At 42.4% G+C, this 51,165-nt stretch overlaps 1 protein-coding gene across 1 annotated transcript; it reads left to right on the top strand.

The window, feature by feature from the left end:
• Positions 1 to 21,481: 21,481 nt before the first annotated feature.
• On the top strand, positions 21,482 to 39,768 carry LOC108787575 (platelet glycoprotein IX-like; the record flags this gene model as incomplete). Its single annotated transcript, XM_018557169.1, has 3 exons — positions 21,482 to 21,537; positions 30,002 to 30,635; positions 39,739 to 39,768. Coding segments are annotated over exons 2-3 (663 nt in total), but the record flags the coding sequence as incomplete, so codon positions are not given.
• Between the last annotated feature and the right edge of the window lie 11,397 nt (positions 39,769 to 51,165).

Genomic DNA, 51,165 nt, shown 5'->3' with positions numbered 1-51,165 from the left:
GGGGGGGGCTAAATGTTATTGCTGCCTGGGTGGAAAATAATATTAATTGTCAGGAGTTATTAAAAAATAAGTCCCAGGCAGCAATTATAACCCCTCTTCCAACCAGCAATAATAATGTATTATTGCTGCTAGGGGGAAATTAGTATCATTTAAGTGTTTAAAAAACAATACCATTGCTGTGAAAAAGCCCCCAATTACTCACCCAATGCTGTGATGATGAAGCCCCTTGGGGGTCTCTAGGATCTTCTGACCCAGGCATCTCTCAGCACTCTGGCCCTGGACCAGCAGCACCTAGCCAGCCCTAGACACACACCTCAGGCTCAGCCCGGACCAGCTTCCTGTTGAAAAATCTGGCTGCCCTTCTCCCCCTCGGCCATGTCATCGATTTTACAGAGGACCAAGGCTAGGGAAGTGGGGGCCAGCTGGACCGATGTGACCCGGGCCATGCTGCCGAGCTCACAGTGCAGTGCACAGCACACGTCGCGCAGCTGCCTGTAAACATCAAGATTTATCTGCAGAGGACCGGACCGGCTCCACACATCGGCCCTGACAGAAGGAAACGTCAGTGTCGGGGCCAGGCCCTCTTCTTCGTTTCCAGGACCCCCCCAAGTGGCGGAACGCCAGGGCCTGGTTGCAAATGCGACCCTGGTAGTTCCGCCAGTGACTACCAGTGTGCTTTGTGTAGCAGGATAAGTAGTAAGAGTGGCATTTTAGGTTCAATCCAAGTTTATTAATGTTTCATAGTGGCAAACAATAAAAACAGACAAAACAATAAAGCAAATATATACCTAAATTCAGCCATCAACTAAAGCACTTCGATAAAGTAGAATAGAAAATAGGAAAGGATACAAACCAAAATAATTATAAGTATATCTACGTTTCAAATTTTCATGGATGAAAAGGGAAACAACAAAAAAAGCGGGAGGTGAAGGAGGGGGGTTTCACTTGTGTATATATAAGCATGTATAAGTACATTTAAATCCACTTAATATACATATGCACACATTTATGGTATTGCTCCATCTCCTAGCTATGCCCTAACACACTGTGTTATTCTGGTAAAGTCAAAACTTGAAATCAATTCCCTTAGGTTCAAGGAATGCCTGAAACTCAACCCATATTTTCCAATAATTATCCCAGCTGTCATTTTCCGCAGCCAATAAGAAGATCTGCAATGTGGTCTATTTCCATGACCCATTCTGCCAATGTGGGAACTGCAGAGGAGTGCCAGTGTTGAGGTATAACTGCACGTGCTGCAATGAGAAAAAATCAAAAGATGTCTCCCTTTACCGGTTTTATACGGCCAGGAATCATCGAAAGAAGAGCCATCTTAGGGTCTACTCGAATTAAAGAACCTGTCACTTTGGTGTAGACTAAAGATACCCCCTGCCAAAATTCCTGGATAAGAGGACTCTCCACCAAATATGTGTCATATGCCCCGGGACATCATTGTCACCTCTAACATTCTTCTGATTTTAAAGGGTTAATCCTATGTAGAGCGTCGGGACATAGATACCAACGTATCAGAATTTTCACATTTTGTTCCTGGAACTTGCTAGCTATAGACAGCTTATGGATGAGAATAAAAGATTGGCTTTTTATACTGGTTTTCAAGAGCACTCAAATACTTTACCTCTGTATCTCTTCTTCACAAAGTGCTAGGACAATGTAATAAAGTAAAGCAATGGGATTTCTAGTTAAATCGAAATGTCTCACATACATTAGCTCCATTCATGAAGTAACTTGCAAGACCATTCCCTCTTGAAGCTACTCTTAAGACCTCAAAGCTGTAGAGAGGTTAAAGTTCAGTAAATTCCTCAGGCAACATTACACTTCAGATGAAGTCCTATCAATACTTCAACTTTTTCTATTCAAAATTCCTCCTTGGTGTTCCTTACCCAAGTGTAATTCCACTCCCCCTGGAAAAACCATATCCAGCAGGGCAATATGAGCTTAGGCCCAAACTCTGGCCTAATCAGCAAAGTTCATGGATGCCTTCTCTAGGCAGCGGGCCTAGAAGGGTCCTTTAAGGACGCACTCCAGCAGCAGGCAGAAGCAAACAGTAACACTGAGCTTAGGGACAACCCAACGCAAGCAGAGCTATCAACCTAGTATTCCCTAGTTACAGACAAACAACACTAAATTTAAAGTATCACTCCTGCTAGGGCAAGGTGTTACACTACAATTTCAGTCACAACTGGAAAGTTTGAATTTGCCATCATTTTATTTTCCGTAGTGACAATGGTCATCAGTACAAAGGTGGTAAATATCTAAAGCAGGGACATATTCAGCAATAAAAAAAGACAGGGGTTGTACCTATTCCCTATTTCTACCTAAGACTAAGAGACATGTTTTGGTTAAACCTGTATTTTTATATTCCATCTGTAGCACCATATGCTGGGACAATCTGCTATCACAGTTCTTGCACACAGGGTGACTTTAATGAGAATTATTTTTTTATGTAAGGTAGGGAGGACTTGGACAGGCCACTTAGAATCCTATTGAGGGATCCATAACATGATTCCATTCAATACTGTACTTCCCCTTTAACTACCAATTTCACACACAAACTCTCAAGCACTACACACAGTCAGTTGTATATATGGTACTGGTAGTTGTACTCAATGAAATAGTTAATTACAGCTTATACTGTTTTCTGTAACATATTTATATGGAAAGAATGCTAATTACCCAATAGTTTTCTCTTTGAGCCCTGAGCATTCTGTATACAAGTGTTTGTTATAATTTACAAGTTAATGGTTAGGAACAAAACCTTGAATCGCTGCACGACACCTGAACACAGACAGCGCTCATGGAACTGTAACAGAATTAATTGACAAACCCATCAAGTCTGGAGCTTAATGAATGACAGAATGTGCAGCATGATATTACACGGTGGTCACACATAGAAAATCACACAAAAGCCATCTATTCAGTTACACCCACACAGCTGCAGAGAATATCTTACTATTCACAGCTCATTCTTGTTATTGTGTCCAGGAGAATGGAAAATGGAACTGCCTACGTCAGTATTACTAACGTTATTTACCATGCTTGAGTTCTGCCATTCAGTTTACTTTCTCTGGAAAGGTACACACTGGCCAGAAATAAAAAATCTCCATTCTCAAAAGTGATGGCTTTATGTATGATAATATGGAAAAGTGGACTCATTTTTCAGGTGGCAACACAATAGGTAAGGTAGGATTTGACGTAGTTTAAAGGAGTGCTACAATCAGGACAAATATCATTGCTAGGCTTACAGAGTATTGAATTGTATGTTAGGGTAAAATAAAAAAAGGAATAAATCTGCATTACATGCACATTCCACCATATATTGTCCTTTTAAAGACCCTGCAAGTACAGAAAAATACCTGTTGATGTGCTAGAAATGTACTCAGCTACTAATTGCTTTTGTGGGCTGACAACACACATGCTTTTTTGTTGACTGTGTGGTGTCAGCCCGGCCCAGTTTTCTTTTACTAAATTTATGTGTAGTAAAGTAGCCACTGCTCCAAGCTCACTTCCGTGATAGACTACAATCTCAATACAAATGAGTAAACTAAACATGAGATTGTAGTTAGTCCATCACACAAGAGAAATCGGAGCAGTGATTACTTTACAACACACACAGGGACCATGGGGGAGAAAAGTAGCCACCCCCCAGAAGGAAGGACAGTGTCAGCAGCAATTCACAGATGATTTGAGGATCTACAGCTGAGTGATACAAAAATAAGTAAAATTTTTGTTAATAGGGTACTGTAATGCATTTTTAAGATTTAACTGCTGAGTTTAGTATCACTTTGAAATAACAAAAGAAGGGCGCATATGACACAGGACAGGACTAAATTATTTTTAAAAGATCAAAGGGTATACCAGATATAACAAAACACTTTCAACAGTATTTTTAACAAAGCAAATAAGAGAAGATCATTGTTAGGGTTTAGATGCACTTAAATGAAAACCTTTCTGAGAGAAACATGTAGACTCACATCGCTGACATTGCATTCTTCAAATGCTAGTTGCCTGGCTGTCAGGCTGATTCTCTGAATGTAATACTTTGAATCACTAACCCAGACAAGTATGAGGCTAAGGATTTAGTCTTCTGACTTTCCCAGTATGCATATTTGTTCCAAGTCAGGGTCTCAGACAGTACTGAAGCCATCATCAGAAGTATTTCCTGCACACTTCTGCCTCTGATCACTGGCTTACTCTGATAGTGTAATGGGAGTGAAGTCTGGGAAGAGAAAAAGCTGCCTGAGGAATACTTGCACTACCTCTAATGGCGGCTCTCTCTTAGCCATACAATGCTGTGAAAAGGGATGATAGAGATGGCCTAGCTACAGAATGCTTACTCTCAGTGATATGTTATTTACAACTGACTCATCTGTCTAGGTCCACTTTAAGTGCACTTGTTGATCCTTTTTCTGGGTTTCAGAAGTTGGTTCATTGTTTGTTGCTCCGCACTACAGTCTTTGTGTGGTATCTGGGAATATATCTGGCTAATCAGGCCAAGTAGAAAAGCTAAAACTCTGTATAAAGTTAACTGCTGAAAGGATTTATTAAAAAAACACAAACAACTTAGGGAGAACTGCATTTCTTCCCTTCCCACATTCCACACTCCTCAAGTTCAGTGAATTATCAGCCCTTTTTAGTCAGCTGGGGGCTGCAGGGGTCTGTACATGTGCACCTTTTCTCCATAGACCCTAATAGAGATGTCATCTGCCTGTAAGCCCATAACCAAAAGCTTTTCCAGGAGCAGATATTTGCATGCGTCACAACAATATTGCAATTATGGACGAAGTGGCCCAGTGTTGTAATAAACCTTGTATTTTGTAAAGCTTGTATTTTACGTTTGGGTCATTGAAATAAGTATTTGAAGCAACTAAAAACTAAAGCAGAAAGTTAAAAATGTATATTTTTTTCTGTATTAGGTTTGGTAGGCATGATATCAAAAGTGCCTGTTGAATGGTTCAGAGATGCATGGACCCCAAATGTGTACAGAGCTAAATTGGTACTGTAAAACCCTAGAGCTTATTTGTGCCAAGACTTAGGAATTTTGCCATTGGCAACAACAGGAGTTAAACAGGTGCTGCTGCCCATCTGCATAATGGAAGTTGCCTCCTTGCTCACCAAAACACTGCAGAATCTTGATTACCAGCAGGAGAGAATTGATGAAGAGACATTCTTCTTCTGCTTTTCCAGCAAGGGATTACCACCAGTAAAAAAAATCACTAGTGTGACATGGGCCTTAATGAGGCGAGCATTGTGTATTGAGTGTGCAAAGTTCAACAGCCTACAGCAACCAATTTATAATTTTCTTTTACAGTAGTCAGATCAGTAAAATGAATGAATTATAATTGGTTCATATAGGTTACTGATGCAGTTTGTAGAGCTTTATATAATAAGCACCAAAAATATGCAAGCATTAAAATGCTTTATTCAGTAAGAAGATGAAAAGAACATTAATTTACTGTAGTTTAATGTAGGCAGTTATTGAAAGCTGATTTACAATACATTACTGTGCATCACTCTCTTTGCACATGGCTATTGAATGATGGGCCTAGCGCTCAGCTGCCTGTAGGCAGCCATTTGTTACACACAGTCAAAGCAAAGGCTAATGACTAGCATCTTAACTGCATCTTAGCCTTCTCTCTCTAGTGTTTTTCTCTGCACAGTGACCTCCATCACTGTTTAAGACACCATTATTTCTGTTCCCTTTCACTGAAGATTCATATTAAATGGCTGTGTGGTAGTTCCTTTATGCTCAAGAAATATATGGTTATTGATGTTTATGGTGCTGTAATTGCTACCATCCAAACAAGGTAAAGTACAATGACCTATCATAGAGTTGAACATAATACCAAGTAATCTAGCTGTAAATGTAGCTGAAATTGTTTCCTTCTCAACCTACTGCTGAAGCTGCCATAAATACATTTATAAGCATAGATAAGTATATAAAGAAGAAACATTAATAACTATAAAATCATTACAAAGACTGTCTACAGTAGAGCACCAATTAATTCAGTCTTTCACAGCAAGAACATTTGCATTCACAACCTATAAAATACTGTGTTTTGCTGACCTTGAAAACCTCCTTCTTGGCCTGAGAGAGCCTTATAAAACTTACATTATTGTACACCAGTGCAAATTGGCAATGACCTTAAAGGGTCGGTCCACCTCAAACTTGTGTTTAAGTTTTCAGAAGATTCTCGAGAGTTAAAGCACTTGACAAATTCTTATGTCTTTCAGGAACTTTGTTGAGCTACTGGGCCTACGTGCCTACTGTGGCCATTATAAGGAGGTTCCTCTCTTCTTGTTGGATTTATTATTTGTTTTATAATATATTGGAATTCTTTTTTTATTATTGATAATGCAACTAAACGTGCTGGAACATGCAGAGGTTGGTAGGAACACTGACAACTTCCAGGTGGACATAAAATGATTTAGGAATTAAAGGAAGACCATTGTATCCACAATGTATAATCAGTCAGGGGCTGACTTAGCCACTTGGCTCCACTTTAAATATTACTTTTGAGAGGACTTTCCTTTCAAATATGTAAATGCATGTTCAGTATTAACAAGAAGTCCAACCACAGTATTTTCTAATCACAAAGCATGCGTAATTTCCTTCACTTCCTGTGGCGGAGACACAACTGAAAATGATAGGAAAGCTCATATGATGATGGGAAAATCCCATCTAAGACAGCTGTCACCAGAAAAGGTGTCCACACTGGAAAACATATTCTCACCTTCTTCTCTGGTGAGAACCATAACATTTTGGATTTCCCTTAACTTTCTGTCCAGGTGACTATGGTCACCATGACAAACATAGAGGGTTAATCTCCACAGCAGGGACACAGACAGCAATACAATCTTACAGAGGTTCTAACTATTTGCTACCTTATCTGAAAGGAAAAAAGAAAAAAGGTTTTGGTTTTAGATTGTACGGGGGGGGGGTGGGGGGGGGCGGCGTTGCTGTTTTGCCTAGGGCAGCAGCATTTGTAAAAACACCGCTGTACACATTGGCATTGTACTAACAACCACCATTTTCACAGTCTTATTCCCAATTTCCTGTTCTAGCACTTGAGTGTGTCTGAATATAACCGCATAGTCCAATAGACATCAGTATTTGACCACAATATCCAGTGTTCTCCATAATCAAACAGAACTGGTCTAACATAACCCTTGTCTTCTATAGCACTACAAGTGGGTGAGAAGAAGCTTGTGATGAGGGGTGTGACTGTTACTGAGCTATGCCAATGTAGAGCACCTGTAGCGTGAGAGCAGAAAATCCAGTTCCACTGAGAGAAAAATACATTTTAGGGCATTTTCCAGTCAACATCAGTTTCACAATCATGGCATACAGCAAAACAGAACTAAGCAGAGAAAAAAGTATGAGATTTCAGCTATGCTATAAAGTCCAAACTAAACAGTTCTTTAGCATTGCATAGATTTCAGATTTTGAAAGCAGCTGTATATATTTCAGGCACCACCAAATAAAAATCTGCCTTTTGGAGCTCCCAGCTCTGCCTTTTCTGCTATTGAGGTGGTCAAACAATTAGAGAGTGATACTTTTATGAATAATCAAAAGCTGGCATTTTGGGAAGGCTTAGTCTTTAAAGAAGAACTATATTATTCAAATTTTCCATCTTAATGAGCTACATAGAAAAATCACAATTTCAAAAGTATAACAGACCTTTCTGTAAATTAGCACTTACTGTTTTTTGTTTCATGCATCATGCACCTTGCATTCATTTATGTAGATATGCATCTAAATATTGGCTCCTGGCTGCCTAGTGCTCTTTCTTGGAATGCAATGCAATGGTCTGAACCAGGAAAAAGCTCCACTCTTATAATGCAATAGGGACTTTTCCAAAACTGCTATAAGGAAGCTGTGCTGAAATTTAGCCTGGTGTAGAGGAGGGGCTGGTCACTGGGTTGTATATGAGCTTCTGTCCTATTGCAAAGAAAGAAAAAAGGTATAGGTATAGATGTTTCAGAAAGGGACAAACCATTATTTCAACAGTTGGAGTCAGAATAAAGATAATACAAAAATTTACAATAAACAACAGCCCAAAGTCACAGCTGAATATCCATTCTTCTGTTCTAGGGATGCGCTTTGGTTTCAGGTCAACTATGAGTTAGCTGCTGCAGCCAGAAGTCATCCATTTAGTGACAGTATTTCTACTGCCACTAAATAACAACTACCCACTTAGCACCCCTCCCCATCATTGGTTGTTAGGATGCTAGAGGCATTCTGCACCATAACAACCAATGATGCTATGCAGCCCTGGCTGCCTGAGTCCTGGCAACCAATGACAATGTGTGGTCTGCACCAGTGGCGTAACAACCGGGGGGGCAGGGGTGGGGGGGTTAGGTGGTGGGCGTGTCTGCCTGATCCAGCCAGCCCTGATCGCATAGCGGCCATCCATATATGTGTGGGGGTGGGGGGTACAGTTCTAGTGGATGTTTATATAATATGGGGGGGGGCGAAAAAAAATGTTCTGCCCCGGGCACCCATAACTCTGGTTACGCCACTGGGCTGCACAGCCCCATTGGCTGCTAGGACACAGGTGGCCGCACAGCATCATTGGTTGTCATGGTGCAGATGGCCACCAGAGTACTAGAAACCAATGATCCTGCTCCCTGATAGCTTGTTTCAAATTGCAGACAAGCCGATGGGCATCCCAGGTGATGTTGTTGACTAAATATGGCTTCTTGCCATTCTCTGTGAAGCAGAGCTCAGACCGGGGTAGGGAGAAGCATGACAAGGAACCAATCAGTTGCCCTTCAGTGCAAGGAATATGCTGACATGAATGGACAGCAGAGTGACAGAAAGATGAGCTCCAGTCACAAGCTTTGGGAGTGACAAGAGTGGAAATATTCAAATGTACATGTAACTGATTATCCCTGAACCACAAAATAATATCCCATGACACAATGCCTTGCATTGTATAAGGAAGACCTTGCACAGACCAAAAATATATTGCTATATGAACACTTTTGGCACACTTATGTTACAGTCTGATTCTATGAATCAGTAAGCTTTCTAGCAGACCTCTGGAGGCCAACATCAGCATCATAAAAGATCTGACAGTTCGGAATTTTGTTTGATGTTCCTTTTATCTCTGCTAATAAAGAAGAGATGAATACAGATGACCCTGCAGTCTCCATTACAGCCGCGTAGTCAGTACCGTGATGATTGTTCAATGATGCACTGAATAGTGGATATGCTAAACAGGTGACATGGAATTGTCTGAAGGTCTGGTTATAGTAGCAGATGGTGATGGCTATATATTAGCTGCCCTCTCACTGCAAGTAAGGGAGCTAAAAGAGTTAAAATCAAACCCCAGTCACTAAAATCTGTTCTCATTTTATAACAATGTCAATGTCTCCCATTTGTCCTTCATTTGGAGGCAATGTACCTCTTTTGGAACCAAATCCCTCTGATCCTCTTTCCTTCTCAGGTGTTCCTCTTTTTGATATGATGTACGGATCAACTTTTGTTGAAAGGAACAATTGACTTTTGGTGAAAGGAGGGGTGCCGACAGGGTCACACACTGCTTGAAGTTTGGCTGACAAAATTCAAGCAGTGCCTGACCCTGTTGGCACCCCTCCTTTTAACAAATGTTGACTTTTCAAACAACCTTTCTGACTATCTCCCACTCTGACTGCCTTTAGGCGATCCCTTAAGACTCATCTCTACAGGGAAGCCTATCCCACCTCAACCTAACCACTGAACCATCACTTTCTCAAACAATTCATCCCCACACAGCTACCTCCTCATCTATCACTTGCGCCTCCCTATTAGATTGTAAGCCCTCACGGGCAGGGCCCTCCTTACTATCTTGTCTTGAATTGTATTGTGATTGTAATGTCTTCCTTATATTGTAAAGCACTGCGCAAACTGTTGGCGCTATATTAATCCTGTACAATAATAATAATAACAACTTTTGTTAATAGATCCGGGGTCAAAATTCCCAGCCAGTCAGCTGTAGTCACTGTTTGGGTATTCTGGCAGCGGCACACCTTCCGCTGACACATTACATTAGCTGGGCAGTATGGATGAGGCTGAACTAGAAAAAATGCATAGTGTATGGCCAGCTTTAAATTAAACCTTTCATGCAGTTTCTAAATTATTGCATTTGTTATTTTGAAAAATCAGTATAAAGGGAAAAATGTGCTGAAAAGCAATTCTAGGTTTAACCAATCATTATCTGAGTATTAATCAGGGATGCACCGATATATGGGCCGCTGAAACATATCGGGCGAAAATTGCACTTTTGGCTAATTGCCGAAAGTGCTATTTTTGTGCCGGTACGTCGGCGCATCCCAGTTTTCTTTCCTCCCCACTGGGCGCTGCTGTGTCCGAGCGGTGAGGAAAGAAAGTGACAGCCGGCCGAGCGCTGCAGGATGAGAGCACTGTGAGCGGCTGGTGTCTCTCCTCCCACACCGCTCGGCCGCCTATCACAGTCAGGCAGAGCGCTGTGGGGGCGGAGACAGCGCTGTCACGGGAGGCTGAGCTCTCTTCCCTGCTCCGCTCGCTCAGCCTCCTGTGACAGCGTGTGACAGAGGAGAGCGGGTACAAACACTCAGCGATCAGTGATCGCTGAGTTTTTGTAGATAATTGAGGACATGGTATGGTTACTATATCCTCAATTATGAATGGATCGGAGTGAGCTACATCCCCTCCTGTTCATTCATGATTGTGGTTATAGTAAACATACTATATTCTCAAGTTATCAATGAACAGGAACACTCATAGAGGATTCCTGTTCATTGATAACAGGGGATGCAGAAAAAGAGATTGAGGACTTTGGGTCCTCAATCTCTTTTCTTTTTTAAAAGGGAAATATCAGAGGTCTGTTTAGACCCCCAATATTTCCCCGAAGCCCCTAAAAGTAAAGTAAAAAATTAAAATATTTAATAAAAAATGAATAAATAAATAAAAATAAATATAAAAAAATTAAAAAGTTTATAAAAAATAATAAATAAAAATAAAATTGAAAAAATGTAAATAAAACATTTTTTGGTTTCGGCCTGACAATTTTTTTATTTCGGTTTCGTTTTCGGTTTTTAAATTTCTATTTCCGATGTGTCTCTCTATCTCATCCAAAAAAGGTGTAAGGTATGCAGTATTACTCTCTGGCAATCAAAGCATGCTGGTACTTGCCATTCTGCTGTAAACTAGCAAGTTAATCATCCCCAGCTCAAAGGGCCTAATAACCCAAGTGTGCACATTATACAATATCCACTCATATAGATTCTGATTCCATTTGAATCGCTTCATCTCACTGGTTATTGGAATTCTATCATGGACAATTAAACATTTGCATATGGCAGAGGTGGATTGGATATTTACTATGGGCGCCAGGCACCATTGGACACCAAGTATGATATAAATGACTTGATCAATAAACCATTACATCTGAGTGCATTTATTACTGCACACATCCAGACAGAATAATTCAGGAGCAGAGCAGAAGAACACAGATATTAATAGTGAAGAAGAGCTAGAGTGAATGTGGTCACAGGTCACATCTCCAATACCATACCATGACTTTCCCTGTGATAAATGAAGTAGGCACACCACAATCCAGCACTGTGGGGTTCTGAATGATTAATAATAAAGTCATATATTAGGACCTGGCCACCTAAGTTGTGATTTAGGAAGAAATTATTTTTCTTGTATTGGAAAGCTGTGGATATCTTAATTTCTGTGCAGGCAGGCACGCTATACATTTTACATACAAAAAATGTCACTGAAATATATTCCTCAATAGCCACAAATGATGGAAATCCACTTTTGTGTACCAAATGGCTGTGCAAGCCCATTAGTTACTTTGTTCAAGTAGGGGTGACATCATCACTGTGCTGTACGTAGCCTGTGCAGAAAGCAGAAATGTGGGAGGGGCCCAGCAGGTCCACCTACTACAGGGTGCCTGCAGAAAACTACAGGAAAAGTTTACAAGACCAGTTTACAAGACCAGTCACCCTGCACAAGGAGAGAGAATAGCAGTGACAGGTCTTTATTACAGGAAGTTGCTGCACAGAAGCTAAGTGTTAGATTATTGCACAGATCTGGAAGAAATGCACAAAGCACATCAGAATTCAAGTAAGAATACACATGGTCAGCAAGTTCACAAAAAACTTGCTGAAAAAACTCTTGAGATGCAACTTCCTTTATGAGGGTGGCTACATTTACTCTACATGGCCCCAATATGTGTAGGAAAGTGGCCACTCTCCTTTGTTCACTCCCTTCATTAACTGTAATATTACTGGTTGTGTCGGAATGTAAAAGAAAAAAAAATGCCCATTGCTACAAAACTGAAAGTGGTGGTTACTCCCATTGATAACATTGCAGCCCACTCAGCACAAAATTATCACACTGGTGCATGCGCATTCTTTTTGAAAAAGTCAACTGACGAAACGCGTCAAAGAGGGTAGACGCCAGATTTGCACACAAGGGTTTTAAAATTTGTTCCTGAGCTGCTAGTGCCGGCCGGATTTTTTTGCCTGTGTAAGTTACTACTTGTAATAAAGCTATATGTTTTTACTCGCTACACTATGAGGGCTCTCTCCTTTTTTCATTTTTGAAATATTGCGGGACCACGGCAGGGAGTTTTGCTGACACAGTGCCTGAGACGATCCAGCTTCACTTTTGGGATACAGCCAGCGCTACAAGGGAGAAAAATCAAACACTCACCTTGCAGAGACTGAGAGTGGAAACAACTGGGTCCAAGTTTGAAAGCACGATTGCAGGCTCAAGTGTCACTAACTAAAAGCCTTTGATCCAGCTCCATTTGGTGAGTACCCACCCAAGAGGGGCTGTCGGACCACCGCTAAGAAATATTTATCATCAATAATATATATCATTAACAATTTCTCTTGCACACGTTTTTTACGTTTTTTCATTTATTTCTCACTGAACACTTTATTTTAAAGTTTTTTAATATATTTTTTTTTGCGTGGATCGTTCATATATTGTTATATATTTTGATGTTTTTACACAGTGGTTACATTTTTTTATTGTCCCAATCACTATCTGTTTCTCCACATTTTATATCCACAACCAGGTCTTCTCTCACTGCTTCCCTATTTAAAATTTTTTCACTTCATCCACCGAATGGGTTCCGTTTTGATTAGTAATCTAACTGCACATTTTTTAATTAATACATGATTTGATACCTAATGACGTTTTTTAAAATGAATACCCAATGATTCTTAAACGGAATGGTATTTATTTAAGCTATTAAGCTAGTATATGATCTGATACCCAATGACGTTTTTTTAAATGAATACCCAATGTTTTTTTTAAAAAGAAAATGTTATTTTTAAGCTATTCCTCTGATGGATTGGCTGATTGATTTGATTTAAATTTTTTGTTATTTAATATTGTTTCTATATAATTGTTTTTATAACGGAAATATTCGACCCAGAATTATGAATCGCATTTTATTAATTTCTCATATGGAATCCCATGTATAAATCTGACTTCTCATATAATTTAATTATGGAAGTCTGTAGGAATGGGTTCCGTTCGGATTGGTAATTTAACTGCACAATTGTTTAATTAATATATGATCTGATACCCAATGACGATCCTTTTAAATGAATACCCAATGATTTTTAAACAAATGCTTTTTAATTAAGCTATCCCTCCGATGTATTGGCTGATTGATCTGATTTATGTTTTTTGTTATTTAATATTGTTTTTATGTAATTGATTTTATGGAAATATTTGACTCAGAACTATGAGTCGTAATTCATTTATAATTTCTCATATAGAATCCCATGTATAAATCTGACTTCTTATGTAATCTCATTATGGATGTGTCTATGTAGGAACAATTAGCAGAGTGCTTATATACCATTTACCTAATTGCTTTACATCTACCTTCTTTTTGAAAAAGTCAACTGATGAAACGCGTCAAAGAGGGTAGACGCCAGATTTGCACACAAGGGTTTTAAAATTTGTTCCTGAGCTGCTTGTGCCATCCGGATTTTTCTTTTTTGCCTGTGTAAGTTACTACTTGTAATAAAGCTATATGTTTTTACTCGCTACACTATGAGGGCTCTCTCCTTTCTTCATTTTTGAAATATTGCGGGACCACGGCAAGGAGTTTTGCTGACACTGTGCCTGAGACGATCCAGCTTCACTTTTGGGATACAGCCAGCGCTACAAGGGAGAAAAATCAAACACTCACCTTGCAGGGACTGAGAGTGGAAACAACTGGGTCCAAGTTTGAAAGCACGATTGCAGGCTCAAGTGTCACTAACTAAAAGCCTTTGATCCAGCTCCATTTGGTGAGTACCCACCCAAGAGGGGCTGTCGGACCACCGCTAAGAAATATTTATCATCAATAATATATATCATTAACAATTTCTCTTGCACACGTTTTTTACGTTTTTTCATTTATTTCTCACTGAACACTTTATTTTAAAGTTTTTTAATATATTTTTTTTTGCGTGGATCGTTCATATATTGTTATATATTTTGATGTTTTTACACAGTGGTTACATTTTTTTATTGTCCCAATCACTATCTGTTTCTCCACAGCACAATTGAATTATTAATTTAATTGTTTCTTTCATGATCCTATGTAAGATATATCACTTGGTTTAGGGCTAGAACGCCTAAACCCTAATTTCACTATATCACTTGGTTGCACTAAGTTTCATATTATTTATACCTTTAGCGCTTTGATATATATTATTCTCTGCATGCGCATTAGGCCTGGAGGCACAATGTGTAATGGGATTTGTAGTTTGAGTACAGCGGTGCATGTGACCACTATACATGTGCATTACTTGTACTCCATGTCCGGAATTTAGAGTAATGCAGGCGCAGAGGGCAACATGGAGGAAACAGGGGGAAAATTGGCCAATTTAAATCAAAGGCGCTGGTTTAGGACATTAGCCTGGGCTGGGATGTTCAGTTTTCAAGGATTGTTTCGTGACAGTTTAATGGCGACATATTTGTTACCATTCAAAAAGAAAAAGACAAGAGGAGAAAGGGGGGGGGGGGGGGAGTAAAAACTGTATCAGAAAAAAACTGTTTCCAATAAACTGTAAAAAAAAATGGAGTGTAGAAACTTTGATGTGTCACTGAAGCCCCAAATTTAAATTTCTATATTTAATAGTAACCCCATATTTTATATCATCCAGACTTCTACAGGCACTGCTTCCTTTATAACATCTGATGTAGAAGATTGGTGTAGCAAAGTGCTGAAACCAGGAGCACAGTCATTGTTAGTTCATAAACATGACAATCCCTGTGTCATCTGGACCCGTGCCTGCTAGGAAACGAGTAAGAGTTACTATGGGTAACTATGTCTTTGAACCAAGTCCGGATATTTTGTTGGTGGTTCTTATGCATTGAACAAAGACCATGACGAGTATACAACTGTCTACCTGCATAAGGCCCCTTTAACCGACTTTCAGATCAGAGCCGCCTGTCAGTTTTCAGTAGGACCTGATCAGAAGTGCAATGTTAGTCTATCGCATGGGTGGGCATACTCTGGCCCTCCAGCTGATGTTTAACAACAGATCCCATGAAGCATTGCACAATTCTCACAGCCACAGGCATGACTCCTAGAGACAGATGCATGATGGGTTTTGTAACTTCACTACAGCTGGAGGGCCAGAGTTTGCCTACCTTTGGTCTGTGGGAATCGGGTGTAAATTGACCTGCGTCTGTTTACATCTGATTACCTCTGAGCAGAGGTGTAACTATAAACCTCAGGGCCCCGATGCAACCCGCCCGTACATTCCTCTGCTACGGGTGGCAGAATGGTGGGGGAGGGAGGGATGCATGAGGGAGCTGCGGGCCCCCCCTGAACATGCGGAACTCCAGAGCCGAGTCGCAATTGCGACTGCTGCGACCCTGGTAGTTCCGCCAGTGCTTCGGAGACTGTCTAGGAGTGCCATTTAGGCTGACCGGATCATGACGGATCAGATGTATACAGACACATGTTACGGATGTCTATTCGCCCGTCCATCCGGTGGGATCACAAGGACATCAGCCTCTGGATGAGGCTGATGACTTCGGCTAGGTCGCCTTCACCCTTTTTTCCAGGGACGGCCGGGGGTTCCGCTACCTCGGGACAGCCGGCCGCTAGAAAAAAGGGGTATTGCTTGCAGTACAATGAGGGAACGTGTAGGTTTGGCATGAATGTTTCAGTTGTGGCGGAAGTCACGCATCCGCCAGGTGTTTTAAACAGGCTAAGGGTCGTGCCGCCGATGCTGCGGGAAAAAGGCAGGACGCCGGTGATGGTCGGAAGGATGCTGCCTTTTCTAAGTAAGTATCCGGATCGAGCGGCGGCTCGTCTTTTGGAGGGTGGGTTTTTGGAAGGTTTTCGTATTCCGTGCTCTTTGTCTGTTATTCCTGCAGTTGCTGGTGACTTGAAGTCGGCGCTTCAGCATACCTCGGTCGTGTCGGACAAGCTCTTTAAGGAGCTGCGTTTGGGCCGCATGGGGGGTCCTTTTTCCTCTCCTCCCCTGGACAATCTGGTGGTTTCACCTTTGGGGGTGGTGCCGAAAAAGGAACCCAATGCATTTCATTTGATACATCATCTGTCTTACCCCAGAGGGGGTTCGGTAAATGATGCGATCGCCCCGGTGTTTGTACGGTGTCCTACACGTCTTTTGATGCAGCTGTATCTTGGGTGCGTCGGTATGGGCGCGGTGCATTGTTGGCTAAAACGGATATAGAGTCTGCCTTTCGGTTGATGCCGGTCCACCCTGATAGTTTTTCATTGCTCGGATGTCTGTGGCAGGGATTCTATTTCGTGGACCGGTGCTTGCCGATGGGTTGTTCTATTTCTTGTGCCTTGTTTGAAACCTTTAGCTCATTCTTGGAATGGGTGGTCCGGGATGTGGCAGGTGTCAATTCAGTCATCCATGATTTAGATGATTTTTTGTGCATAGGCCCTCCTGAGTCTACCATGTGTGGGGTGTTGCTGGCTCCGTTACAGCATGTGGCTTCGCGCTTTGGGGTTCCGTTGGCATCAGACAAGACTGAAGGTCCTACCACCGTGCTTAGTTTTTTAGGCATTGTGATCGATTCACAGGCGATGGAGTGTCGCCTTCCGGAAGATAAATTGGTTGCCCTTCAGACTGAGATTAGGGAGACAATTGGAAAACGTAAGCTTCGCTTGCGGCAGCTGCAATCCATTCTGGGTAAACTGAACTTTGCCTGTAGGATCATGCCAATGGGGAGGGTGTTCTGCCGACAGCTGGCTGCGGCGACGGCGGGAGTCCAGGCGCCTTTACACTTCGTGCGGTTGACAAGGGATCATAGGGCGGACTTACAAGTGTGGCAGTCGTTTTTGGAATCTTTCAACGGGCGGTCGTTGTGGATGGAGGGCCCCTTTAGCAATGCGGATATGGAATTGTTTACCGACGCGACGGGTTCCTCTGGTTATGGGGCGTTTTTTCAGGGTGGTTGGAGTGCAGAATCGTGGCCGATAGAATGGGTTGAGGCGGGGTTGGTCAGGAATTTGGTTCTGTTGGAATTGTTTCCGGTGCTGGTGGCAGTAGAGGTCTGGGGTTCCTTCTTTCGGAACAAGAAGGTCCTTTGTGAGTCCATCCAGGCGGGCTCATGGGGGCCTTTTGTGTCATGATGTGGTCCTGTTGGCTGATGCGGTCCGGGTGCTGATTCGACGTTCTAAGACCGATCAGCTTGGAAAAGGGGCATGGGTGGAGTTACAGCGGGTGCGTGGTTCCCAAGTATGTCCGGTACAAGCGGTTCAGGAATTTTTGGGGGTTCGCCCGTCATTGGAGGGATCATTTTTGTTACACGCCGACGGGTCGGCTTTGTCCCGATTTCAATTTATTTCTGTTTTTAGAACCTGTCTTGCTGGGGTGGGGGTCGATGCCGAGCATTTCTCTTCCCACTCTTTCCGCATCGGGGCTGCTACGGAAGCGGCGAGGTGGGGTTTGGGTGAGGCTGCCCTCCGCCGTATAGGGAGGTGGGAGTCCAACCGGTATCGTTTGCATGTCCGCCCTCACTTGGTTTAGCCTGATGTGTTTGTTTGGGTGTTTATTTTTCCTTCTGCTTCTTTGCTGCATTACGTTGTTATTGTTCCTGACAGGTGGTAGTCTGTGTCTTTTCCTTTTGTTGCACTCCGTTTGTTCTTGTTCCTTGCCGTTTCCAGAAGCGCAGCGGACGTGCGCTGGATTGGTGTGCCGGGGATGCTCTGGAGCAGGGTAGTCCCGGAGGTACATCGGTTTGTGCGGTTGGATAGGGCTCCGGACGTCTTGATCCTACTTGTCGGCGGGAACGATCTGGGCCTTCGTTCCATGAGAGAGCTCATCCGCGATGTAAAATTTGATTTTCTAAGGCTTCGTTCAGCGTTCCCTGGAACCTTAATAGTGTGGTCGGAGATTGTGGCCCGCACTTCCTGGCGTTTGGCTAGGTCGGTGGAACGGCTGAACAAAGCACGGATTAAGGTTAACAAGGAGGTGGGCCGCTTTTTTGTCCGTAATGGGGGTCTTGTAATCCGTCATCGAGAGTTGGAGCAGGATACCGCGCAATATTTGCGCGGGGATGGTGTTCATTTGAACGCTGTGGGCACCGACATGTGGTGCCTGGGCCTTCAGGATGGCATTCAGCGAGCGCTGCGGGTGTGGCGGGGCACCCAAGTGTAAGGTGTCACACTTGGGCGGAGTCAGCAGGCATGCTGACCTGTACAGTATGAGGTGGAAAAGGTCTCTGCAACAATCCGGTCGTTGTCCCTGAGTCGGTGTCTTGCGGCTAGGGGCCTTTTGGTTATGCAGAGATGGTGACATTAGGGTAACGGGGTAAATTTTGCTTTTTAGAGCGGCGTTTACGTTAGCATTTTTGGGGGCCTTTCGGATTGGGGAATTTGTGAGTCCATCCAGGCGGGCTCATGGGGGCCTTTTGTGTCATGATGTGGTCCTGTTGGCTGATGCGGTCCGGGTGCTGATTCGACGTTCTAAGACCGATCAGCTTGGAAAAGGGGCATGGGTGGAGTTACAGCGGGTGCGTGGTTCCCAAGTATGTCCGGTACAAGCGGTTCAGGAATTTTTGGGGGTTCGCCCGTCATTGGAGGGATCCTTTTTGTTACACGCCGACGGGTCGGCTTTGTCCCGATTTCAATTTATTTCTGTTTTTAGAACCTGTCTTGCTGGGGTGGGGGTCGATGCCGAGCATTTCTCTTCCCACTCTTTCCGCATCGGGGCTGCTACGGAAGCGGCGAGGTGGGGTTTGGGTGAGGCTGCCCTCCGCCGTATAGGGAGGTGGGAGTCCAACCGGTATCGTTTGCATGTCCGCCCTCACTTGGTTTAGCCTGATGTGTTTGTTTGGGTGTTTATTTTTCCTTCTGCTTCTTTGCTGCATTACGTTGTTATTGTTCCTGACAGGTGGTAGTCTGTGTCTTTTCCTTTTGTTGCACTCCGTTTGTTCTTGTTCCTTGCCGTTTCCAGAAGCGCAGCGGACGTGCGCTGGATTGGTGTGCCGGGGATGCTCTGGAGCAGGGTAGTCCCGGAGGTACATCGGTTTGTGCGGTTGGATAGGGCTCCGGACGTCTTGATCCTACTTGTCGGCGGGAACGATCTGGGCCTTCGTTCCATGAGAGAGCTCATCCGCGATGTAAAATTTGATTTTCTAAGGCTTCGTTCAGCGTTCCCTGGAACCTTAATAGTGTGGTCGGAGATTGTGGCCCGCACTTCCTGGCGTTTGGCTAGGTCGGTGGAACGGCTGAACAAAGCTCGGATAAAGGTTAACAGGGAGGTGGGCCGCTTTTTTGTCCGTAATGGGGGTCTTGTCATCCGTCATCGAGTGTTGGAGCAGGATACCGCGCAATATTTGCGCGGGGATGGTGTTCATTTGAACGTTGTGGGCACAGACATGTGGTGCCTGGGCCTTCAGGATGGCATTCAGTGAGCTCTGCGGGTGTGGCGGGGCACCCAAGTGTAAGGTGTCACACTTGGGCGGAGTCAGCAGGCATGCTGACCTGTACAGTATGAGGTGGAAAAGGTCTCTGCAACAATCCGGTCGTTGTCCCTGAGTCGGTGTCTTGCGGCTAGGGGCCTTTTGGTTATGCAGAGATGGTGACATTAGGGTAACGGGGCCTTCTCGGACCTCCAGACATATGTGTGTGTCCATGCATTTATATATATATATATATATTCGTTTAGAGGTGTGGCCGTGTGTGCATGGACACACACATAATTTAGTTAAATTGTTGATTACATTAATCTAATGTTTAGGTATATATATATTGGTTTTACGTTATGATGTTTTATAATAAAGGGCTGCTGCAGCCAGTTATACCAAAAAAATGGTGTGATCTGTTATTTGGGGTTGGAGTTAGTTGGGGGAGGTGGCGTAGCAGGGTTTTGGTGCAGAAAGGAACCTATGGCGTGCCCTAGTCATGCTTACATCCAACTCCCCAATCACCTTACATGGGTCCGTACAGCTCAGTTTTTATCTATATCACAAGATGGAGGGGGATGTCATAAGACTGAGATCTGTTCCATACTACTCTGATCAGTGTACGGATCCCCTGCTGATTGGAACGTATGGTGCCTATGTGAAAGGGACCTTATTATTAAGCTTCTTGGGTTCACCTGCTATTTATATATATTTATAAAATGTATGTACCTGGTGGTAAGCAAGGCTGGTGGCTGTGTAAACATATTAAAGGATGTCAGATAGATGTGGAATAAAAGATATCTATGGTCAAAAACAAAAGTAAATATGTATTTCTATATTGAATTTCCATAAGTTCTATCACACTCCTAATAACTATATTGATCTAGAAGTTTGTAAACTTACTTATTAAAGATGCCCATAGGATGTACTTCGTCAATGCACTGACACAATTTCAACCAGCCCTGTGAATATGACCTAACTTGTGTCACAACTCTCACAGAGCCTACCTTCTGAAATACAAATCAACAACTGAACAAGGTAATATTATCATTGCTTGCTGAAAGCAATGCATGATGGGATATTTAATCTTAAGAAATCGAAATTGCATCGCAGCAAGAAAAGAGATGCAAAGCTGATGAAAGTGATGGGCAGATGGAAGGTAGCACTCACTACATAAAAGGGATTTTTTCAACTAAGCTTAGATTGCATTATAAAAAACAACTCTAGTATGTATTCCTATCACAATGCTGATGTCATAACGGGATAGTGTATGCCGGGACTTTACAACTCCTGTAAGTGCGTCATTCCAGTCAGCACTATTCAAAAGAATGAAACCGCATTTTAATTTCAAACTGTTATTTCTGTCTCTGTGTAACGGCTCTGTAGTGAGTTATCTCACAGGCTGCTTATCATTCCTGAACACTAGTTTGCTGATGGCTTTTTCTCTAGCCCTGACCAGCAGCTCTTATCTCTTCCTGACAACAGGACATGACACGTCAGCGGTGTCACCCATCTCCAACAAGTGCCAGGTTTTCTGTATTTACCCAAGCTGGCCTTCGTCTAACCCATCCCGTGATCTTTTGAAAATATGAAGAAAAATAGCCATGGGTCTATGTGGATTCTTTTAATATCCAAAGGTAAATTGATTGCTTGCTGTTGTGCTCCTAGGTCCTTATTTTTCTACTACATGTGAATGTATTAATGTGGTGAAGGGGAGGGGGGGCAGAAGATGTTTCACCTTCATTACATCAAAATAGTCGGCGCTCATAAATCATATGTATAGGCAGCGTGTAATGCAAGCCAAAGCTGGAAGCGGTTTTGGGTGAGGATTTTGCCTTTTCTTTTGCACTCCTTTGTCTTATGTACTTTCCAGATACAAAAGTAACCCATGTGAGACCCTCATGCAGACCTATAGAGCCCATCCCTCATACCCCAAAAGCTTGTGACTCTCTTCTGTGCCCATACCTTAAAGTGCACCTGTGCTTTGCCCTTATAGAACAAAGCAATGGCTTTGCTTAAATAGACCCTTTCACAACCTACAGAATTGAAGGTAAAAGCACAGAAAAATCAAGTATTTGAAATGTTTAGTTGCAGGGTTTTTCTTTCCATAAATGATTTTGATTCACTTGCAATGTGCCTTTATACTAAAAATTGGGACTACCCAAGAAGAGTCAATTCCGTAACACAATGCCCTCCCTCCTTGCATGTCATAGCCCTCTTCTGGAAGTGACTAATTACTCTTTATGCTGGCCCAGCTCCTCCACTGCTCCCTTCACCTCCCTACATAACCTTCTCTGTAGCTTCTACGGGAGTAGCGAAAGGGAATATTATGGAGTGTCACTTATGTAACAGTTCTGAGTCTGCTGGAAAGTGCTGACATCACTTTCAAGATGACAGCACCAGCAGCTGCCTCAAGGCTTTTGGATGTCTACATAGTTGAGTCTTTCACGTCTAAATAACATGCATAAAATACCCTGCCTGGCCAAAAAAAGTGACACTCTAATATTTCGTTGGACCGCCTTTAGCTTTGATTATGGCATTCATTCACCGTGGCATCATTTCAATAAGCTTTTGCAACCGCACAACTTTTATTTCAGTCCAGAGTTGCATTCATTTTTCACCAAGATCTTGTAGTGATGATGGGAGAGTCGGACCACTGTGTAAAGTCTTCTCTAGTACATCCCAAAGATTCTCAATGGGGTTAAGATCTGGACTCTGTGGTGGCTAATCCATGTGTGAAAATGGCATCTAATGCTCCCTGAACCATTCTTTCACAATTTGAGCTTGATGAATCCTGGCATTGTCATCTTGGAATATTCCTATACCATCAGAGAAGAGAAAATCCATTGATGGATGCTGGTCATTCGGTATATTCAGGTTGGCAGCTGACCTAATTTTTTGGCGACATAACTTTGCTGAACTTAGGCTAATTATCCACTCGAAGGCTCTTACCTATTTGTTTAGCTAAATCCAGGTGGTGACTTTTTTGGGCCAGGCAGTGTATGTTAAATACACATATAATCTTTTGGAAGATTTTGTTGAAATGAATGATCTAGCAACAGGGTCTCTTTTTCTTATCAGCACATTATTACCTTCCCTTCTCTGTTCAGCTGGCAGGAGCAAAGATAGGAAGCCATGTGTAAGCTCTAAATCATGTCTTGGAGCTAACACAGAACTGATGTTTCCCTTCCCACCCCCAATGGTCCTGCATTACACGTGAGGCTGTTGATGACTTCCCAGCATTGCAGTGCTGCAGAGTGGGGAAGAGCACTGGCTGGTGGAGGAAGAGGAATAAGGGAAAAATCACTACTTATTCCTCTACCATGAGACAAAAAACGCATCCAACCCTTGCTTTTTGAAGGTGGATCCACTGTAAGGGTAATTTTTATTTTCTCTGGAGCTACACCTGAACCTGTTAGGCAAACACCATTTAATCCAGTGGTATCTTAAAAACTTGATTTAGGCACTTTTTTTGCAGTTTTAGATATAGTGGAATAAGTAAGAACTTCTGGCAGATTTTTATAGCTCTGTAGTTCAATCTGTCTCAATGACAGCACCAGTGACATGTGCAGTGCTATATGCAGTGCAGGCATTTAGTTACTGTAAGCCCTACAGTAGAGCTATGTATTTGAAAGACTGACTTTTCCCTTAAGACTCATCCACATAATACCAGAATTGTAAGTACATAATCATCAAAGGAATTACACTTTAAAAACTAGGTATTTATTTAATAAAACAAATGCACAAAAGTTGTACTGTATGTGGGCAATGGCCCAGTGTGGCCATTTTTTTTACTTTGATTCAAGAATGGGTGTTGAGAGTAAAGTCATTTATAGCACCTACAACATTAAATTCCAAATTCCCTGTGACATACCACGGTTTCAAATGACCACATGGGTTCTTTTGGTGGATAATGGACACTGACATTCACTGAATAGCCCGCTTTGCCTAAATACTCTGCAGAACTCACCCCCCAAATCCTTCACATTGGCAAAGGTTACATGACCATTGCTATGGTAGGAGATCACATGACCTGGACCTCCTTGTTTTCTTGAAAACATACATTCATAGCACCTTTTCTTAACTTCTATTTAAATTAGTCATGATAAATGATAAAATACCAGCTTTTTACCTTTGGGTCGGCTTTGTTAATAACATGCCATATAGCAATAGCTCTCATTTTTCAAACTAGTGTTTCTTGATTCAGACACTGGTCCCACACGAGGGAAAGTGACACTAAACTCAGGAATTAAATTTTAAAAGTGCATTTAACCTAACTAGTAACAAGACAGTATCTGATCTCATTTGGTTGTTGATCCTCAAATCATCTCTGAATTGGTGCTGACAATGTCCTTCCTTATGGAGGGTGGCTACTTTTGTTCCCCATGGTCCCTGTGTAAGTTGTAAAGTAGTTAGCGTTTCAAGTTTGCTCCCATGATGGACTGCAATCTCCATACAAACTAGCTAAATACACATGAAATTGTAGTCCATCACAGGAGTGAGCTTGGATTGGTGTCTACTTTGCAACACACACAGGGACCAGTGGCAGACCTAATAACCAAAGGGCCCTGGTGCAAGATTTTATCTTGGGCCCCCCTCCCAAGATGGGGGGGGGGGGCACGGGAGCGGATCACACTGGCCCAAGTCTCTAATGTTGCAGTAGCATGCTGGACTTACCTGAGACCCTGCAGAGCACACCATAGATCCTGCATAGCCCAACTGAGACTGTCTATGGTGGGCTCTGCAGGGCCCCAGGTGGGCTGGCCTGGCCGTCGGGATCCCTTTCCCTGTACCTCCTCCCAACTCTTCTTACCTGCAGCTGCTGGGGCCCGGCCTCCTCCACCCCCTCCCCTGTCACCTCTGCCACGCCGCCCCGGTACAGTTGATACCCATGTAAGAGGCACCCCAGATCCCTCACATAGGTACCGGCCATACACCCCTGATGGGAGTGTTCTATCAAAGGTTGTGACTACGTTAGAATGTGTGACCGGTGACATGGTCACACGCTTTAACGTAATCCCGTCCAGTTTTTCGGCGGTGGAATGTGTGACTGCCAATAGGTGAAGCATTCCATCGCTTTCCCAGCTGTTCCAGGGCAGATCGGCATCGCAAATCACATGTGCAGGAGAACCGATCTGCCCTAGAACAGCTGATCTGTCCTGAAATGTCACTTTTCTCCGACTGCGATCTCACATTCCACCGCACTCACAAAGTTAAACACTTTTGTTTATTCTGTGCCAGCTGTCAGATTCTTTACATTGGGGATGGAAGTCTCCTCAAAGAAGCAGAATCTGTTACAGAATAATACAGATCTCTCAGCTTCTTTCTTTATCTACATTTTGTAACAATATTGTGTTACTTTGTTTTCATTTGAGATACAAGTGCATTAAAGCCAGAGAGCGGTAAATGACAGCTCTCCCGCTTGTTGGGTTTACTTTGCGAATGAAATTCAGATGTTTCCAAATTTCGTTATCAAACATTTGGATTCGTTCAGATTCCTTATTTCTGTCATTCGGAACTTCAGATGCATCTGAATGTCTGAATTTACAGAAATCCGTATGAATTTAAATGCGGAACAAAATGAATTGCACATATCTCATGGATACACCGTAAAAGTAGAAATGTGTTTAAAGGAAGGGTTTCCTAAACTCATAATTCTCTGTAAAAATGTGCAATAAAAGATAAATGTAAGGAGAATAATAAGATCTCTTAAGGATGTTAGAGGTCCATGAAATCATAGACTGAGTGATTTTTATATCATTGTCTACTGTTGGGGTGACATTATTCAAAAAATTTAGAAGAGCAGTGCAAAGTGCAGCACCCCATGAAAACCAATTGGAAATAACCTCTCGAGTTGGCTGTAAAATCTGGTTGCTATTGGTTACAGCACTTTGCACGTTTCCTTTACTTTATTAGTGATGCTTGAAAGTGTTCTGCTTTTCTACTCAGAGCCACCCTGAGCATAGCAACCATATCCCGTTCCTTAGCAACTGAACAGAGCTGAAGAGAGGGACCAGCTCGATAACAATGACAAGTTTTCAGCTATGTAAACAATTGTTTTATTTGTCAGTCTTGACCTGTTTTTAAGGACCTGTTGCTATATACTCGTTGCTCTCCTCTGCTACACAGCCGTGTCCTCTTTTGTTATGTGTGCGTAAAGCTCTAGGCAGATATAAAAGACACAAATGAATTACGGTTCTGTATTCATAATACATTATTAAATGGATTTTTTTTTTTTTTTAATACAAGCAGTGTAAGAACTTGAATTTGATCTTGTATCTACCTCTCTTAGTCCCTGTATAGCACAGTGTGAGAAGCAGGAGCAGAACAAGCAATTAATGTGCTGACAAGAAGCATGCATAGTGACAGAGAGATGAGCTCATCACTATGCTGCTTCTCCTTTCACTGTCCAGTCACAGGTTGGGGTGGGTCCAGGATGACCTGGGTTTAGAGGAAGTTGGTAGAATGATGCTGGCCATCAGACTGAGGACATTTATTGGCAGTAACAAAATGAGCCACAGTGAAATCTCTGGATTGAGGCTTAATATTGCAGCAAAAGCTAGTTTTGTTATTTAATCCATAAACGGGCTATTCATTTTTATCTTCATATGTTTGGCTAGAGTTCTGCTTTAAGGTTCCTACATGAATGTAATGGTTAGAATGAATTATGTGTAGCGAACTAGCATACAAACCATGAAGACCTTTATTAGAAATTAATCTTTTATTGCTTTGTATCTTTTGGACTCAATTTGCAATATTGCTAGTCATTTGTTTTTCTTTCTGTATTCATTAGCTAAAAGTGCCAGCAGTGTCAAGAAATCCAAGCTCTCCTCTAAATATGTTATATCATATTTACCTTATCAAATGTTCTTCTTTTAATTTCATGCCCAATAAACTTAACTGCCATCTTTACCTCTAACAATTTTATCGACTTTGGAAAAGAGCCACATGCAAGCAAAATTGTGACAATTAAAATGCCTCTTCAATAGGTTTCTGGAAGAGATTCTGGAAGTGAAGCACAATGAGTCGTCACAGTAATTAATATCCAAACATAGTTAAGTCAAAGAAGGTTAAATGTGAGGGAATTTGAAAGGAAGTTACTCTTCAGCTTTATCTGACTCATTATTTATGAGATCACTCATTTTTAACTTCTAGTGTCAGATCATGATGTTCTTATTTGTCCTCACCAATGAGAAGAAGCATTTACAATTAACATTTAAAGTGTATTTCCACTTGTGCAGCCACATTAAGGAAAGCCCCTCCATATGTTCATTATGGGGTTTATTCACTAAGCTGCTGAAGGATCTAGCCGTAGCTTCGGCTGATCCTTCGGCTAACTTCAGCCCCAGGACCCCTTCAGTTCAGTAGAACTTAAGGGCTGCTGTACGGGCTATTCACTATAGCCTGTACAGCTCCCGAAGTCAGTCGAGCCGAAGGCATATGCTTCGGCTCGACTGAGCCGAAGTGAAAGCCGAAGCTGGCCGAACGGCTGGCCATTGGCCGGCCAACAGCCTTCTACTTACTGCTGGGCGGAGTCATCTCACGGCTGGCTCTGGCCACTTGCACAGACAGATCAGCGTCCCTGGTTACCAAGTAACCAGGGACACTGATCTCCAGACAGCCCAACTCTCGCGGGCGCTCCGGGAGTCTCCCGCTATTAGATAGCCCCGGATTCTCCCAGAAAGGTTTACTCTGCCTGCCCATTACCCATTCGGTCACCTCCCATCTATGCCATCAAGCCGCATCCAATTGTGGGCTTTGTGTCCCTTTCTAACCTAAGTGGGGATGAGACTGGAGTTATGTCCTGATGAAGGGGGCGTGCCCCGGGAACGCGTCGACGTCACTTCTATATACCGATCTGCACATAGGACGTATCGGACAGACTGCTACTGTTACTTTTTCAGTCCGGTCTCTGCACTGTTCTAAATGCTCGTGGATCATCCACCTTTGTGAGTACCTGTCTACTTATACATTTTTATCTAATTGTTGAATGAAACTGATCTGCACTAGGAAAAGGCGCCCCTCTCTTGTCTTGTTTTACAGTGTCCTCAGTCTCCCTGACTGCATTGGGGCTGCTACCTGCATAGATGCCTAAACATTAGCTCTGCATAAGAGACTGTGTATGATCACCTCTGGCGCTTCCTGATATATCATTTCTATTTGGGGCATTTTAAAACGTCCTTCCCCGCCCCAACTCGTGCACGGCGCTCAGTGCGCGCATGAGTGGGAAGACAACTAAAAATGTAAACAGCCGGCAATGGCTGTTTAACCCCTTCACAACTAACGACGTACAGTGTAGGTCGCTAGTATCGGGGCTGTTTAAACAGACAGTTGATAAAAGGGACTCACAAAGTAGATAAAAGTTACTTACAAAAGTGAAGATATATATCTTCTGTACAATTCACAAACCTATATCACAGTAAGGCTAGATACATAGAAGAACCGCCGGTGACTGGACATCAACTTCAGACAGTGAAGCAAGTATGGTTTAAAGCATTTTCGGGGGTTATGCCTCCTAAATCAGGCCTTTCTTCAGTTTTCAGCGCTGTGATAGTTTGACTGATTATTACTTGGTCATGCAACACTGAACCCAAATTAATTTTATACCTTTTTTTGGGACAGATAGAGCTTTCCTGAGATAGTATTTATTAACCCCTGTTTTTTATTCTTACTATAAGGAAAAGACCAAAATTCAGGTTTGCTTACAGTTACCTTTTATTTGTGTACCTTTGAACATACAATAACACACGCATTGGTTGTTAGTGGCACTTTGATCCCCCCCACCACTGTTAAAAAAATATATAACAATTTCACAACCATTGTAGGTTAGTGGCACCTTAACCAACCCCACTTTAACAAAAAAAAATCCCACAATCATTGGTGGTCAATGGCACTTTAACCCCCCCTCCCCCACACACACACACCTTCAACTTCAATGTGTTAATATTGAAGGCGACAAACATTCAGCCCATTCACATTGGAGCAGGGAGAGCCCCCGTTGTGGATGGGCTGAATGTTTGTAAACACTAGCAGTGTTTCCACATGTGATTGGTTTGATTGGGACACAGAGATCACAGGGTACAAAGCCACTCTGATTGACCTTGTACTTCGTGTCTGTGGTCTGGGATGTCCAATGGCAGCTCAGATAACAGCTATTCATCAGCTGCTTTTTACAATATGGCGGTATTGAGGTGGTTAAGTATCAATGCGCTAAAATACAGCCGGAAGGATTGTTGACAAATTATGAAAAATTCTAATAGCTAAGAGTATATCTAAAGCTACAACATATTTTTCATTTGGATAGAGTAAGGAACTGTTAAAATCCCTGTCAGGTTTGGGGTTGGGTTTTTTTTTTGCAACCTGAACAAATAGTGAAGGTGACTCTACCTAGCAGGGACACAGACAGAAATTAAAAAAACTAACTCTGATCAAAAAATTAAAAATGTGGTTTTCAATACAATGTAATATTTTTTCTTCACTATTTTTTGCTGCAAAGCGGAAGGTATTGCAGGAAACCAACAAAGTGTGAATTAACCCCTAATCATTGCAGGGCTTCCCCTTAACCAAAAGCTAAATCTCGCTCTTTACAGTTTAAAGTACTTCTGACTGTGCGGCGGAGTCGTATCAGGGCACTTGATGCCTATTTATGGTGGTAATAGCTATAAACATTTCAGCTGAATAAGTGTAATTATGTAATTCCCACATTCCTGCTATGGGTGTCAAAGTAGCAAGGTAAGCTAATTGATTTAATGTTATGTTGCATATAAAAAAGTCATCCCACTCAGAAGTCAAACTACTTTACAGCTAAATGTAGTAATAGCTAAATGAAGGGTTTATAGTCCTTTTTTTCTCTAAACACTTTACATGATTTTATGAAAATTATAACAAGTTTATTTTGCTAACATAAAACTGATATTGACACAGTCCATTGGGTATAAGGCAAACTTATTGATAGCAATGCAAGTATATATGGTGCAAAATATGAAGGCAAAATATAGCGTTATATTACAATGATTTATAATTTACCTATATACAGTTATTCTGTTGCTCTTGCAATATGCTTCATATATTCTAAACATAATTTTGAATCTCTTATTTCAGGATGTTGGTTTGTCCAAAATTAATACTGCTGGGGCTCTGGTTCCTGACAGCTACTTATGGAGGTGACTGCCCAGTAAAATGTAAATGTAGCAATCTGGACAAAGGTGCACTAAAAGTGGACTGCAGTTTTGGAAACTTGGATAGTCTTCAATCCTTCCCGGAGGAAACAGAAGAATTGCTATTGCAGGAGAACAAACTCACAACAATCCCCGCTGGGGCCTTTGACAACTTAGTGAATGTAAAAAAGTTCAATTTAACCTCCAACCCACTGCATTGTGACTGCAATATCTGGTATTTAATTATGTGGCTTTCTGATGGAGACATGGAAGTAGACAGCGGAATGAAATGCGTCTCCCCTACATCAATGTACGGGAAGCCACTGAGCCAGTTAGTAGGAAACCAAATCGCCTCTTGCTCGAGGCATAAAAGACTATGCTCAGACTTTCTATTTAATGATGCTTTTCTTTATATTTTATTATTCCTTTTGTTGTTCCTAATGATCCTGTGCTTGAAAACTTTTAAAAAGATAAAATTCAAAATTAAAATAAGCGACAGTACCACTGATTCTAGGTTGCATCGCTATTCAAGAGTCAATTTCCTGAAAAGAAGAAGATCGTATTCCTATTGGAAGCACCATTTTTAAAATGTGTTTGCTTTGAAATATTGTTAATGGCAATACAATAAGAAAGACAATGGTGGACAGTTTTATCATGTCACCCTTCATCCACCTACATCCGGCTGGATATACTTTGCCCGGTCAAGGATTTAAACTCTTCTTAAGGTAATCCAAGGATTTTGTACATCAAAAATTATACTCCAACAGGATGTTCTGAATTTGTCTGGTGCACTGTTCTTCTTGGATCTGCTTGGAATACCTCGAAAGGAGAGGCGGCTGTTCAATCCATGTTTACGGGCGGCTGGAAAGAGTAGATAATTGCACACAGCTAGTGCAGCATTCAGATAATAAAAAAATGGACAAACGTAGATAATACTAACACAAGGAGCTTGCAAAAAAACACTTTTTTAAAATAAAATACGAGTAAATATTAAATATATTTGCCTGGTGAGTTTTGTAGGTTTGGGCTCTGCGATTGCTGGCACAGGAATATGAAGGGCCCTGATAACTTGAATATTTGTAAGATTTTTTGGTCTAGTTTATGTTTGAAGATGTATCTATTGTATAACTTCGGATGATCTCTCATGCTACTGCAAATGTGACATGACTGTTTCGTTGTAACTTTATACTGTCTTGGAAAATACATTTTTTGAAAGTAAAAAAAATAATACAAAAGAAGAAGCAATCATGTTCTACTTTCACTTTTCAAAAAATGATCATGTAAGGGAGATTGTTTTTTTTTACTCTGTGCAAAATGAAAGTTAGGTTCTGTCTTGTCAGGCATGTTGCCTCTGTGCTGCTGTCACCTATCATCTACATTTTTTTTTTAAACATAGATCTTTATTCAGGGTTTCACAAAATACAAGTAATGGTAACAGTCTTGCGATAATCAAGCAGTGTATTACAGTAGAAGTCACTACTCATAATAAAATTACCTGTGTTACAAAGATTAGAAAGTAAGGCACACAGTTATCATCTCCATTCTTATCTCTGGAGCTTCAAGGGGCAGTTCTGTAATGTGCAAAGATGTTTGACTCAGGAACAAGTTAAAGTGACACTAAACTGAGGCGTTAACTCTTCAAAATGCATTCAAGTACCATAACTATTAACGAAAATGTATCTTCTTTGTGTATCACTCAGCTGTAGATCCTCAAATCATCTCTGAATTGGTGCTGGTACTGTCCTTCCTTCTGGAGGGTGGCTACTGTTTGTCCCCCATGGTCCCTGTGTTTGTAGTAAAGTAGCCACTGCTCCATGTTCGCTCCCGTGACGGACTATAACTTCAATTAAAAAATTATACCTGTTAATGTGTCAGAAAATGCCTATGTGGGCTGACAACACACAGGCTTTTTGTAGACTGAGTGATATCAGCCCGGCCCAATTTCCTTTTACTAAATTTATATTGTAAAGTATTCACCGCTCCAAGCTGGCTCCCTTGATGGACTACAACCTAAATAGAAATGCGTAAACTAAATGTGTAATTGTAGTCCATCACGGGAGTGAGCTTGGAGTAGTGGCTACTTTACAAAACACGCAGGGACCAGTGGGAACAAAAAAGCCACCATCCAGAAGAAAGGATATTGGTGTCAGCATGAATTCAGAGATGTTTTGGGGATCTACAGCCAAGTAATACACAAATAAGCTACATTTTTGTCAATAGTTAAAGAGGAAATTTGCCCATATCTTCAAAATAACAACAATGGCACCTTTAGAAATGTTTAGTAATGACAATCTACAAACAGATACTTCTAGATAATTGCAGGCTTAGTATTCTTTGCATACCTTATTTTTCTTTTCATCCCAGTCTTCTCATAGTGGCCATTTTAACTATGGGCAGGTTATTAGATCTCCCTTTACTTCCTAGAACTCTGGTACATGTTACCTGAGGCCGGTGTATCTTCCACTTCCCGCTGCCTTCATATGTGCAGTAGAACCACATGGACATATATCGGGGCTGGATAACAGATCTGTCTATGGTCTTCTACTGTGCATGTGTACAAGTGGGACCCGACCCGACATTTAGTTGGTGCCACAGATTTCCTCTAACCTCCAGTCATCCCTGTACATACCAACAATCATCTCCTGGCACAGGAAGTCTCCTATTACTAATAACATATTTTTGACTCTTTTTAGCAAATTTTGTGAGAGCCTCAAATAAATTATTAGTGACAGGAGATTTTCAGTGCTGGTAGATGATTGCTAGTATGTGCTGGGACCACTGGAGGCTAGAGGAGACAAGCAGCACTGTCACAAAATGCCAGGTCCACTTTGAGAGTAGTGTAGAGTTTTTTTGGAATAACCAAAAATGGTGCCAAATCCTGGAACATGCAAAGTAAATATTATGATGTCCCTACTACACATGTGCAGAAGCATCAACATTTAAATGTAGACCAATGCCATCCACAACAGCTATGTGGGAAGTACATCCAGAATGGTCCCTGAGGAAGGTAAATCTTTGCTGCAAAGGGAAATGGTCTACTAATTTTTGACCCCATCAGCTCACAGCATCTCCTTCCTCCCAGCACCACTCCCCTTCCCCCAGCTTCTACTCTGACCTGGCAGCTCACACCACAACCCTTCCAGCCAATCTCTGCTGCTGACGGGGAAGGCTGCATCTGAAGTTACAGCTGACATCTCCTCATAGAGGTACCACTCACTACCATGGCACAACCTACCCCCTTCTGTTATTACTGTGCCTGCCCCCTTCTCACCGCCATGTTTAAAATCTCACCACCACTTCACCTCAACCAACTGACACTCTCAACACTGCAGCTGACCCCCATCCTCCTTCCCCACACACCACACCTACACAACAACCCCTGCTCTCACCACTGCGCCTGATCCCCATCCTTGTTGAAGCACATGAGGAATTGTGGGGTACATTGGTACTGCGTGCAAAGGAGATATCATTATGATCCCCATCTTCTCCCAGTGTCCTCCCGCATGTCTCCATTCCACTCACTACTGCACCAACACCTGCCTCTGTGCTTGCTACCACTGCACCGATGCATGCCTCAGTGCTCGATTGCAGTGAGGCACTTTTCTGTATTCATCCAAAACACCCAAGCACAGTTTTGCTAGTATATATAATATATAATACAGGCTCAACCTGTGCAGCCGTGTCATCCAATCACAAATCTATTCACAGGATCTGTGAATGGAAAGACTATAAGTCCCATCTGTCATCACAGAACAGGGCTGTGTAGAGCTCAGGGGAGCACAAGTTACTTCCTCCAGCCCCATAACCAAAGGTACCTTGGTACGGACCTGGGGCTGTGGGAACAATCTGCAGGAGCCTGAACATTGAACCTGTGATCCACTGATCATGATTAAAATGATTTGCAATCTCCAATTAAAAAATAAATAAATGCACATTTCTTCTTCCATCTTTATGTGTGCAATTATTTTATTTTTTTCTAAAGGTGGACTATGCCTTCAATGTAAAGAAGTCTGTCTTCCTACCACTTGATTTATCCGCATTTCCAGATAATAACACTGGTTTCCCATTGATGTAAATGAAAGTATAACTATTCCATATTCTCTCTGTTATTCAGAATTCTGTAAACCTTCCCTGCTGGAGCAAGGCTAATTTATTGTAGCTGGATTCCATCTGCCTAGCAAATATTGTGCCATCTCTCCACACTGTTCCTGTCCAGTAAGTGTTCACCATCTGTTTGGAGGTGGCATTTAAGTTATAAATCCATCTTCCTCTCTGTAAATGTCTGTGCAATTCAAATAAACAATTGCTGGCACCATTTTGGTGTTTGCAAATCACAGTTTTTCACCAATAATCATTTTTGATTAAATGAATATGAGCAAATACTTACATTTGAGGATTGTTTAAAGACAAATGGTACTTAATGGAATAATTTAGTAAATAAACATCTGAAATGCTTCCTACAAATTACACATAGTTACAATCCCAGTTAATCTCACTTTCTTGGTGTTCCGTTTATAAATATATCATACACATCCAGATTGGTCCCTGCACAACCTCCAATGTCCATATTTTTTAAGGAGCTGCCTGTTCAGGATCATAGAAAATAATATACTTTATGTACTTACCATGTCTGCTATACTGTAGCTCCCCTTTCTCCCATGTACAATTGCTGGATAAGTCTTTGATCATTTGCTGGATATTCCAAGCACTTCTTGTTAAGTACTTCTCAGATAAAAGCCCCAAATTAATGCACACTGGCACCTGGATATTCCTGTGGCAAGAACCTGCAGGCTGACAATGACCACATCTGTCCATTGCTGCCCAAATGTAGTTGTACATGGTTTGATTACCTGTCGATCGGAAGAGATGCTTATCCAAGGACGCAAGCCTGGGACAGATGCAGCCACTGTCACCTTATCGTTAACTTGATAGGGCACAGCGGACACAACAATACAGACCCATTCAAGATTGTAGGTGTTGCACATTTAACGACTAAACCCATAGAGTTTAGTCGTTAAATGTGCAACACTTACAATCGTGAAAGTCATTCCAGTATGAATATTTCTATTGTGCCCTGCATGTTAAGAGCATTCATCTCTTGGTGTATCCACTAGATTTGGCATCAACATGCATGGACATCTATGGCCATAACGAAGTGTCAGACGTACAGTACATACCTTCCCATGTATGGCCAGTGTTATACATAATTGATACCATGTATTATTATTATTTTCTTTATATAGTATGCAGTGCTACACAGAACACATACAGTAAAAGCATTCACATCACCCCGGATCCCCAAATGAACTCATAATCAAGTCCCTGGCACACAGCTCAGCATACATGGATCGTCTTTCAGCCATATCCTGCTCAATCGACTGAAATTTGATCCAGCACCACCCGGCTCAACCAAAGTCTTTCTATTAAATTTTGTCCAAGGAGCAGGTTGGAAAAATGTCAGTTTGTCAGGCACCGTTTGAGTGCGATGCCCAGCTCTGCCGGCATCCCGCCCAGCTCACTGACGTCACTGGTTGCTAGGAGCTGGACAGGACGCCAACCAGAGCATCCCAAGTTGCTAAGAGCTGGGAGGGGAGATGTCTATGGCCCTTACACATCTCCCCACCTGGCTCTTACCAACCTTGGATGCTCTGCCTGCAGCCCCCCATTGTGACCCAAAAAGATGCTGCCTAAGGTAACAGTACTTTAGGATGCTATTAACAACATATGGCGAATAGTATCACTCTGTAAAATTGTATGATACCTTAAATAAATAAATAAATGGCAAAGCATTAAATCGCTTGGGGCTTGATGTTTTACTATTATTATTATTATACAGGATTTATATAGCGCCAACAGTTTGTGCAGCGCTTTACTATGCATTGTGGTAACTACATTGGTAGTTTGGAACCTTTCATTATATGTGAGTATGTGTTGATGACAATTAGCAACATGATGTGTTGGTGGTTCTCTGTCATCCAGGGCCTAGGCCTGTGGCCAATGTTGGCTAGGCAAAAATTCAGGCCAGATTATTTCATCTTAAAATATTTTAAAGTAATCTATTTAAAGCTATATACTATGCAACATGCTTTGTAGACTTGAATCGCACAACAAGCAAAAATCTGACTCTAGTATTATTAGTATTCACAAACAGTCCATACTATGAAATATCAGGCTGCGCTTGGGGCTAACAGTGATGAGATTCAAATGAATAATTTCAAAGCACTTTGGGTCTTAGCAGCAACAGATAAATCCTAATCAGAAAATAAAAATGAAACATTTGCATAATTTAATAACATTAATAACATTTACGTTATAACCAACCACATCTAGAATGGATCCATCACTGGGTAACCTTTAAAAGAGAATTTTACTGTGCATTTAACAACACCATTTCCATAAGGGTTATCTTCCTGCCATGTGAACACACACAGAAAAATGGGTTAGGAGCAATAGAATATCACTTGTAAAAGTCAGCATCTTGTGACTTTGTGATTGGCTAACTATAGAATTGTCCAATGACATGTAATGGACTGTGTCTGACCTGCTTTTAAGTCTGAAGGCCACACATGGTCATTCTAAATCTAGACACTGACCTCCCCCTGGATCACGGGTAGGCAAACTCAGGCCTTCTAGCTGTGATAAAAATACAAAATCCCATCATTTATCTGCCTCTGGCTGTCAGATTCTTGCAATGCCCTATGGAATTTGTAGTTGTGCCACAGTTGGGGGGCCAGAGTTTGCCCACCCCGGCTCTAGATACAGAACAATAAGACTGCCTTCTATTAGTTTGCCATTCGAAAGCTCTGTAAAGCAGACTAGTAATATGGCAACCATGGCACATATCAGAATGTCCAGTGTTTCACAGAGCATCTGTAGACCTATGAGAGAGTATGTGTCTAAATATCTGTCAACAAGCCTCATATATTACGCATCACTGAATCAAATAAAGAACCAGTTCATAATCTTCATTGCCCCCTGGGATTAACATGCTTGGCACAAATGTAGACTTGCATGCTCTATATGATGCAGAGATGTTTTCTATTACAAGTCCAGTCCTGCCTTGCAGCATGTAATAGTAGTAGAGGGGTAGTAAAAACGAGGTTGCAAAGAATACTTGGATAGTTTTTGAAACTACGAACTGTTCACCTGTTTTTGGAATTCAAAACATCAGCACATTTTCTAATTGAATGGGAAGGAGAAAGAAGTGAGAGAGACTACCAAAGAATATTGGAGAAATGGAAATAAAAGATTGCGAAAGAAAGAAAGAAAGAAAGCACAGTAAAAGAAATATAAATGGATCTGGGGAAGGACAGGTGATGAGGATAAAGGGAGAGTGTGGAAAAGGAAAGATGGGTAACATTTCTATATACAGAAACAGAAATCACAAAACAAAAATGATTGGGAAATCAGAGACCAACTAAAAAGTTTTAAAAAAATGCAGACCCATCAAGAAAAAGTTATATATATATGCCTTGGGGTTCCTGTTTCATATCCTGGTCAGCACACTATCTGCAAAGAGTTAGCATGTTCTTCCTGTGCTTGCGTGAGTTTCCTCCAGGTATTCCGGTTTCCTCCTGTTGGAAATACAACAGCATATACTGATATAGTTATGTAATTTGTCTTTGGGGCTGTAGATGGCGCTGTAGTGCAATGTTAGACTATATATTCATGCTTATCTATGATACACAGGAAGTTTTTTTCTTTCTATGTTTCCTTCACAATGCTGTATGCATACATGTAATGGTTATAATTCAGCATTCCTCAAGATCTCAGTGCTTCATCTAAACATATAACCAACACCTCACACACAACAAAGACACGCTGGAAGGGTAATTGGCTCCTGTTTAAACTGGCCCTGTGTAAGATGGGGACCTTAGACTGTAAGCTCCTGATTCTGACTCCAATTGTTGAAATAGTGATTTATCCCTTCCTGAGACGTCCATGCCTGACCTGTGTATCGCAGATGCAATCAACGCAGACAATCTTCATCAGATAGCTGATTTCACCAAATACCTTTCATCCACGAAGATCTTTATTGAATGCAGCAGGTTACTAGCAGACAACAGGATGTGGCAAAGGGTAATGCTATGTGCACATGTGGCCAGAAAAAGGCTGATTCGAACACACAGGAAGATAGGAGGTGTCACATTATACAAGGGGAGCACATACAGAAAAAAGGGGTTAATAAAAAAAAGTAAATAAATAAATATGGGTTTTCTAAATTTAAAATGATCCTGTACAACACATTTGTGTATTTAATTGCTTGCCTGGATTGCACCTTTAGTTCTGTAAACCCAGTGCTACAGTGTAGGAAGGGAGGATACAGGTTCTTGCAGCATTAACAACTTGAGTACCAGACGACATTTTAAAATAATACGGGGACAGCGGCTATTTGTCCCAGCACTGCTTTAAAACAGCAACTCAGAACCTCCTGTGTGCCCTGCCAGCATTAGTGCTGTAACTGCCAGATGTCAATGACAGCGGGGTCAAATCAGGAGTGAAATGGCATCACTGGTGATGTCACAGCACTTCATGTCAGTGCAGAGGCTCAGCCAGAGCTGTTAAAGCTCTATCCAGTCTATACCTACAGCAGTAGATCTCTGCTATAGTGAGCTAGTGAGCTATTGCTGGATGATTGCAGCCAGCAAAGATCACTATTAGAACCGATATATATATTCCCAAAATGAATCCCCAAGTTGTAACAATGATGTTGAATGTTCTAGATCAGTGCTCCCCAACCTTTTTATCGCCGCGGACCGGTCAAAGTTGAATAATTTTACCGTGGCCCGCTGATACCCAGGCAGGGAGTTTTCGATGTGTGCACTGCAGGGGGTGGGGCGGGACGTGTGACACACACACGCCTCCTGTGACTCACCTCCCCTCCCCTCCCGCCTCCTGTTACTATGGACGCGGCCGGGAGGGGAGGTGAGTCACAGGACCCGCCCCCTCACTGTGAAGCCCGTCGGCAGTGCGGGGACCCGGTTCGTACCATTTGATCCGCGGACCGGTACCGGTCCGCGGACCGGGGGTTGGGGACCACTGTTCTAGATGACCTTTGCTTTTACTGCTCAAGCATAAAATGTTCACGTAAGTAAACGCAATGTCAAATTTTAATGATAGTAAACTTGTGAAAAAGTTGCCATCATGCTAATTTGTGCCCTCATAAACCCGACTTAATTTTATCTTAGTGTAGCGCCAAAAAGGCAATAAAGCTCTCCTAAATTATAATGCATACATTCACTTTGAGTTATACCATTTCACTAAAGTCTCACTAATGTGATATCATTTTAATCTGCAAACTTTCTTGATTATATTTTGTGTTGAATGTGTATGTAATGAGCAAACTACATAAATATTGCTTTCAGAAAAATTACGAGAAAATATATTTTTTTCTATTTTTTCCCTATTTATTAAACAAAAAACAGCATTAAAGCCCCATCTGTCCCAAAAAAAGGAATTGCGGTATGTTGAAGTAGACTAAAAATGCTAAAACATATAATGTGCGGAACTGAGACATCCCATAAAAAAGGGCCGTGGACTCAAATGGCTAATCAGAATTAAAAACACTTTGGGGTCTATTCACTAAGCTGCAGCCGAGTGAATGACCGACCCAAAGCCAAGTGAGCCGAACGCTGTTCGACTATTTACTTCAGGCTGGTACAGCTGATTTCAGCCGTACGTCGGCTGAAATCAGCCCTACATCGGCTGAGATCAGCCGTACATCAGGTGGCTTTGGGTTGGCCGAACATGCTAAGCATGTTCGGTCGACCCGAAGTGCAGGAGGAGTTCGACTCAGCTGATCCAACATCTGGATCGGCTAAGCCAAACCTCCGGCAGGCTACTCACTGTTGTTCTGTCTATTCTTATAGATGCCGAACAGCAGTGAGTGAATATCCGAATGCCGCTGAGCGGCATTCAGTTCGGCTGTTCTGCACGGTCCCTCTGTGGAACCGAGCAGCACAGAAAAATAGTTAAAAAAGTAGAAAAAAATAAATAGAAAACGATTGTTCAGCACAGCTAGCAGTGACAGCTAGCTCCGCCCAACTGTTTTCTATTGGCCGGCGGTTCTGCTGCCGTCCAAAAAAAGAAAAAAACTCTCCCGGCGCTCCGGGAGTCTCCCGCTCCCGGCTGCCCAGGACACTGTTGGCAATAGCCAATAGCAAACTAGCTATTGTTCCTGCCCTCTACTGCTGTCAATCAGTAGAGGTGGACCTGATGGAGAACAGCAGAGGGCGGGTGCGATGCTAGTTTGCTATTGGCTATTGCAAATTGAAATAGCCAATAGGAATCTAGCAATGTATTCCTATGGCCAAAATGTTTTAATTTTTTTTTCTATTCTGACACGGCTCCGTGAATAGCCCATAAAGCAGGTCCTGGGGCCGAAGCTAGCCGAAGGATCAGCCGAAGCTACGGCTAGATCCTTCGGCTGCTTCGTGAATAGACCCCTTTGTTTTTTTTAGTTTGGTTTTTTTTTGTATTTTATCTTGGGGACAATATTTTCATGGAGAAGATTACCTGTCTGCTAGTGCAATCTTCGTAAACCTGTAAGTTATGTCATTAGCATGAGACCATAAAGAAGACAGTTATCATTACCATTAAAGTGTGTAGCATTCAGATATAGATGGAACCTAAAGCATTTTTTGTTTAGCTTAGATCTTTGTTTTACAAAAAGGGTTGAAGTTCTGAAATGTCTAGGGCTGTCACTATAATGAGGTGCTTGCCTCAGGCCACATCTCATTGGGTCACATGGGGGGGAGCCTAGCAACCAGTGACGCTCTGGCCAGCGTCCTGCCCAGCTCACTGGCGTGCAACGTCAAGTTCCAACTACAGACCCCCCTTGGCCTTAGGCGACAACAATTGTAGGGACCCCTGGAAATGGCACTACGTTTGTCCTATGTATGCATTTAAATGGTGCCCAGAGGAGTTCTTTCAAGCAATAATGCAACTGAATAGTCATCATGGCACTTCTTTGAATATAATACTTTAAAAAAAATTTGATTGTACAAAGTGTAACGACTCATGAAAATCCTCATTACAGGAACAATACGATGTAACAGAAGAGACAACTGAAAATGGAGAGCTGGGCATAATGAGTTTTCACTTTCCATTTTGGAGCTCTACCCTTGCGCACTCTTGGCTTTGTACGCCGGCTCTTCATACTATTTGTGTATTATTTCCATTTTAGTCCTTGACATGTAATAACAATGTGCTATCTAGCGGCCCATTATTGCCTTTTCAGCTGTCACAGTCTCTTTGAGCAGTAAATTATAATAAACATTATAATATGATCACTGCTACACAATTTGACCAAGGACAGTTAGCCTTGGCAGTGTCACCCATTATTGACTTGCACTTTCCAGAGGTTTTTGGGAGTTATTTCAAACTAGAGGATGAGATTAGATCTAAGTTGGCCTTTTATGAGATAGCAAACATCGTCTCCATAAATGCAGCAGTCTGTGGCAATAAATGTTTCATTTATCAGAAATAGTCTAACTGTTCAAATGTTATCCTTGCTGTGCTTGCAAACATTGCTTTACCATATCTGTATTTCCAGTGTGGGGGACCACATGTGGCCCTCTACTGCATAAGTAACCTTCAAGGCCATGATCATAAAAATGCATTTATTAATGTAGATTAATTTGCTCTTAAAGGGACATTACCCCCTCCTCCTGAGTTTTTTAACCCCTTCATGACTGAGCTAGTTTTCAGTTTCTGTTCATAAATGACTGACACACTTTTTACATTTTTGCTGTGATTCTTCCACAGCAGTAATATACTTTCTTACTAAACGTACCCACTCATATTATATATTGTTTTTAGAGGACAGATAGGGCTATATAATTATATCAAACATGTGTACTTAACGCCTCACTTAGTTTGAATAAAATATTAAAAAAATGAGGAAAAAAACTAGAAGAAAACACTTTTTTTCACAAGTTTTGATTATTATTATATATTTTTTTAGAAATGTGTTATAATAATTATAGTATAAAAAATATATTTATATATCATTTTTATTTTCCTAATTTAGTTTTACACTTTATTTGTATTTTTTTTACACTTTGTATTTTTTTTACACTTTAGCTATTATTAGGCTGCTCCAAACTTAGGAACAGCTAATAATAACCTGAGAGACTGATCCTGACAGCATGCCAGATTCAGATCTCACTAAAAGGTGTTTGATCAGCCCAGACCAGTGGTCCCCAACCCACGGGCCCGTGGACCGGTACCGGTCCGTGGATCAAATGGTAACAGGCCGCCCAGGGAACATTAAATTATTTCCATTTTATTTACTGTGGTATATTTCTCTCGGGTTTGTCCGACTTTCCAGGACGAGAGGTTAACCGGGAGCTGAGAGACGTCACCTAAAGCCGCACCAATACCGCGCATGCGCAAAATATTGTGATATCGGGGCGGTTTTAGGTGACGTCTGGAGCTGTGCGGCTGCAAGCGGCAGTGGCGTTGTAGCTTTGGTAAAGAGAAGGTGTGTATCGCTCTTCTCTCTGTTCACCGGTACTTTCTCATGTTTAACAGTGCTTGGTGTACGTGTATATTGTGTTTGCTCAAATTTAACCCACAAATTAGCAAACATGAGTACGAAACAGACGTCGTTAGAAAGTTTCCTTGGGAAAAAGAAAAGGCCCAGTGAAGAGACAGAAGAAGGGCCTTCAACATCAAAGAAACATGTAACTTTTAACAGACAATACCATGAGTCCTACTTGAAATATGGATTTATCGGGACAGGTGATTCCAATCTGAAATATAAACAATCAACGTCCCCCCCCTCAGCGGGCCACGGTAAAATTATCAAAATTATCCGCGGCGATAAAAAGGAGAATAAAAAAAATTGGAATTTATCTTACTTGGTTTAACTCATAAGTATATGTGTAAAAAATAAGTCAAGGCAACTGGACTTGCTGTATTTTTCTTGAAGACGTTTCACTGGTCATCCGACCAGCTTTCTCAATTCACAATTCTCAATTTTTACAGATATACCATGACCTGGATGAATGAGAACCTTCACAGGCATACTTTAACGCATAAGGTTTAACTCATAGACTACAATCTCAATACAAATTAGTCATCTAAACGTGAGATTGTAGTCCATCACGGGAGTAAGCTTGGAGCGGTGGCTACTTTACAACACACACAGAGACCATAGGGAACAAAAGTAGCCGCCCTCCAGAAGGAAGGACAGTGTCCGCATCAATTCAGACATGATTTGAGGATCTACAGCCGAGTGATACACAAATAAGATACATTTTTGTTAATAGTTAAGGTACTTCAATGCATTCTTAACATTTGACTGATGAGTTTAGTGTTCCTTTAGGTTACCATTCAGACGTATCCCATTGCACACCAAACTAATGTATCCTTATGTGTAGCTTAAACGAGTGCTGAAATGGCCAATGGATGGTGTCATAAGACTAAAAGAGATAATGAGGTCACCAGGACACCGTCACATTGTTTTGCCAGATTAAGCACGTGGTTCTAAAACGTTGCATTTGCTTGTGACACCATGTTTATCTAAACGTCAATAAAAGAAGGATTGATGAAGTGGACCTTGGTGTCCTGGTGACCTCATTATCTCCTTACCAGGGAAGGGTATATTTGTACTCAGAGTCTACTTACCTGATACTGGAAAGCACTTGCCCGGCGCCACCTGCTGACGACCCGTACGTCCGTTGTCTACGGAAATGTCTCTGACCTGTGTACTAGACAAAATTGACAACAATACAAACATGCGGACCTGAGATGTGCCATGGTCCGGGTGGACGGTACGCCAATAAGGGGGGGTACCTTGTGCGTGACGTGCTACAAGCGGGGGATCGGGAGGGCGGGTCGCGCCGTCGGATCCCTTCGTTCCCAGGAAGCCTGATACGAGCGGCTTAAGAGGACCGACGGGCCGGCGACTCCTCCCACAAATCAGGCTAACAAGTTAGCCTCCCACATATATTGCTTAACTGCAACTCGTAACTTTTAACCAGGCTAAAGGTCGACTGACCATGCCTGCATAGTTCCAGCACCAACATCAATAAAGAGACAGAGTTAAAATACAGTATCTTCTCTTTTTTCAGGACTGGCCAATAATGTAAATATGAATGTAAAATAACGTTAAAACTGACTGCCAATGAATTGAGGCACTTACCACTGATTCATAACAATATGTGGCACTCACCAGTGACCATCAACACAAGAGGTACATACCAATGACCACCAAAATACTGTAAGGGGCACCTCATCATTGACCACCAACATGAGGGGACAGGAACTTGCCACTGACAACCAATAAAAGGGAGTAAGTACCACCAAATAAGGACCCTAACCATGAATGTGAGAGGGAACTTTATCACTGGCAACCAGGCAAGTGAGCATTTTACCTGACACCCAAATGGGTGAGGAGTTTGGAATAGACAGCTCTCTAATGTACCAGGACCATAAATAATTATATACTAGAGTTAATATATAATATTAGATTATATACTATACTAATTATATGCTAGAGTTATGTTTATCATTCTTTATCTACTGAGATTCTTTATTTTCAGTTCATAACCATTAATAAGTTGTGCTGTGCATTACGCACTACAGACCAAGGCACTTAGTAAGTGGTTGTAACTGCAGTTGTTTAAGTTGGTGACATTCTCTTTAATCATACCTGTTTAAACCATTCCCATTGCCAATATGATGTGGTCACTCCAAATGTTCACCATTATGCCTGCCACATCATATCACTTCAGGGTACCCAGGATGTCACAGGTCTCTCACATTCCTACCAACAGAATTAGTCTTGTATTGGTCTGACTTCAGCACAGAGAGTTAGAATTGATTGGTAGATATTTTGTCTCATCGCGTTTTGCTCCGTGCACTGTTTTTTTCTATAAAGATTCTAAGTTTCACTAAGAGAGCGTAAAATGTTTCATTCCTAATAAGGGAAACTCCAGTAAAATAAAGAAAAACATGCTTTCAAGTTGTTATAAGGTCAATGTTCGCCTGTAAAATGTTTTCCTGATGAGTTCAGTCAGTCCTTAGATCTACTGACGTCCATGTTAAATAGTTACTTAACTCGAAGAGTGTGAGCAGATTTTCGTAGCCTTTAATCTCTCTTCCAAACATTTTCTCTTCTGAACACCATTATATCTATTTCAATAAAATGTGGATTGCATTAAATCCTCTGTATCAATGTTGGTCAGCATATACGATAGAGGAGGCCTCAAGTGTTGCACGTACATAATATTCAGTCAGGGCCGGCCTTAGGCCTTTAGGCGCCCTGTGCGAGAAAGCTTTACAGCGCCCCTTTAGTGGCCACACCCCCAGTAACCACACCCATTTATCACCCATATTTTTGGCAAAATATAAAAAGACGGGGTCACGTCGGGTAAATAGAATGGGGGAGAGAAGCCGCCCCCAGGACGAGCTGTATCGGCCGCACGGCGCACTTGTTGCCATGGCGCCCTGTGCGGCCGCACTGCTCGCACACCCCTAAGGCCGGCCCTGTATTCAGTGAATGTAATGCTTCAGAAAGCTGTCAGAGATACAAGAGATGGTCAGAAACTACAGACATGGCACAGGAAATGGTCAGAGACTGCAGACATGGTTTAAGAGATGGTCAGAGATTGCAGGCACGCCATAAGTGATGGTCAGAGACTGCAAACGTGGCACAAGAGATGGTCAGACCCTGCAGAGATGGTGCAAGCGATGGTCAGAGATTGCAGACATGATACAAGAGATGGTCAGAGACTGCAGACATGGTAAAAGAGATGATCAGAGACTGCAGACATGGTACAAGTGATGGTCAGAGACTGCAGATATATTACAGGAGATGGTCAGATACTACAAACATGCTACAGGAGATGGTCAGAGACTGTGAACATGAGTTGTTGGAGACTGGGAACATGCTTCAGGTGACTGACAGAGACTAGGGTTATGTTGCATAACAAAGGTAGAGATCATTGCTATTGAAGCCCCTTTATAGAGAAAAATCATCCAAAAGAAAAGGGATGGTCAGCACGTAAAATAATGTGAAAGAAAAAAGCCAAACCACTAACTACTAGGAGACAATCTAAAAAATAGTTTTCCTTCAGCACCAAAACACAGAATGTTGTCTGCAGGTGCCCAGGGGGCCACACAGCAGGGGCTGCATGAAGCACTTGGGCTGCAGGTTGGGCACCAGGGCTCTGTATCCTACAATTGTGTCAATCCAGATTCAATCTCTGTAGCCCATTTAGGACAACTTAGGGCCTACACAATTGTCTAGAACTAAGGAATGCTTCTATTAGCATAACTGTGTATTAAAAGAAATTAAAAATTGCCACTAAAGAGCAAAGTAATTCAAGAGGTTGATCAATATTTCTGTCTATAACTTGCTGGCTCAGTAAACACAGCGTGTGATTATAACTAGATGAGAGAAGTGTGCATACACCTGGGGATTTGAGTGATGATACATCAAAGGGACAAGCAATTATAAGAAGCTAGGGCTCTGGCTGATTAATAAGCAGTGATGCGTTGTGTCTCTTATGTGTTAAAATAAAAGTGGCAGCAATACGATATATAAAAACTGGGGGGAGATTAAAAAAAGGGGGGCGTTTCTCTAAGCAACCAATGATGTGCTAGTATTAAATGACATGTTAGATAAATAACAGCAAAGAATCTACCGCATTCTTTGTGAAAAAAATCACATAATGGGGGGGATGGAAAGATGAGCAGTTAAAAAATGCTGCAGCCATTTCTTGCCAATTTAAGAGTGTTCATTTTATTTTAATAATATAAAAGGTTTGCTTGGTTTTGAATGTCGCTTGCTTTTCCATGGGAAGCCAGGGGAAAGGATGTGCTTCTATGAAGGCTTTCCAATGCCTCCCCGTGATGATGCTGGCTATAGGACTGCCCCCTCTCCCTGCTCTCTCCTCTTCCCACCCATACTAAGCTTCCATTGGGGGAAGATCACCCTAATAACATCCCTAAAAAAACAGGTGCATAGGAATTCGCCATATTGGTGAACAGTTTGTCGACACTGGTCTTTCAAGGCTGCCAACAAGCTATATACCCTGCATTGTGGTTGTGCCAAGAAAAAGAGAGATAAAAGGGGACTGCTAAGAGTATCAGTTTGATCAGTGCTATGCCAGACATTAAATGGTTAGGCTTATTGGATTATCAGCTGGGAAAACAACATGGGAGTAGTTTAATATAGCATTTGCACCACTTTTTAGTTGTGCAAATTTTTAGAGTTAATGCTGTCTGAGGGCTTGTTCACACCTATTCAAGTGCGTTCCAGCACAATTAGCTGCTGGAAAGCACTGGATCGCATACTGGTCGGCTCCCAGCATTCCGGGGCGGGAGGGGGCGAGGCGGTGCATTCAAGTCAATAGCACCACAGCCCCGCCCCCCAACCGCAGTGTGGCACATCAATGCCTGCGTTCCGATCCAGTGCGATTACAAAAAATAGTGCTTGTACTATTTTTTGTGATCCTAGCAACCAATAAAGCTCAGCCATACAGCGAGCTTGCGTCCTGCCTGTACACAAGGTAGGTTTTGTGACAAATGTACACTTTTCTGTACATTAATTTGCATTTTTCATTCATTCTTCTAAAGAGTGTCTGCACCACTCTTTATGAATTCCAGGGTATATATTGTGCAACAGCAAACAAGTTTGTGATAATAACAATTAGCTTGATGATCTTCCTGAGTTGATGAATGTAGCTCTGAAATAAACATACAGGCTTCTCTAAATGCATCCACCTGTTTAGTATTCATCAAACATCGATACCAAGAAAAGGATCACCCGGTAGTATGAATGCTCTCCACAGCAAGTAGCACTTTGTGTTTAAAGCCCACATGGGTGGCTGCTGCTGCTGAGCACTAAAGTTTAATATCCATAGGAAGAAGGTCAGATGTTCTAAATGAATTCACTATTTTATTACTATTTAAACTTTTAGATGAGTTTCTTCTTTCACTTCATATACAAGGATATGGAAAGTGTTTAGAGCTATATACACTATATTGCCAAAAGTATTGGGACACCCCTCCAAATCATTAGATTCAGGTGTCCCAATCATCTCCATGGCCACAGGTGTATAAAATCAAGCACCTAGACATGCAGACTTCTACAAACCAGGGGCGGACTGGGCCGGGGGGCAGGGTGGTAATTGCCCCCCGGGCCTCTCTGGTGCCTGTAAAAACGGCCGCCAGCGCAGCGACAATCTCCCCTCCCGGCCGCTGGTATCCTGCAGAGGAGGAGGAGAAGAGGCTCTTCAGCTGCCTGTGATAAGCCCGTGGGTTACATACTGACTGCTGACCTCTGCACTGGGTTACATACTGACCGCTGACCTCTGCACTGGGTTACATACTGACCGCTGACCTCTGCACTGGGTTACATACTGACCGCTGACCTCTGCACTGGGTTACATACTGACCGCTGACCTCTGCACTGGGTTACATACTGACCGCTGACCTCTGCACTGGGTTACATACTGACCGCTGACCTCTGCACTGGGTTACATACTGACCGCTGACCTCTGCACTGGGTTACATACTGACCGCTGACCTCTGCACTGGGTTACATACTGACTGCTGACCTCTGCACTGGGTTACATACTGACCGCTGACCTCTGCACTGGGTTACATACTGACCGCTGACCTCTGCACTGGGTTACATACTGACCGCTGACCTCTGCACTGGGTTACATACTGACCGCTGACCTCTGCACTGGGTTACATACTGACCGCTGACCTCTGCACTGGGTTACATACTGACCGCTGACCTCTGCACTGGGTTACATACTGACCGCTGACCTCTGCACTGGGTTACATACTGACCGCTGACCTCTGCACTGGGTTACATACTGACCGCTGACCTCTGCACTGGGTTACATACTGACCACTGACCTCTGCACTGGGTTACATACTGACCGCTGACCTCTGCACTGGGTTACATACTGACCTCTACATTACACCGTTGACCCCTGCACTCTGTGTTATAAACTCTTCACAGAAAAAGCAGAAGGGGAGCGGAGCAAGTCTGGGAGCACATGCTGGGTGACAGAGTCCTAGATAGTGTTATTACACATGATTTTTGATGCCCACGAAGGTCTTCAGGCCAGAGATGCCCTGATACCAGTATTGGTGAGAGTGCCCTGATACTAAAAACCGATACCGGTGCTTTAAGTTTTCAAATTGATTCGGCTGTGTTAGATCCCATGTTTGCTGAGGACCACGCAGAAGCCTTCTGGGGAACCACATGGTGCCTGTTTACAGCTCTTCCGCCACCCGCACATCCCCCTCTGCTAAGACCCTCCTCACCCCTTCTGAGACCTCCACACGCCTCCTGAGACCCTCTGACCAAGACATCAGGATGACACCCGTAGCAGAGCAGCAGCAAAGAGTATATACTATTATTCTGCATTCCTGTATAATGTATTGCTGGAATTTGTAGTCCTCTGTAGCTGATGGTATTCTGTATTGTTGTATAATGTATTGTTGGGATTTGTAGTCCTCTATAGCTGATGGTATGATTCTGCATTGCTGTATAATGTGCAGCCACCCATCTAGGGTTGCCACCTTTTCTTCCATCGAAACCCGAACACTCTAGCGACAAACGGAAATTTTCTTGGAAAATGATTTGCGGCTTTTTCATATGTAAATATCACAGTTGAGACTATTTTTAGTGGGGGGCCAGTAGCCCCTATCTTAATTTTGGTTTCTCCTGTGTGTCTGACATCTTGTGTCCGGGTTTCTGCTGCCATGAAACCCGAACACAGCATTCAAAACCCGAACTGTCCGGGTGAATCCTGGACAGGTGGCAACACTAAGCCCATCCCCCAGCCAGTCACCCCTTTCATGGATTGACTAGTGAGTCCTCACATCACCTGACCATTCACACTACCTTAACATGGATGGCAAAAGTGGCAGGCAGGGGCAGGGAGAAGAGGCAAAGCAGGAGGTGGGCCAAGTTGCTGCAACATGGGCCTCTGGGATGTACTTGCCCCCTAGGCTAAAAGTTGCCAGTCAGCCCCTGCTACAAACATTTGTGAAAGGATGGGTCGCTCTCCGGAGCTCATTGAATTCAAGCGTGGTACCGTGATAGGTTGCCACCTGTGCACCAAGTCCATCCGTGAAATTTCCTTGCTACTAAATATTCCACGGTCAACTGTTAGTGGTATTATAACAATGTGGAAGCAACTGGGAACAACAGCAACTCAGCCATGAAGTGGTAGGCCATGTAAAATGACAGAGCGAGGTCAGCGCATGCTGAAGCGCACAGTGCGCAGAGGTCGCCAACTGTCTGCACAGTGGATAGCTACAGACCTCCAAACTTCGTGTGGCCTTCAGATTGGCACAACAACAGTGCTTAGAGAGCTTCATGAAATGTGTTTCCATGGCTGAGCGGCTGCATCCAAGCCTTGCATCACCAAGTGCAAGGCAAAGCGTCGGATGCAGTGGCGTAAAGCGCGCTGCCACTGGACTCTAGAGAAGTGGAGACGTGTTCTCTGGAGTGACTAATCACGCTTCTCTGACTGGCAATCTGATGGACATGTCTGGGTTTGGCGGTTGCCAGGAGAACAGTACTTGCCTGACTGCATTGTGCCAAGTGTAACGTTTGATGGATGGGGGATTATGGTGTGGGGTTGTATTTCAGTGGTTGGGCTTGGCCCCTTTGTTACAGTGAAGGGAACTCTTAAGGCATCAGCATACCGGGACATTTTGGACAATTCCATGCTCCCATTTCATGGGATGGAGGAACTTGACTGGCCTGCACAGAGTCTTGACCTCAACCCAATAGAACACTATGGGATTAAATAGAGCAGAGACTGTGAGCCCGGCCTTCTCCTCCAACATCAGTACCTGACCTCACAAATGTGCTTCTGGAAGAATAGTCAAACATTCCCATAGACACACTCCTAAACCTTGTGGATGCCTTTCCAGAAGATTTGAAGCTGCCATAGCTGCAAAAGGTGGGCCAACTCAATATTGAACCCTACGGACTAAGACTGGGATACCATTAAAGTTTATGTGCGTGTAAAGGCAGGCGTCCCAATACTTTCGGCAATATAGTGTGTGTATATATATATATATATATATATATATACACGTTACTATGTTACTATTTAAAAA

The sequence above is a fragment of the Nanorana parkeri genome, unplaced genomic scaffold, assembly GCF_000935625.1.
Source record: "Nanorana parkeri isolate BGI_ZX_2015 unplaced genomic scaffold, ASM93562v1 scaffold270, whole genome shotgun sequence".
NCBI classification, from domain to species: domain Eukaryota; kingdom Metazoa; phylum Chordata; class Amphibia; order Anura; family Dicroglossidae; genus Nanorana; species Nanorana parkeri.
Note: the sequence above shows the minus strand (reverse complement) of the source record. Positions and strands in the feature narration are given on the sequence as shown.